Source organism: Hyperoodon ampullatus (assembly GCF_949752795.1).
Source record: "Hyperoodon ampullatus genome assembly, chromosome: 12".
Classification (NCBI taxonomy): Eukaryota; Metazoa; Chordata; class Mammalia; order Artiodactyla; family Ziphiidae; genus Hyperoodon; species Hyperoodon ampullatus.
In genome coordinates this window covers 19185242-19257330 of record NC_136925.1, presented here as the reverse complement: position 1 = coordinate 19257330, position 72089 = coordinate 19185242, and the positions used below count along the sequence as shown (strand labels likewise).

General features: G+C 41.2%; 1 protein-coding gene across 1 annotated transcript; it reads left to right on the top strand.

The window, feature by feature from the left end:
• Positions 1–17471: 17471 nt before the first annotated feature.
• Positions 17472–45377, top strand: TBX18 (T-box transcription factor 18; the record flags this gene model as incomplete). The annotated part of the gene is made up of 8 exons (XM_079716774.1): positions 17472–17778; positions 18992–19196; positions 21379–21480; positions 24644–24815; positions 33134–33301; positions 36585–36649; positions 42712–42806; positions 44653–45377. The coding sequence occupies 8 exons, from the start codon at positions 17472–17474 to the stop codon at positions 45375–45377; spliced, it is 1839 nt and encodes a 612-aa protein (XP_079572900.1).
• Positions 45378–72089: the final 26712 nt, after the last annotated feature.

Here is a 72089-nt window from a genome sequence, read left to right as displayed (position 1 = left end):
TTTGGTGATTGTTCACACCAGTAGTTTTCACAAATGACTGGAGAGGGCAGCTCAGTTATCAATTTCCCATGTGATTCACATTTCAGATGCTGAAGCAATTCTCCAGCACTCAGCAATTAAGATGTGGATGGATGAGCTTTCCTTTAAACACACTTTACAGCCTTTTCTATTTCTGCAGGTGTATGCCCTGGCCCTACCTCTACCTCTGCTGGTGAAAAGACTCTTTACAAACCTTCTCCACCCTGGTAAAAGATATATACCTGATGACTTCCTGCAATTGGTAATTTGGCAAATTGATTGTCAGAGAATTGATCTGGAGCCATCACCAAGTGCCACATACTACCGTACTTATGTTTCCATTCACGTAGCAAATGATTTTAGCAGCTGGAAGTGAACTTTGGGGGAAAAAATGGTCTCTACCAACATTACTGTTTTTACATGTACTTATGGTGACAAACAACATACCAAGAAAACGATCGCCTCCACACCACCTCCACCCAGAAGTGCTGTTTCCTGTGGGATTCTTTCCTTGTGCCGCAATGAAGAGCCGCAACAGTCTGTGTGTGGATGTGGGGTTGGGAAGCTACCTGCACAGCACTTTACCGTTTTAAAGCACTTTCACATATACTGTCTCATCTGATTCACAATCCGTTAATGTGTTTGCCAGGGTCCACATTACTCTATTTCTTGGTTGAGGAAACAGAGGCTCCTAAAAGTTAAAGAACTTCCCTCAAAGTCATATAGGCAGTAAGTTAAAGGATCTGCACCAGAAACAACCTCTCAACTCTTATTCCTTCACTTGACCCTGACTCCTATTTGGGCTTTTTTTTTTTTTAATATTTCTGCATGAAAGAATACCAGCCAAATATTTTCACCTTCATTTCGTTTAGGTATTATCATTGGTTTGCCTCTGACCATGCTTTTCCTGCCCTATTAATACAGTTAATTTATTTTTGATTTTTCACACAGTTCATTTAGCTATAAAATACTGAGGGTAAAGGCCAGGTCTTCTCCACGATCAGTATAGTTCATAACATATGTCTCCTGGCACTCAAGGGATCCCCATTTACCTTTTCTCTTTGGCCAGAGCCTTCCCTAGGTGCTTTGAATCTGGCCAGTGAGCATTAACCAATCAACTGGCTTCTAAAGTTCTGGCACGACTTCTAAGACCTTCTCACACATAAGTTCAGGAATGAAAATAAGAAGTCAGGCTATTTTAAACAATAAATGCAACTATTCTAAGAACAGACAGCACAAGTTTTCTCTAGTCTCTTCGAAGACTAGAACTACAGATGAATGTGCGATGTCCATCATCTCTCTTAAAAAAGAGATTTAGAGTTTTCTTCTCTTAACTATACTTCTCATCTGGAAAATTTGAGCGTACTGGTGCTGAACCAACTATCCTAAATGGTATTACAATATACTGTTCAGTGAGAAAGTCAAATGCAAGAGTGTGTTGGGAAAAAAACTTAACAAGAAGGCTGCAACCACTTTAGAAGTGTAAAACTCTGTCCACAGGGGAGTTGGGACACTAAAACTTCCATCAAAGCACATGAAAATGACATCAGTGGTCTGTTATCCCCTCATAAATGAACCAGACCCGGGCAAGGACGTTCGAGCAACGTCAACCCTTGTCAAACCCGTAACAAAGTTTGACATCTGTTAAATCATTAAAGGTACAAATAAAATGTTAACCAAGACAGAGAAGGAAGGGAGAGTGCTGATAGCATCTATTAGGACTAAAAGTAAAAGGCCAGAAAAGACATGATTAATTCCTGGATTTTGGAATATCACTATAGCTTGTTGGCTAAACCTTCCCAAGTTCCAAGTCACTGGAAACTACTCTGGCAATAAAAACACTATGGAGATCTGTAATAGATGGATTTAGGGCTTTTAACACTGATACAGCTGTTTCCACAATAAGTGGAGATCCTTTGGCTCGTCACATCCTCATTTTCCTCCAGACACCTTGTTTCAATTCCATGGAATGTAATTCTCCCTGACCTCAAAGAGAACTTTGTCCTTGAATCAGCTCCGTAAAAGCAAAAACCAAATATTGGCCTATAGTACTCATCTTAGTTTTTATACCTGATTAAACAGTGCATTCTATTTTCTCTGTCCTTTTGAGTCTGGAGCATACTAGCCTTGGACATTCCCTTATACAGAAAAGAGTGGGGTTTCCCTTCAAAACTTGTAACAGAGAAAAAGCTAGGTAATCATCAAATTTACTTCTATTTTCCTGGGGAAAAAATACTATATGCTCCAGATTCCTTTGCAGGTACATGGGGCTTTAGGATTGCTTTCTGGTGTGAACAGAGGTCCTAAGTGTCACTTCAAAGCTGAGGTCATTAAGAATAGGTGTGCTTCCCCCATACATTCTTCTGTTTCCACGGCAAACTTGGAAGTCAAGTTCCAAATGGCATAGCTACAAGGAGTCAGCCTGGGTGCCTGAGTCACCAACTGGAGAAAAGATGCCACCTGACCCACACGGGCCTCTTAAGTAAGTGAGAAGTAAACTAGTATTGGGTTATTCCACTGTTATTCAAGGATTGTATGATATAGCAGTTAGCATTACTTTCCATGACTAATACGTAACTTCTACAATGTTGAAATTTTCTAAAATAAATAAGCCTGAAACTTATATGATAAATGCACCATAAACGGATGGGGATGAATGTGTGTTCAACTGAACTCAAGGAAACCTAACTGGCCTGAAGGGGACCAGCAACCAGCCTTCACATGTGGGTACGTGGGTACTTCCTGCAGCTACAAGGAGAGGTGCACAGGAGGTACCACTCCATACCTTTGGGCCTGCCAGTCATAAAGGGGACCTTTAGGAGGAATGCCAGAGTGCATTAGCTCACTTTTACGGCTGTGTGGGTGAAGGCAGCGAAGGAAGAACCAGAAGAATCCACAGCAGGAAGAAAAGACAAGTGATCTGGACCATCCCAGCCCAACCAGGCAAGAAGGAAGCACTTTAGCAGGGCCTCCAACATCTAAGACCCAAGCATGTATGCAGGCCCAGCAATGGGAAGTTGGGGTGACTGTGGAGATAGTATCAGTAACTAAGGCAACAGGCAAGTTTAGCAACTTGGTGGCTGCAAGCAATAGTAGCAGAAGCTCTAGAAGCACCAGTTTTCCAGGGAGGAAATGCAGGAGTGCTGTACCAGCTGGCCCGGGCTGAGGCTCTGGGTGGGCCACAGCATGAAGGGCTGCTTGGAGGAACTCCAGTTAAAGATAAGCATAGAGAACGGAGGCACGGGCCGGGCTGCAGGCTCAGTGACCCAACTGATGGAGGAAGCAAGGAAATGCCTTATTGTGAGAATTTACTGTATCCTTCTCTCACAGCATTGTTCTAGAAAACAGTCTACTGGTTCTGCCTTCAGCCTTTACTTTTCCTTTTTTTTTTTTTTTTTTTTTTTTTGCGGTACGCGGGCCTCTCACTGTTGTGGCCTCTCCCGTTGCGGAGCACAGGCTCCGGACGCGCAGGCTCAGCGGCCATGGCTCACGGGCCCAGCCGCTCCGTGGCATGTGGGATCTTCCCGGACCGGGGCACGAACCCGCGTCCCCTGCATTGGCAGGCAGATTCTCAACCACTGCGCCACCAGGGAAGCCCTCAGCCTTAATTCTGGAATCCATTAAAACCAGCAGAGGAATTCAGATTCATATACTTTAACAGAGGATAGCTGTCTTCTCACTCCTTCTTTCCCTTCCCCTGAGAGAGCTTCAAAGAGTTGGCAAACGTGGCCACGAAATCCATGCCACAGGAACAGGTAGGCCTCTCTAAACCCCTCCCAGGGCCAGGTGGACCCCACTGCTGGCTGCACACCACACTGCTCAATACCCACTATGCACCTAATTAGCTAGGAAAAAATCCATCACAAAAAGCCATCATAAAGGCTGCTTCCCTTCTGCCATATTCTGTGCATTTGCTAAGGAGAGAAACTGGAGATCTATTCTGGATCATTTGGCCTGTACTCCACAAACAACAAGCACAAGTGTGCTTCTTGGCATCTTAGTCTTGGGGCCACCTCAATCTGAAACAAATGATCTGCTGTTCCAAATTCAGTCCATGCATAAACACCATGACGTTTTTGACCTTGGGATGCTTACAATCTTGTAGAACAGATCACACATGCACATAACACCTCCATTCTTTTCTAAGATACAACTAACTTGGAAACTATAAAGACTTAGATACACTAGATTGATATTTAACCCATTAGCAACCTGCAAGCTTTAGCAGGAGAAAGGTGAGAGCTTCCAACTGCCTGGATAGTCTTAGGTGGTGGATCCAGGACAGAGAACCTGTCTCCATGAAACCTAGAGCCACTACTGGATTCTTTGCAAGTACTCAGTTTAGAAGCTCTACACAGTAAGAGGCAGGGTGAGGGAGGATGGGGGAAGGGGAGGGTTACCTTGTATTTAGCTCCTGCCCCAAATCCTCAATACTTACGAGATTACTGACTTTCTATAGTCGCCTGCAAAATGGTAGTGCGCTTTTCCCCTCCAAAAAAATACTCAAGAGATCTATCTACCTTCTCCTGGAACTCATTCATGGCATGACTCATGTCATTATCAAGGTCATCCAGACAGCTGCCATCCCCACTGGTGACTAGGAGTGGCGCTGCTGTATAGAACCCACCTGTGGACCTGCAGCCTCAGGGACTGATGCCCTTTTACACTTGCTAGTTTAAGACAAGGTCCATCTTACCAATACCCCCTTCTCTCCCCAGAAAAATACTACAGGTAAGTAGGGAGAGTAAAGGACCTCAGAGACCTTGCTCATATAACCGTACTGACAGTTCTTCAAGTCTAAAGCCTGGCATTCTCATTTGCTCTGAGGCCCAAAGGTAGAAGTGGCATTGAATGCTGTGTAGCTGTGGAAAAGGAGAAAGGAAACTAACATTTGTGTTATGTGAAGGAAAATAAAAACAGCAACAGCCTCACACAAAGAGTTTCTTAGTGTCAGCATGTAGAAAACTATCTCCTATAAGCCTATGGGATAAACTGTCTCCACTTTATAAAGAAAACTGGGTCTCAGAGAGAGAGATTAAATGCCTTGCCAAGGGTTACAGCAGAACCCTAAGTGCAAAAGCCAGTACTGAATTCAGATGTCTCTGATTCCAAAGTTCCTTCCAGATGCTAAACTGCCTCTATGCAGAGAAGCAGCTTTTAGCCTAACTGTAACAAAGTAAAAACAACCCAAGAAGAGTATCTGAATGTGTTGGAACTTGGGAGGCAGGGAGGGGAAGGGCAGTTGATCTCCCAAATGGAACAGCTGCTGCTGCTAGCATCGTTACTATCATCATTATCATTTTAGGGAACTATTGCTTACTATAAGGAACTGATTAGATTTCTCCCTGTGCACTATAAGGATCTTGTTTTGCTCTTTACTCTTGCTGCTAGGAAGCTCACTGACAAATCCAAAGTTCCTGTTTAATAACTGTATAGTACTCCACATGCATATCAGAGTTATTGTCTTCTTATCTTGATTCTGGATTGTGATTTCTATTTTACTTGGTTCTAACCTTTACTTGCCATTTATGTATTTATTCATTATATATATTCTCATGAGACTCCTCAAAACTTTAGTGGAATAAGGTAAGGTAGGCATGACATTAATTTAAAAAATAATTTACCTGGGTACAGCTTTCATCTGTAGCATCACACACATTCTTTAGTCCTTTGAATTCGATTGCTAAAATATCTGAAAAAAAATCAAGATACCATCTGGTGCCTTTGGAAAGACAGAGGTAATCAGGTCTTTGATCTGCTCTGCACATGGACTGGAAGAGGGAAAGAGGACCAAATCTCCCTGACACAGACAATCATTTGCTTTATTAAACAAGTGTCTTGTATTACACACAGAGTAGTGCACTATTTGGATGCACAAGAAAAAATTATGAAAAGTAGACACTGAGCATATTGAGCACTTTGGGTTTTGAAACATTAACATCACAGCTGTTTCTAATAATTTTTCTCTAACTGCAAGCTTATTTCCACAACATGTACTAATGTAACTGTAACTGCCCCAAAATGTTTTTCATTTTTTCAAATGAAGTCTTCTTAGAAATAACTATGCAACTGAGAGCCCATAGCCATCTTAGCTCACTACCCCCATATACAGGTTATTTTGTATTCATTTTTTCCTCTGCTATATGACTCAAGATAGGACCGTTTGCAACAGTTGAACTACTTACAAACGTGTGAAATGTGCCTTTCTAAACAACGAAACAAAGAGCAACAAAAAACCCAAGAGAACCTCACTAATGAGAAAAGTCAAGAAAGTTCATCAGTAGCGTGCTCTGCAGTTATAAATGGAAATGACAAGGACAAAGAAGCTCATTCCTCGCCCACTATCTGGAGCACTGATAATGGTAACAGGTCACGGGGACTGGACTGGCAACTACGCGCTAGCAGGCCCAGGGCGTGGGGAAATTTAAGTCCTTTTTTGTTTGAGGGTTAACCTGAACTCAGGTGCAAAGAAAATGTACGTTAATATTCCTTTCAAGTTCCTCCTTCTATTTACCTTTTAATTCTCAACTGTTTCCCTCAATCCATGTGGACGCTTACTTTTCTAGATGGTTTTATAGTTTTGTGAAGAGTTGGTGGGACTTCCTCCTTTGAGACTCTCCGCGGAGGTCTGACCATCAGAGGCCAATGTCTTCCCTGGGGTTGGTTTTCCTGCAAGACTCAGGGTCGCCTCCACTGCGTCCGCAGATCAGGACAACCTACAGGGCTTCCCTTTCTGCCTGGGTTCAGTCGGGGACGCTCAGCTCCTGCTCCGGCCAGAAGTTCCGGAGTCTCCTACGGCTGCTGCCCGCGGCGAGACAGTGGGGTCCGCGCAGAGCCGAGTACAGGGTGCTGAGAAGGCTGCTCCGCCGCAGGCGAGCTCGGGACAGTGAGACCTTAGGTCCCCAAGGGCGCCACGTGCCCCAGCCGGAAGCGTGGCGGGCTCTGCGCAACCTAAACGACCACGAGCCCCTTTCTTCCGGGAGGTCGCAGGCCGGGGGCTGAACTACCCCCGCCCTCCACCCTCCAATCTGGGAGGGCTATGAACGGCCACCCAGCGGAATAATTGACAAGTCTCTGCCAACCCTCCTCACTCCTCCACCGGAATATATTATCCAGCCACCACCTGGCGGGCGAGCCGGCAAGGATTATTATCCCCGTTGTAACGCTGAGGAGGTTAAGGCCGGGACACGGCCAGGGTCCCGAAACAGATGCGTGCGGAATCCCGTCAGGAGGGGAGCTCAGCCCACCTTCCCCCCGCCCAGAATCCTCAGAGCCGGGCGGTCCGCGGGCCACGGCGCAGGCCGAGGCCCGAGGCCAGAGTGGATTCGGGTTTACGCCCTCGGGGGAGGAAGCGGTGGGCGGCGCGGCTGCAGAGGTCAGGGGCCCGGGATTGCCGAGCCGAGCACGAGAGGAGGCCTGCGCCGTGGAGTCCAGGAGCCACGAAGAGGCCCAGGTGCCCCGGGATGCGGCCGCCCGACCTCAGCAGCGGACGCGGTGGGCGCCCAACTCCCGTGCGCTAACCCCCGGAAAAACGGGGCCCGCGCAGCCCCGGAACTAGAGCTTCCTGCGGGAGGAGGGGGGGCGCTTAGGTTTTCACTCACTTTGTTCTTTAACCCATTTTTAAAAAGGAGAGTCTTGATTCGAAGCTATAGAAGAGAAAAATGGCTTCCTCCCCGCTCCTCCAGACACTGCCCGACTCCCGCGGCCACCGGGACTGGCGGCCCGCGGCGAATCCGCACGCACACGCACGCTCACGCATGCACACATGCGCACACGCCGCGCACGCTGTGTTCGGGCTCTGCGGTGCAGCTGAGGCTCCCCGGGCGGGGTGGGGGTGAGGCCTGGGACATCGTCAGCGTGGTTGTGCGGTCTCCTGGGTCTGGGGACGTCTCTGAGGGTTTTGATGATCCTTATTTTTAGTTCCCCTCGGAGGAGCTAGCGCCGCGCCAGGCGAGTGGTGCGCAGTGGCCGGGGCAGCGCGCCCTTCTCAGCCAGCGAGCAGAGGCGCAGGCGCGGCGCGGCGCGGGCGCCCGCTCTAATCAATAACCCTCAGCGGGCTCTGAACGGCAGGGGGCTGAGAGGCCTTTCCGAGAGAGCCGCCCTGGGAGATGATGTATTTATTCTTCGCACTTACTGTGCACTTAGCACCGAAAGGGCTGTTCTTTGCTCTTAGCAACAGAAACCCTCGGCTCGTCAGCCTTGACTCCCTGTGGCCGCTGAGCGCGAGTCCGCCCGGGGGCGCGGGATCTTAGGCTTGATCTCTCCAACAGGTGGCGAGGGCCGGCGGCAACCGACCCGAACACCTTCTGCCCTGCCTGACCCATGTCTCCTGGGTGTCGCGGCCTGCCACCTCGCTCCGGAGAAGGGGGCGAGGACTCGGCGTGTGCACTGGGGAGTGAATATGCAGGCGGGCTCCGGACTCCAAGCAGTTACAGCGCTAACGCAGAGAGCTTTCCAGGCGCCTTCCTTGATTTTCCGTAAAATAGGTTTCATTAATAGCTGAGACGAATCTCCTTTTCAAGTGACTTGAGCAATCAAAGACGCTCCTCTGGGATCCAGAGAAAGTTGGGGGTTGTTACTCCCTGCTCAACCCCCCACCCCCGAGTTTGCCTTCCTAGTCCTCTTGACTGCACTCGCACACAACCCACTGGAGAAGTCTCAGTGATAAATTACGGAGTCGCTTAGGCGTGGCCATGCCTTTCTCCCCTAACATGTCCCTTCCTCGGATGACTCTGAACTCGGAGTGGAATCCGATTCCCTCTCGGATCCCCGTGGCCGAGCCTCGCTCACTCAAGCCAGGCGAGCCCAGCAGCTGCTGGAAAATCGCGGCTGCAGCGGGCGCGCGGCTTCAAGCGCGCTGCTTCCCGAAGCTGCCAGGATACTGATTTATGCTCCAGCCGCTCGCGAGAACCCCAACGCTTTGGCTGAGTTAATTTTTGTCAATTGTTCCTCATCACACTGAGATAGTTTGCAGCTTGAGGCGTGTTTTATTTATCACCCTGCACATTTGAAATACAGTCAGACATAAAAATAACTGACTCTGGGACTCTGGCGCAATATTGGAGCCGTCGGGGAATAATTTGGCTAACTGACTTGGACGTTTCACCTTCTAAACAGAAATGCAACTCTCAGTCAAACTGTAAATCAGATTGTCTTTGCAAATGGGAAAAAAAAAAAAGGCACGAAACCCAGGAGGGAACGGAAACAAAATGAAAGAAAACGCAGGTATTGACCAAAGCAAAACGAGCTTCAGACACCCAGACTGGATTTTAATTTTAGGCGTGGAACCTCATCGAGAATGTGAATTCGTAAATGTTTTACCAGTCGGATCTGCCTTGGGGTTTCTAAGGTACCCCTGGAAACTGGACTGATTTCTTTATTTCTTTTTACCGTTACTGCTGTTTTTGTTGTTAAATAATATATGCTATCTTGGGGGGTCCCCTTGAAGAGCTCCAATTGTAAAAGTTAACGAGAACCGTCTGGGCAGGACAGGGTGGGAGCTCTGGAAACGACCTAAGACTTGGAGAAGGAAACCAGAAATTTCTTGGCACTTTCCATGTTCCCAAAGTTCTGTGAATAAGCAGAAAAGAATCTGATAGTCTTTTCTGCGCCTCAGGCATTCTTCTCCCCCACCTGTCTGGAAGCCCCCAATAATGAAAGCTCGATATCTTACCGCCGCACATAGATCGAATGGTCTAAAGCCTGGGCAGGACTGGCCTTCAGTAAGGCAGGATCCGGAAAAGAGAAAACCCACTCAGGCGACCACTCAACAACTGATCACTTAGGGGAATTCAAAACGCAACCAAATAAAAGTTCTGTCAGGGTGGAGAGCATCTGCTATTATTTTTGCATTATTTCACACAACCCGCATCCCAGCAAGTAAATTTCATTCTAACACAGCAAAGCGGAGATCAGGCAGGAGCGTTTCCCTAGCTTCCACAAGGGGAATCTGAAGACGGTTTTCTTGACGTGAACCCACAGCAACCTTAAATGTAGGCACCTGCTCCAGTCTTAGGGTATTAAACAAGTATATATTTGTTTAAACTTCTTTTTGACCAAGACCATTCACATAACATGCTTCTAACATTTCTCCAAATAAAATGGAACAGGAGACTGTGACTCTTAAGATCCACAAATTAAAATTAAATTTAAAGATACCAAGGGGGGCTTCAGGTAGAAAGTTGGAGGGATTATTTTCAAATAACTTTGAAGGTTTAAGAGAAGATATCTTGGTAGTTGATAGTGCTTGGTATCCATACCGAATATATAATATTAAATTACGACTTCAAACAAAACGTTTCAAAGGCATAAAATAAAATAAAATTAAATCTAATATTTTGATGGGGAAAAAGATCAGCAAGTAGTTGGAAACTTTTCTCAAAAACAAATTATTTTGGTGTGGTTTTGACATTTGTGTGATCCAATTCTTAATCTGGTGTTTTTTATATCGACCCCAAACTGGTTTTGCTCAGGTTGACATCTCTGCTTCTTCAGATCTGGAACTCAGTAAATGCAGCATGCTCTGCTGACGGGTAACTCCTGTGTTGTGAGTAATCCTTTGCCAATAGATGGTCTGATGTCCTTTTCAGTGTAACCAACTGGGAAATTAAAAGAAAAATGTTTGCCTCTCCACATATTTATTTTTATTTGTTGTTCTTTCTTTATTTCTAACACATCAAGACGAGTTCTTTCTCTTAGAATCCCAAGCCACAAATTTCTCCTAAAAACATATATTTCAAAAATTAAGTCTACAGGTGTAATACATACTGTGAACCCTATAAAATGCATTTACAATGCTGACCTAAAGAAAGAAATTTATAACTTTCATATGTACCTTCCTTTTGCAATAGGCAACTGCCATATGCTTCCAACTTCCATAATTCAGTTTTTCCTGGACATCTGTAGCAGGTAGTGAGTGCTTCTTAAAGTACATTTTATGTAATTTGAGAAGGAACCTGCACCAAAGAGTAAAGGTTAACAGAAAAAAGCACAAGTCTTTCTAGAAATGCTAGTTATTCAAAATTTACATCACCTATTGTGCTTGGCCTGGATAGCTTTTTTCCTCTCCCTCTTTCTTCTTGAGACTGAATTTGGAAATGCAGTGTTATATATGCTGAGAATTCTTTACAAGCAACATTTCCAAAATTTCTAAATGTTTTGGTAAAGATCCTCTTGTTATTACTGTTCTTTTGCTTGAAGATTCTAATTTGGCTCTTCCTGAAAACCCAGGTTGGAAGTGTAGTCCAGTAAGATTATTTTATTTGAGACAAATTTTAATATTTTTATATCAAGAATGGGGAAAACCTTAAACTCTTTCATTTTTCAGCTATCTTAATTGTTCATCTTACACTCATTAAAGGATGGAAAAGTTTACACAATTAAAAGTGAAAACAAAGCAAAACCAAAAGTAATGTAGAAAAGTCAAAGCTTGTTCTCAAATTTTTTGCCCAAGTGTTTAAATTCGGGGTTCATTCTTAATACAGTTTTTCAATAGCTCACTTCTTTTTGTGCAGTTCCAGTGCTAGCCTTAAATTAATCTGTTAAAATTCTTTTCATTCAGCTGAAACTGAAATGCCTCATCTGTCAGTACAAAAATATGAATAAATTTCAGCCACATTCTTTATTGTTCGTACTTTCAGCAGATTATATAAATGCCCACAGAATTTTCACTGTTTAATAACTGTGGGTATCTACAGATGTGAAAAAGGAGAACAGGGCCCAATTTACAGCCAATTAGAGGGTGTAATAATTTGTATAAAAAGCTAAACATCCGGGCCTCCCTGGTGGCGCAGTGGTTGAGAGTCCGCCTGCCGATGCAGGGGATACGGGTTCGTGCCCCGGTCTGGGAGGATCCCATATGCCGCGGAGCGGCTGGGCCCGTGAGCCATGGCTGCTGGGCCTGCGCGTCCGGAGCCTGTGCTCCGCAACGGGAGAGGCCACAACAGTGAGAGGCCCGCGTACCACAAAAAAAAAAAAAAAAAAAAAAAAAAAAAAAAAAAAAAAAAAAAAAGCTAAACATCCTACCTAGTTATTGGAGCCTAAACAGGCACTCAGTTCCCTTTTCAATTCATTTAATTAAACCAGCAGACTCAAGAAAATCTTTGTTTATGGGGAAAAATAGCATTAAATATTTAATTCAAAGAATATGAAGCTGCATATCTTAAATATCAATTTAAACGTCATTTTATAAAGCATAAACTATTAAAATGCCCATTAACTATTTAGAGAATATTAATTTCCCCATTCATTGTCTCAGTTTGATTTATGTCCAAATTGACCTGTTGCAATTCAGCAATGTCCATCTACCCATCTTCGGGTATCCATTTACATCTAGGTGTTAATTTCATTACCTCCTTGAAGCCAGCTTGTATTTGGATCAGGTGTTAGTGAAAGAGACAAGTGTTTGCTTCTTGGACATTTCTGTTACTAACCCCTTACTGTAATAATGTCGTCAGAGGAGTGTAGGTCAATGAATGAGGAAGCGAAGGGGGCGATTTTTCATGCACAGGGTGAAAAATAATTCCAGCATCGTCTGGAGGTAGAGCAGATACTGCTGGAAATTGAACATGAGTGGCGAAGCTCATTCGTCCAGCCGAGTGAGTTTTCTTCCGGATACATTACAGGTTCATTACGTCCTCACAGCCCCTCGACTTGGTGGGTCAGGGGCCTCACTTCTCCCTTCCTTTACCTTTCCCTGGAGAACTGGAAGTGGAGGGAGGGAGGGAGTAATGACGACAAGCTTACCATTAGAGTACACGCCTTTTGCTCTCTCCAAACTGCGCACCTCCCCTAAACCTCACTGAGACGTGAGCATTGATTGAAAAACCAGCACTAAAAGGAATCTCTCCGGACCCCAAACTGAGTTTGGGCGCTCGGGATTCCCGAAGAGCACTTCGGTGGGCTGCGCGATATCTTTGCTATCGAGACTGGGTCTCAGCTGATGAGAATACTTAAGAGACTTGTTATTGGAGGAGGCGAATGGCAGACAATCGCCAACATGTGGGATAGTGCTGTGTGTGTGCGTGCAAATCCACGACAGAAGCGAGCCGCGAGGAATCGCGGTTCTGGATCGCTTTCTCCACGGGGCCTGGGTTTGCAGCTGCAGCCGGAGACCCGGCAGGAAGGAAGCCTCGAGAGCGCAGCGGTCCAGCCCCCCGGGCGACTGAATTAACTCCCGTAAATTACTCTTTGTAAACTTATACAGGTTATAATTTATTGTTTTTATTAACCCAGATCAGAGGGAGAGGCGAGAAGAAGAACAGCAGGGCAGATAACGAACAGATTGGAAGACGGTAAGGGAAGGAAGGGAGGAGAGAGGGAGCCCCAGCCAGCGAGTAAGGTGCTGCCAGGTGACTCGGCGGCTCTGACGTCCACGCCCCCAATTAGGATGTACCTTCTTCCCAAATTGTTACAAATTAAGGCAGCCAAATAAGTACCCCCCTTGGTGCTAGGATTGGGCCCTTGCTCACCCCCACTCTCCCGTCTATTTCTGTACTTCTCGCTAGGTTAATCTTCTAGCTAATAATAACGTTTTTTTTGTTTTGTTTTGTTTTGTTTTTAGCGCATGGGAAGGAAGTCCGGATCCCGCCTGTTTGGAAACTTGGGGACCACCTGAAGCAACTCCCATTCAAGGGCCAAGAACAGATTCTCTTGTATGCCAGGGCTCACCTCCTGTGTCATGTCTTGAGTGTGGGAAATTAATCGTAAGGGTTAGAAACTCTTATGGCCACCGTCAAGTGTAAAAGAAAAAATAAAAGTCTATCTAGAGAATGAAATCCTAACGCATAGGATTTTTAAATTCAGAATTTAAAAATAAGTAACTGTTTATAAATACAAGTAGCTACGTCAGGTAAGTGGAAATAGCAGGCTCTCTCCAAACATATATATGTTACACTATATATAGTGTGAACAGGCTCTAGGCTGAGAAAGCACAGCGGGAACCGACAGAATGCATTAAAAAAATCTTTCAGAACTGTCTAATTTAAAAATGCACAGAGAAAAATAAGGAAGAGGAACTGACTACGCTTTTCAACGCCCACCCCCCTCCCGCGATAGCTTTGCTAGCTGGCTGGACACAGATTCCACTAGGTAACACTCGCAAGGCTCTTGGGTCCTTCCCTCTCTCCCCGCCCAAGTTCCTGAGAGAAGCCCACTCTGATAACGTTCTCCCCTGGATGACTTTTATTTGAAATAGAGCCGTGCTAGTCTTGCCAGAGGCCTGACAGTTTAATTCAGTTTTAATCGTTTCCTTAACATAGCTCATACTGGGAAGAGACATTTTCTCTCTTAAAGTGACGAGAGGCACACGCTCCCCGGTACACATGCCCACCCATGTTTACACCCTCGCAGGTGCACACACGCGCATCCACGCACATACAGGCACGTGCACGGGCGCACCCTGTCGAGTTCTTCTCCTGCCAGTTTGCGCCCTGTCCCCGCTTCCTTTGTTCTCTTGACTGGCAAAGTGCAAGGCCCTGGCTCGACTCTGGCACGCGCGTGCCACGCTTTTGAGAAAACGCCCGATTAGGGTGGTGGCTTCGTCAGCGCTTCGAAGGCCGCGACTCCGCCAGCCTGCCAAACCCGCCTTCCTTCCCTCAGGCTCCTGGAGAAGCTCGGCTTCCCCTCTCGGGAGCGAAGGTCGGGGGTGAGCTGAGGTCTGCGACCTTCTGCTTCGTGGGGTCGGGGACAGCTGGTCCCGCTGGGTCCCGGAGTCTGAGCCGGCTTCCATGTGAGCCCAAGGTGGAGGCTCTATCGCTGTGGTTCCCAAAGCCCAGCCTGGACTTGGACTAAGGAGACCAGAGCCTTGGTCCTGTCCCGGGCGCCCAGGGCACAGCTGGATTATTTTTAAGGGCCACTTTCTATCTGACATAGTGGATGTGTGTGAGGCCCGGCTTTCCAGCTTGTCTGTGGGGCGCAAGTCCCCGGTGTCCGCGCGTCCCGAGGGCTGCGCCCTTCGCTGTCCGGGGTAAAGGAGAAAGAAGCGGTGTAGGGATATAGGAGGCCTTGGGGCCCTGCAGGCCCGTGTAGTCCCTTCTAAATCAGTTTTGAGCCGCGGGGCCTGTAAACGGACAAGAATCCGTCTACAAAGCAGGCTTCGCGTCTAGAAAACCGCGATCTCCCCTGGCGGCCTGGGGTTTCTCCAGAGGAGCCGTTCCCCCGGAGTAGGCCTCAGGGCCCCGGCGACTCCACCCTTGGGCCTCAGCGCCTCGGCCTCTCCAAGTCCGCAAGGGCAGCTCAGAGGAGCCTCGGGTCGCTCCTCCTTGGGGCCACTGAAAGCCTGGGAGTGGAGCGGGGCGCTCGGTCCCCGCAGGCTGCGGATACTGGCTTCAGATGCCCCGGCCGCGCGGAGCTCGGTGGGCAGCCTCCTGCCAGGTCTGCGGCCCTCCCTCCACCGCATCCCTCCCCACTCCCTGCCCCAGCCCTCCAGGCGGCCTCTTCGCACTCCCGGGCTTGCGCCCGTTTTCGGGCAGGCTTCAGAAACCAGGTTTGCGCTGACTTTTAAGGCTGTACTACCCGCCTAGGTGGCCGCGGAGTCTGGAGGTCCACCGAGGTCCGGACCGCTCCAGACCGTTCGCAAAGCCTTTTTTTTTTTTTTTTTTTAATGCAAATGCAAAACACCTCCTCCTGGTTGAGTCTGGTTCTCAATCTTTTAAAAGAGGCCTCCTCTTCAGGTTGTTAGGGAGTCGTGTTTGACCCAGAGGCTGCCGGGCCCGCCGGGCGGCGCGTGCGGAGACGCCTCTGAGCACCGCCCGCTCTGGTTCCCGCTCTTCTGGTTTCCTTGGAGGAACCGCGAGTTCCCCCTGGAGCTACGGTAAAAAGGTCGCAGTGGCGAAGCTACTGCCTGAATCACTGTACTGGAAACTAAGAGATAATGGGGCAGCCACCAGTGTGGAGGTTAAACAGAGCGAGGGAGAGAAAACAAAAAAACAAAAAAACAAAACCCTCAGTCCTTTGTCGTGTATTTTATACCAGAGATTTAAGAGTAATATCCATCATGAGTTTTATTCTACAAAGGGACTTGCTCTATTTACATCACATCCATTTTTTTTTTGTTAATCCAGAGCAAAAGTCCAGTTGAAACTACAAAACAAACTGCACAGATACATGTTAAGTGTTATTCAATTAAAAAGAGGTTTTTAAAAAAATTGTTTTAAAGAAACATGCTGACTCTTTAAAAGCCTGAGAAAAGAAGTAGCAAAAACAGGGCAAACATGAAGTTACGTTAAATCACAGAGACATTTTCTAAAACTGCAATGGAAATTTTATTGCATCTTAAAACTTATTTCACTCTGCGAAGTGTTTAGGGGTCTTAAAGCTAAGTCCTTATCATTAAAGACATAAACATTAAAATACCAGGTTTAAATTAGCGATCATTGTTCGAAAGAAATGGGAGATTCCGGAAAGAGCGTGCTTTTTCTGACTGGTTCATATAAAGGACTGAGCAATAATGGGGTAAAATTTTGCTCTCCTAAATATAAAGGCTTTAAACGTATCTTGAATTCCCCCTCCCTCCCCAGGAAAAATCCACGGAGTAAAACAAATAAGTCTAGTGCCACGCCCGGCGCAGAGTGGGTGTTACTAAATGCAGGAATGTGTCCATGAGAAAAGACGGGCCTGGTGGATGTGAATTCTCCCCACTTCTCAAAATGTTCTGAGTTGTAGCAATATTAAGTGATAAGGGAATGGGACTGGAACTTAAGGTTTCTTGAAAGATTCTTGATATTCTAATGTGGTGATCATTTCGTTTTTAAGCCAGGAGCCTCAGCCCTTCCACGTCCCGGTGGGGAAAGCTGGAGACTCCCGGGCTGGACTGGCTGTGGGAGGCAGGGAGACTGACCCGGTTCAGGGCCCGGACTGGCACTTCTAAGCCAGACGGCGGCGCTTTCCACTCTAGGTTTTTTGCGACCTTGTAAGGAAGTGGGCGCGGGCAGAGTGGAGTCGGCGCCTCCTGATTGGCTGGCCGTCTCGGTGATTGACAGGGTCCCGGACTCCGCCCCCGCCCCTTTATTGACACTAATGAGCAAGTTCTTCCCACCGCTCTCCTGCCTGGAAGTGCTGACAGATCAAGGCAACAAATTTCAATTACAATCCCTAATTTGTGTCCGCAGAGTGTTTTTTACCCATGTTAGTCCTCTCTGGCGCATCAGTCGAGGCAGATCTTGGAGCTGCAGGAAGAGGTGGAGGGGGTGGGAGCGAAAGAGTCCATCACTGAGAGAGCGCGCGAGAGACCGAGGGAAGGAAACTTGGCGGGCGCGTCGCTGGTTCCTGGGATCCCAACACAAGCGCGAGAGAGGAAACGCCAAATTTGTTTTTGCCCGGGCGGGGAAGAGGGCAGATCTGGGCCTGCGGGAGGCCCCGAGACTCGTTCAGATTTTGGTGGGGGAAGGAGAGCGAGTGTGTGCGTGTGCCTGCGCGTGTGTATATGAGCGAGGGGCGGGCGCCGGGCGGCGGGGATGGCCGAGAAGCGGAGGGGCTCGCCGTGCAGCATGCTAAGCCTTAAGGCGCACGCCTTCTCCGTGGAGGCACTGATCGGCGCCGAGAAGCAGCAACAGCTTCAGAAGAAGAGGCGAAAGCTGGGCGCGGAGGAGGCGCCCGGGGCCTTAGATGACGGAGGCTGCAGCCGCGGCGGCGCCGCCGGAGAAAAGGGCTCCTCTGAGGGAGACGAAGGCACTGCGCTCTCGCCGCCGGCTGGGGCGGCATCCGGGCCCATCCGGAGCTGCGCAGACCTGGAGCGGAGCTGCGGCTCCCGCGGAGCCGCGGGTGAGTCGGCCCCTTCCCGCCTAAACTTCTTCCTTAGACGTCCTCTCCCGGTCCCACGGGCCAGTACCGCCGCGGAGAACCTCAACTACTGCGAGTTGTGGGCGTGCGCGCGCGCGGTGTCCCTGTGCGCCCGGGGCAACTCAGCCATCAACGCGCTAGCCTGGGTGTCAGGGCGCAAAGCTCGCGCTGCCCTGGACGCTCTCGCCGCGCAACTCGGGTCACCCTCCAGACAGTAAAATGCCGCTTTCAGCCTGGTTTCTCAGGCTGCTGCTGCCGCCGCCGCCCACTCACGCCGCGCCCTCAGCAGCTGCAGTTTGCGGCGCTAGGCGGTGCAGATCTGTGCTTTCCGCATCTGCCTCCCTTGGGCTTCCAGCCCCTGGGTGCTCTTTTTTCTTTCCTAACTTTTAATAGCATGGGAGTGGGGGGAGCGACGGCATACCCCCACCCCCCGAAACCGAAACGAATGCCTAAACGGTTTGGGCAAACCAGGAAGAGGGCGGCATATTTGCAAACGTGGTTTCCCGAGGGGTAGCTGAGCGGTTCCCTTGCCTTCCTCTCTCGATTCCCGCTGCCAAGGCCGACGGCGATCGTGGGCTTGTTTTTCGTGCTCTTCTCTTCCCGCTGCTGCTTTGCTAAGAAGCTCCGGGCGGCCGGAGAGTTTGGCTAGAGCGGTGTTTGAAGAGCTTTCTAGAGGATGCCGGCCGGGCCCGGAGCAAGGCGCCTCGGACGCCTATTGCGAAGGGAGGCCCAAGCGCTTGGGACCAGGAGCCGGGGCGCCAGGCGCTTTTGCTCCGTGCTCTCCATGGCGTGGGGTGTGTCGGGGCCTGCACGGCGGATCTGGACTCGGGAACCCATCTCAGGCTCCGTTGGGCATGCATCCCAGACTCCGGCTGCGGCACAAAACTTATTTTGGGGCCTTGACCGGGCGGAAGCAGGGAGGGTGGGGTGGACGCTGGCCGCACGCCTCTGCGGGACTTGAGACTTGGGGGCCGAGAGGGCCCTACTTGAGCGTCGAGTGTCCGTCTCTTTGGCTGGCGGAGCGCGTATTTACCCACTCATGGGCCTGTTTGTTGTAAGGGCCGGATGGCAAGAAAGCTTCCCCTTTCCTCGCGGTCCTTTTCCTCTCCCCAGCCGCCCTCGGGGGTTCATCTCCCCACCAGGCTTCCCATTTCGAGCCCTCACCGGTTACCCCTCTCTGCCCTTTGCTGCCCAGGCGGCTGTGAGGACGGCTTCCTGCAGGGCGCTTCCCCACTGGCATCCCCAGGAGACTCCCCGAAGGGGTCCCCGGTGCCCGCCCTGGCCCGGCCCGGGACCCCGCTGCCCTCGCCGCAGGCCCCTCGGGTGGATCTGCAGGGAGCTGAGCTGTGGAAGCGCTTTCACGAGATCGGCACGGAGATGATCATCACCAAGGCCGGCAGGTAAAGGGCACGCTGGCGCGAACGGCCCCGGCTCTGGCCTCACCCCACCTCTTGGTGGGTTGGGAAGAAGGACCTGCCAGAGCTGTGGGGTCTCTCGTTAGCAGTTTCTGCAGACAAGGCCCCGGGTAGTGGTTCATTTTTGAGACTGGCTTTGCCTACCTAACCTGGAGTGCAGTCGGCCGGCGAGGGGCACAGCCCGGCTGTCCTCTCATTGGATGATAAGGAGAAAATCGCTGTCGCCGCGGGGGCGGTTACTGTTGATAATCCGCATGCAGGGTAGTTATAGATTCGTGATCATACTTAATATCTGTTCAGGCATTTATTTAGGCTTTAGTTATGTTTCTGAAATTAAGGAACAGATTATCCACCCCTTCCCCCGTTTATAATAAAACGCAGTTTACTCTTTAGCAAACTATCATTTGCTTTTTTAGATTCGAAACTTCCAGTTGGTTCTTTATCAAAAGATTTGCTGGCAGTATGACAATGTGATGTGTTATGCTATTTTGATATTAGATTAGGATGAAAATTAGTGGAATCACTAGTAATACATGCTTAATCCCTGCAAAAACTGTTGCCCCGATTTTAAAAAACCATTCTTTTTATAGATTCACAGTTACGTGATTACTTTTTTTTTTTCTAAATGAAATCCAACAAATTAGCCTAAATTTGCTGAGGAATACCAAAAAAACTTGTAAGTTATATCTGTTTTTTTGAAAGTGTGAAATTTTCACATCCGTCAGTTAGTAAAATAAATTGATTTGTTGCACAGATCCTGTTAATGTGAGGGAGGGACAGAAATATTTGCGTTTTAGTGTTTTCAGTTCATTTAGTGCAGTGAAATCGGTGAATACTATCTTCCTTAAAAGAAACTTTAAAAAGCACACACAACTCTTTCAGGGAGTACACATGGCAAAAACCTGGACAGCATAAAAGTATCCAAACTTATTAGAAATTACTAAAACATATTTTATTGAATCCATATGCTACCTTCTACATTTTCACAGAGCTTTTTATTAATGATCCAAATTCAGTCTTCAACAACACAAAGCAACAGTTGTCTTATAAAGGATGTAGTTAAAGACCTTTACTCTTTATCTTACAGGTGCACTGAAATAACACTAAAACAGCCAGCGTATTAAACTGTTCTCATGCCTAGTTAGGAATAATGGACTTTCTTTTCTCTGGAAGTGGTCTTTAATGGCTTTATTGTTATAGGAAACATTTCTGGTAAATAACAGTACTAAAATTTGTGTTATAAGGTTAAATTAGCAAAAATTAGATTAACCAGAAGGGTCCTAGACATAAATCATTAGATGAAATTTGTTTGTTTTTTTAAAAGAGAACTGCTTTATTTGTTTTTTTATATACAATAATTTGCTGTTGTATTCCTTGCTGCTGTGCCCTTTTAAAAAGATAGGTGTGTTTATTTTAACATCTCCTTTTATATGCATCTCTGGGAAGCCAAGAGAAATGTGGATTTTCATTTGTTTTAATTAGCAAAGTTTTGAGTAAGTGTGGTTAAATCCGAAAGTATTTTCAGGGTCTGGTGGGGGAAGGAATGATTTGGTAAATATACATTGTGTTTAGTTTCTGCTTTCAATAAAGAAGTTTTACTATACCTTTCAAATTTAGAGCAACTTTTGCACTTCACCTTTACCATGCTGCAGACAGGAAGTTCTGTCTCAATAAAGAACATATTGTTTGGTTATGGCATGGCACATTGGCTCCTTGTACTTTTTTTTTTATAACCCTTTTAAAATTTCACATTATAATATATTTTATCACTTTTAGAAATTCAAATTTTCTGTTTCTACCATTCGGAACACTTTATTATTTGTATTATTAAAGTTAATCTGCTTACCGATTTTTGTTTAAAAAATGAAGTGCTTTCTGTGCCATTATTTCTGCAGTGTACGATTTTTTGGTTTTTTGCTTTTAGCTATACTGACATTTCAGTAAACATGGAATGCAAGTACAGGGTACAACAAATTACATTTAAATGACTCAGTTTTGATACGTCCTGTGTTCAGATTCTTTGAATTACATTACCAAAGTGAATGTTATAAGTTTTTCCATGTGAAAAATACAGATTCGAGAGTTTTCTTTGCTTATTCATTCTCCAAGCGTAATCATAAACAAAAACAGAACCCAAACTGTCTTTCCTCCCCTCCCTTATACATAGGCGCATGTTTCCAGCAATGAGAGTGAAGATATCAGGATTAGATCCTCACCAGCAATATTACATTGCCATGGATATTGTGCCAGTGGACAACAAAAGATACAGGTACAGTGATCAGTTGGGTACAGAGGATAAGAAAACGCTGGGATTTTTACAGGATATGCCTATTTAATCTGTGCTGATTATGATATTTGTTTCCAGAAGCCTGTAGAATTATCAGATCCATAATCCAAACCCTGTCACTTCCAGTAGTCTGGAGGGTGCCTTCTCTTGCAATAAATGTGAAAAAAAATTGTGTTTTGCTTTTAGTAGATACAGAAATGTCATTAAGTGTTGAGGAATTTTAATAAGGGGTCAGTTTAGTGTTGCTAAACTAAATGTGACTTTAATGTTGATTCACATTTTGATTAGGATTTTGAGGCGAAATGTTGAGTCAAGTTTGTAGATATACATAATAGTTAACAAATTGTTTCATTTTCTTCGTGATTTTTTGGACATTTATATAAATTCCCTTTATTGTGTTACATACAAAATCATAACTCTTCACAGGCTTTTTTCCCTTTAATTTGAGAAAATTATTGAAGATATTTTACAATTTAGAAAAAAAAATCTCAATTCATTACTATATTAAGACATCTTTAAGCTGGCAATGAATTTGTTATCTTACTGTTGTTTTTTTGGCTCGTAGTTAACACAGTAATTTTTTTAAAGTTTTGTAGTGTTTGGATTTTGAGAGAATATATTTATCTAGATATCAAGTAAAGTTGGAAAAGATACTTTCTTCAGTATCAAACCAACCTTTGCTTTTCCTTCTGCAAGTAAGCAAATCAACAGTCGTCAATGGCAATTCTTTTTATTTTCCTGAGGAGCTGAACTGATTCACTTTGTTATAAAGCAGAAACTAACACACCATTGTAAAGCAATTATACTCCAATAAAGATGTTTTTTTAAAAAATGCTAACATTTAAAAAAGGAAATTCTGAGTGGAAAATCGGAAGATGCTGCTTTACATTTCTTTGTTTCTGCCTTTTAAATAAACAGCTAGAGCATTTAGTAAGTTTTTAAATGAAATCAGATTTGGTTTTTATTACTCTTTAAGATTTAGGGAGTCGCTTTTTTGAAACAGGTTTATGGTGTCAAAAGTGTACAGATTTAATTAGTACAGGCACATATGGAATACTAAAAATATGGGTAATAAAAAGGACATTTTTATTTGTGTTTTGTGTATAAGTTGTATCCCTTATTTTAATTAAATACTTCATTAGGGAGCTTTGCTAAAATTATCTGCTACATGATAGAAGCTAGAAGGCATTGAAGTTTATTCTTTAAGTATACTTGGTTTGAAATCCATATTCTAATTTGGGTTTTGCGCTTAGGAAGACAATGTAATTCTAATGAGCTTAGAAATTATTCCTTTTTCTTCTAAGTTTGTCTTCTATTTCTTTCTCCAAATCTCTTCCATATATTTTGGATGGTTTATTTTACTTAACTGATCCTTATTATTCACACATAAAGCAAGAAAAATTTCAAGTATTAGTATTAAGATGCCATATTATAAAAGATCAAATTATAAAACATAAATTTGCTTTCACTTATATTGCTTCTCAAGAAAAAAATTGTTTTTAGCATTTGTGTTGAGGATGTTTCACAAAGAATATGTAACACGTAGCATTTATTCTCTTAGTGGGTGTGGATTTTTGAACTATTCAATATGCATACTTTTTCAAGGTTTTGACAGAGCATATTACTCTATTTATTTTGGCAATAGCTCTATACCCATTGTGCTGCTTTTCTTGCATTTCTAAGATTTGCATTTTATTTTCCAACTTTTTCAATAATGGTAGAAACAAATATTTTTGGCTTATTCTCTGCTCTCAAAGAATGGTATTTGGTGAAATGAAAAGTGATTGTGATTTATTAGAATGTAAAATTAATATTCACAAAAGGCCATGCACTTAGGAGCTTATTTATTGACATTGCACTATATCAATTAAGGGGAATTGTTTTTATTATTATTCTTTATTTTGTGATAATGTATTTTTTCCCAAGAAAAGGAATTAAAGAATAGAAGGCATACTGAACTCAAAAGAGAATGAAATGTGTGACCATATTGAAACAGTGAGCCTCACCAGAGATATTATGAAAATGTTTCATGCTATTTTAAAAAGAAATTTGCATATGTACTGGTAGAATTCTCTGAGACTATTTGTAAATTTTTGCTTTAAATTGTATGCCATATTTTAAAACAAATGGAAGAAAAACATCGAAGTATATAATTTCATTTTCTACCCTTTTCTAAGTCAATCATCGATATACTAGTTTCTAGTTTTTGAATTAGTGTATTTTAAATTAACATTAATAAATGATGGTCTGAATATAAGATTAAACATTATTGTCTTATATACTACTTGAAACATTGTTATTTAAATGATAATTTTTACAGAGTCAATATAGTTGACATACACAAACAAATAGAATAAGATGTTTTATCTCTTAATTAGAAAGGTAATGTTAATTAGATATATCATAATTTTTAAAGTTTGATGTGTATTTTAATTAGTGGTATAAAAAAATTTAAAGAATTTTCTTACAATAGTCAAAAAAAAGAGAAATACAGGAGATAAAGGCCTATGTTTTATGATTTTACAAACTTTTAAAATTAAACGGAATATCCTCAGTTTATAGTGTAATAGAGTTAGAAAAAATAATTATAAATGATAATAGATGGAACTTTTTTCCCTATGAAAATAACTTTACTGAAAGTTCTGACAATTTCCCCTTGTCTTTCTACCATCTATCTCATCAGTTTGAACATAAGCGTAAAATGGGAAGTGATAAAGAAAGTGGGACACTTTAAGATATAACTCTCAAGTATTTTTGAGATTTCCTTAAAGGGGAGATTGACAACTTAGTTTCTTCATGTCAATTGAACATCCAGATGAAAAATGGAAAACATCAGAATACAGACAGAATGTCTAATGTGTTTAAGTGTGATTCATCCAAGTTAAAATACTTGCATTTATGGTGGGAATAGTGTGCATATTTTTCACTGAATCCTTAACATACCACTTTGGGTGGTCAGTAGGTTACCACTGCTTCAGAGAGTTTTTAAAAAGCGCTTGAATTCTTATTTTATATGCATTGAAGGTAAAGAGCAAATCGTCGAATTTGAGACTTTTTAAAGGGTGCACATTTTGTTTGAGTCTACTGAGTTGGAAATTCCAAGAAAGCAACAGTTCACAAACTGAGCCTTGTCATTGCCTTCTAGGTATGTTTACCACAGCTCTAAATGGATGGTGGCGGGCAACGCTGATTCCCCTGTGCCACCCCGGGTGTACATTCATCCGGACTCGCCTGCCTCAGGGGAGACTTGGATGAGACAAGTGATCAGTTTCGACAAGCTGAAGCTCACCAACAATGAACTGGATGACCAAGGCCACGTGAGTACATGACCTCCCTAATTTGCCTCCATTGGATGGCGTGGGCTGTATCTGTACTGTGCCTGCCTGAAGGAAATGAACTTTTCTAAGATCATGAAATTCCTCTCCTGGTTGACTAGCCTGTGCACAGTCTGCGCAAAATCTAGGTTATAGTTGCATCAGAGATTATGCCTGTGGCCGGAGTATTCTATGAAGCATTTAATAGGGAAAACTAGATATTGCATTTGTATTGGAATGAAAGAACCTCAGGCAGCCATTTTTAGCCAAAACATTTGTTTGAAATCCCGTGAGGTGCCAATTATTATACTCTGAATATGAGTTCTTGGCAGTTGGGTGAACAGTGATAATGATTTATTGTGTCCTGCCTGCATCCAGTTCTTTCTCCAGCTGAAGCTCATGCTTCTCAATGACAGCCCAGGCTTATGCTGTTCGCGTGTTCCACCTGCAAGCTCCCAATTGTTTTGTAATAACATCTAAGGTGTCAAATACGTTGTAATAATTCCTTTTCATCTTAAAACTGCTGAAAAATGATATATATGCTAAAGCCAGCCATTTCAATAATATAGTCATTTTTAACACCTTATTAATTTTTACACAGTATTGTTCCTAGGCAAGACTACCCTTATTATTTTAATAAATAAGTAACTCTGGATACATGCTGATTTCCACTCAATGCTAGCATTTCTATTAGGTTTCTGTTATTTGAGAGGGTTTTGACTGAAGCAGGATTGAAATGCCTTTTTAAGAACATATATGGTACGTAAAAGGAATACCAACTAGTTCATTTCTCAAAGGGGTGACATGAAGATAGCATATTTATGGGCCAATCTTTTCAAACAAAAATGCAAACTGTCATAAGCTAGTAATACAGCGATGACAGGATGTGATTTGTAAGTTGCTAGATAATATCTTAAGCAAATTGACCTTAATGAAGACATTCAAGTACAAATTTCATTGTGGTACAGATGCAGCATCTGGATTTTTAAGACTCATCTCTCTCAAACTGCCAGGACTTTTGTTTATTGTTGCCTTTCATATTCTAAACCAGAATCAGAAAATAACAGTGTACAGTTTATTTCTGAATCCAACTTCATGCCCTGTACTTTAGTGTATTACTTTGCTTCTCTTCTTTTTTTTCTGTATATACACAGTCAGGTTGTAACAGTTATTTTTCATTTGATTTCAATGAAAGAACACTAGTTTCTTCTGTCTCATTGAGGGAGCCAACTGTGAAATTTTGCCAGTGCATCCATGAGGAGTCTTTAATTTTTTTTACAGTAAAAATTTTAAAAATAAATGGCACTAAGTGTTACCTGTTTTCAAAGCTTAAACATACCCTGCTTTTCTGAGTTCTATAGTTTGAGAATATATCTTTTAAAGAGATAAGTGGGTCTAAAAGCTATACACTGTCATATATAAGGGCCAAACTCCTTTAAGTAATTTAAATAAATATAGTCATTCTATAATTCAAATTCTTTCAGATCAAATTACTGGCTTTATATCTAATATCTACCATATCTAAAAAATTAGATATAGATCTAGTAATTTATCCATCTATCTGATTTTAACTTCATAATTTCACTAGACTTTATTTAAAACAGCATTCTCTAGAGAAAAGAACCAATAGACAGTATAGATATAGTTATAGATATACAGATAGATATAGATAGAAATAGAGATAGAGATAGAGGAGGGATTTATTTTAGGGAACTGGCTCACACAATTATGGTGGCTGGTAGGTGTGAAATTTGCAGGGTGGGTGGGCAGGCTGAAGACCCAGGGAAGAGCTGATGTTGCAGCTTGAGTCTCGAGGCAGTTTGGAAGCAGAATCTCCTCTTCCTCAGAGGACCTCCACCTTTTTTCTCTTAAGTCTTTCAACTGTTTGGGTAAGGCCCACCCACATTATGGAGGCTATCTGCTTTACTCTACTGATTTAAATGTTAATCTCAACTGAAAAGTACCTTCACAAGGACATCAAGACTGGTGTTTGGCCAAACATCTAGGTACCATGGTCTAGCCAAGTTGACACATAACGTTAATTATCACACAGCATTTGTTTAAAATACAAAAGAATAGATTGCAACTTGAGCCACAATTGTTTATACCTAAATAATTATAAAATTCCACTCTTAAAAAAAATAAAAACATAGCAGAAAACAGACAAAATCTATAGAAGTGTTTCATCTTCCAGTAAAATTCTTTTAAGGTTGTGACAGGTTGTAATACTTTAATAAAGGAAAGTAATTAGTGTGTGCAGGGAATAGGGAGAGAATAATATGTATCTGTGCATTTTGGAAGCAAGGAAATTGCCTTTGCAAATAGTAAAAATGTACCTATTGCTTGATACTAGAGGAGAAGGTAGGAGGGAAAATGCTCTTTTCTGTTCTTTATTTAAAAACAAAGTTTTGAAGACTTTGTAAAATGTAGTAAGAGATAAGAAGCCATAGTCTCTGTCTTCAGTGATCTTCTAGCCTAGATGGGGAGAGAAGACAGGCACACAGGTGATCGTGATGTCAGCGCAGAGCAGTGCAGCTGCCACATTGTTCCAGCCAGGAGAGATTGGGAAGGCTCTGTGAAGAAGGTATCTATTGTATTTCTTTGCTCAGTTTCATGACCCTAAATAAGGTTAGATTAGAGTGTAGGAAGTCATTTCTTATTCTATTGCTGATGTGATTCAGCGTCTGAGAAGACGGCAGTACCATTGTGATGGGACTAATTCAGCAGTCCCTTTCCTGATGCAGAGATCTCTCAGGGACTCTCACCTCTCTGCCCTCATACAGTTGAGCCTCCCCACCCCCCAATTCTAAAGGAAGTGACACTAATCTCTAACCAATCAAGCTGTAGATTCAAATGCGAGGTAATTTTCTAATTTGTTTTCTAAATTAATTTCCTACTTTTTGTCCTCTCAATTCCCAGTTTTATTCTGCTAAAGATGTACAAGTGTTCAACATGGTGACTTGAGAACTCCATGTAGACCTGGGACTTTTATTAAACACAGAGAGATTGGAGGAAACAAACTGTCATGGGTCTGTGAGTGGACCTAGGGCTGCACAAAACATGAGATTATGTGCCATTGTGATTTTCCCCAAAGTGATTTTTCATCTTTCCAAACACCAAGAATTGTTTAGAGAGGAATACTGGTGAGAATCTAGAGATATAGAAACGTCCCACCACTCCACAGCTAATCTTTTTTTTTTTTCTGTTTAGCATGTCAACTTTTTATTAAAGTTAAGAAAAATTAATCTTATAATTTTTAGGACTACACATGTATGTCTTTTTTTAAACATCTTTATTGGAGTATAATTGCTTTACAATGGTGTGTTAGTTTCCACTTTATGACAAAGTGAATCAGCTATACATATACATATATCCCCATATCTCCTCCCTCTTGTGTCTCCCTCCCACCTTCCCTATCCCACCCCTCTAGGTGGTCACAAAGCACCGAGCTGATCTCCCTGTGCTATGTGGCTGCTTCCCACTAGCTATCTATTTTACATTTGGTAGTGTATATATGTCCATGCCACTCTCTCACTTCATCCCAGCTTACGCTTCCCCCTCCCCGTGTCCTCAAGTCCATTTTCTACATGTGCATCTTTATTCCTGTCCTGCCCCTAGGTTCTTCAGACCATTTTTTTTTGATTCCATATATATGTGTTAACATGCAGTATTTGTTTTTCTCTTTCTGACTTACTTCAATCTCCACAGCTAATCTTGAATGTTGTGAAGACTTTATAATCCCTACTTGCCCTTTGGGGAGACCATAGTCAGCTTTGTCTTGGATTGTATACAAACCAAGACTGGTCCTTGGATTACCTGGGGGTAGATGGTCAGCATGCTTGGGTGGGGTATTTCCTTCTCATCATGTGCATGTTTCACTTGGAATTTGCTGTCTGGAGGGAAACATTTAGGTGAACATTTCCCTGCAGAATTAGAAGACATTTAACAGGTAATGGTGCACCTTAAACCAGGGCAGGACTTGTACCCACAGTGCTGGTATACTTTGGAAGGAAGCACAGTCAAGCATCCACAGCCAGGAAACTTGTCAGAGGGTCTGTTCTTCCAGCTGCTGAGGATTCACTGATACAGTCACCCTAGCTCTGAGTTTGTCCTCACCCTCTTCCCATTTCTGCTCGAGAATCAGATGCGGAAGCAAGAGGTCACAGGGGAGATTGCTAGATCTCCCTGATGGAAGGAACTTGCCATAGCTTAGAGGTCTAAGGTTCATAAGCAAAAAACTTTGACTCTCTGGGCCTTGGTTCTCTCATGGGTTATATTGGAACCAGAGAATTTTGAGTGACTCAAATGAGCTGATGAATTTGAAAGTCCATATTTGTAAGGAGTGCTTCATACACAAAGTCACACTTGAAACAAAACCCAAGCCACTTTGCTATGGAGCTTGAGACCCTGTGTAACTACCCTGACGCCTACCATTGAAAGCAAGTCTGCATCTGGTATCACCAAAAATGCAGGGAGCCAGGGTTTTTTTTATCTGCTCCTTCTTGGTCCTTTGCTTGACTTGTTCCAACACTGGCATTTAGGTCATGTAGAAAATTTCCAGAGTCAGCAAGTAGTGTTTCCCTATTGAGCTGTTTTGTAAAGGACAGGTGGTGTATCTGTCAAACTACAGGCACTTTAGGCCGATCAGGTCAGAAATACGTAACATCGTGCTTCTTTTGACTCAAACCTAGTATCTTTAATGTGGGAAAAAACTGTATTAACCTTCACATGGGAAAGCACCCCGTGTTTATGGATAGAGGTCCATGTGACTATCTATGCTACTAGGTAATGCCCCAAAGAAAAAACATCCTCCATCTCAACAGAACAGAGAGCACAGAACATGCAGATCAGATATAATTATTTGAGTTTCAGAAATGGGCATTATCATTGTGGTCTCCTTGTTTATAAGGCCAGTGGCTCTCCTCGTTCTACTTGTTCTATTAAATAAGCAAAATATTCTTGATGAATGGATAAAGAAGATGTGGCACATATATACAATGGAATATTACTCAGCCATAAAAAGAAACGAAATTGAGTTATTTGTAGTGAGGTGGATGGACCTAGAGTCTGTCATACAGAGTGAAGTAAGTCAGAAAGAGAAAAACAAATACCGTATGCTAACACATATATATAGAATCTAAGAAAAAAAATGTCATGAAGAACCTAGGGGTAAGACGGGAATAAAGACACAGACCTACTAGAGAATGGACTTGAGGAGACGGGGAGGGGGAAGTGTAAGCTGGGACGAAGTGAGAGAGTGGCATGGACATATATACACTACCAAATGTCAAATAGCTAGCTAGTGGGAAGCAGCCGCATAGCACAGGGAGATCAGCTAGGTGGTTTGTGACCACCTAGAAGGGTGGGATAGGGAGGGTGGGAGGGAGGGAGATGCAAGAGGGAAGAGATATGGGAACATATGTATATGTATAACTGATTCACTTTGTTATAAAGCAGAAACTAACACACCATTGTAGAGCAATTATACTCCAATAAAGATGTTTAAAAAATATTCTTGAACACTTGTCATTATATCTTTGGTAGTTCATTAAAAAGCAAATAATGAAAAAAAAAGCAAATAATGCTATTTTATGAGAATAACTAAGGCTCGTTTAGCGTTCTCTTAAAATTTTCAGGGATATACTACATTCCTATAGATCATATTGAAAGTATATTATTTTTCTTGAATAATTTTCAGGTTACTATTGGCAGTTCCCCTTTAATGTACAAACATGGGCATGCCTCATCTATTTCTGTACCCTACCCCAGTATACCCCGCCTTAAGTCATTTTGGAGATTGCGTAAGGATATAAACAAATAAATGAAATTAAAGTGTATATAGCTATATAGAGAAATCTGCTTGAGAGAACAAAGACTTCATAAAACAAGAACCCACTTTTCATTGACTAGTAAACAGAAACCCAAATGAATTTTTGTTTCCGTCACTACAAGCCAGTTCACTCTCGTCTTCTTGGCTATGCACTGTCTTTTTGTTTGTTTAATGTAAAGTGGCTTTTTCCAATTTTTAGTCTGCTCTGGAATTTGCTAATCATTAGAATCATTAGAATTAAATCTTGCTTTTTCATACTTTTTATCTGACTTTTGCCAGACATACATTTCATGTTAGACTTAGTGTATACACACACACACGCACACAGAGAGAGAGAGAGAGAGAGAAAACAGACAGTGTTTTGGAAAACAGTACCTATCCTTACTACAAGCAGCACACTCTATTTTTCTGCTTTATTTTCTAATTTTAGTTATTTAAAAACTTTCCAGTTGCAACACTTTACACTGATGTTGTGAGCCATGAATGAGTTAGTTGAAATTCTGTCCTTTCTTAAACCTGGAAAAAGACTTTTCCAGAGGTTGCTGATTTGTGTTGTGTGTCCCTGGGTGATGATGAAGGCTATTGTCCCCTTGTCCTTTCCTCAGACTCATGCTGTTGTTCCATCAAAAATGTCTGGTGGGTACCATCATTAGATCTGCTATCTAGGCATTTCCTCCACTGACAGAAAGAAAATTTTAGGGTTAAAAAAAACCCCAAACTGTTGGTTAATAACAGAGTGTAAAGACATCCTTTTGGGGCAGCAAACACACTCTACAGGTAGAGGGCTATTTGTGTTTGGGCTGACCAGTGATTCTGAATTTGGCTTATTAAACTGCGCACATCCTGAAAAACATGAGGCAGGTCAACCAAACACTGTGTTTTTCCCAGACCTTTTTTTAAACATTTCTCCAAACTCCTAACTCCTCAAAACCTGAATTCAAATTGTATAGCTCAGGAAAGATATAGATTCATTAAGTAAGCTCATTAGTGAATACCTTAATTTGGATTCCTGGCAGCAAATAGAAAATCCCATTGGGTAGGGCTATTTCTTCTTTTTTTTTTAATCATTGACATATACTATTTTTATACTATTTTTAATACACAGTCCGTATTCAAAATTTTCCAGCTGTCACAATAATATCTTTTTAGTCATGTTTTTTCCTCTCTGGGTTCCAATCCAGAATCACACATTGCATTTATTTATTTATTTATTAACGTCTTTATTGGAGTATAATTGCTTTACAATGTTGTGTTACTTTCTGCTGTATAACAAAGTGAATCAGCTAAATGTATACATATATACCCATATCCCCTCCCTCTTGTGTCTCGCTCCCACCCTCCCTATCCCACCCCTCTAGGTGGTCACAAAGCACCGAGCTGATCTCCAGAAAGTAGGCATAGAGGGTTAGGGCTATTTCTTTACCTCACCTCCTCAACCTTGACAGTATAAAACATATAAAGAAGAAGAAAACATTCATGCACAATTCCATCATCCAGAGCTATGACCACTCTTCATATCTTTGTATGGGTCCTTTTTACTGTCTACTTTTATGTAGTTATGATAAGTTGCAAAACAACTTGGATCCTTTGTTCTAATTTAAGATTTAAAAAGAAACGTTTCATTATGTGGTTAAAAATGTCCTAAAAGCATTAGTAATGGCTGAATAATGTTGTATCCCACTGTGTGCACTTTCATTTACCTAACCAGTCTACTCATGTCAGTGGTTTATAGTTTTTCCACTGTTATAAATGGTGCGCTGCACATCTTTGTATATGAAACGCTTTTCTGGATTTGGAATATTTCCTTAGGATAAATTCTCAGAAGTGGAGTCTTTGGGCAGAAGGCAGTTGAACCATATCATCAGATTCCCCTAGCTGAGTCTGAGAGCTTTTGCATCACCAGGCGTCTGGGTTTTGGAAGCCTTGTTATGATGGGAGCACGGATGCTGGGCTCTCCAGGCAAACCAGAGACTTTGTGAGCCACGCATAAGTCACACCCTGGGGTATCCTTAAAATCCCTTTGCCCTTGAATAGACATGTTGTGGTCACCAACAGGGGAAAAATGTTTCTGAAGCAAACCTTGGTGTGCAAATACTTATTTTTAGGAGATGGGTGTGGTAGAATTCAAATAATCATTTCAATCTCACTCTTAGTTTTATTGTTTTGGACTCTGTATTCCATTAGGCTCATTATAAATAAAAGGCTTATGAATTTATTCTTGTGTTTTCAGAAACAGAAAATTTGATGTTACATTCGTATGGTTTTACACAGGGTTCTGCCAAAATAGTGATTACTTTTTCTTGTTTGTATTTTTATGCACACTTTGCAAACAGCTTCCCAGCAGTCTCAGTCCAATTTTGATATACTTTATTAAATTGGCACTTTCAGAGCCTTGGATATTTTTATTTCCAACTGGGGTTCGTTTTGCACGTTAAATATTTAGTCAAGCCAGAAGTTGCTGACAAATTTGGCTTTTCTTTCCTTGACATAGATTATTCTTCATTCTATGCACAAATACCAACCGCGAGTCCATGTCATCCGTAAAGACTGTGGGGATGATCTTTCTCCCATCAAGCCTGTTCCATCTGGGGAGGGAGTGAAGGCATTCTCCTTTCCAGAAACTGTTTTCACCACTGTCACCGCCTATCAGAATCAGCAGGTACTGTTCTCAGAATTGGGATCTTTCTAGACGTTTAATTTCATGTGCAGATTGAAAGCTAGCTCTTCTTTTTACTGTATCTAAATGTTATGAGTTGTCATAAAGCATTTGGCATGTATGATATCCAGAATATATATGTATTGTAATAACAATTATTTATCCATTATTCCCCATGTAAAGCTACTCTAGTGAGGATTTCTTTAGACCAGAGTGTGTCTCATGACTGGCAGTGTAGGTTTACTTTCCATTTTGAGACATTGAATCCTGATGTCATAATTAAAATTAGAAAGCATGTGTATTGACTAGGAAATAGACATGTAGGATATGAAAGTGAGTTGTGTCACAGGGCATGGGATTTGACAGCTCACTTTATTTTAAAGCTACCATCCATATATTATGGGAAATATTTCAGAAGCATTTATCCTATGCAGTCATTTTAGTATATATATACAAAAAGGCTATTTCTTTCAAGATATGCTTTAATTGTGATAGAGGGTGATGCATATGCTTATAGTCTGAGAGATGAGCGATTGTGGAGTAATCCTTTCATAAAATTAGAAATAATTTGAGAAGTGTAATACTTCTTTTCTATATGAGTAAGTATATGTACTTCTTTAAAGCCGTGTCAAGCAGGTGGAGAATTGAATTGAGGCAATTATTTGATCCAATTCTGGCCAGTTTTCATAAGAAATAGCGATGGAGTTGAGGCTGATGTGGTCTGTGGTAGATTTTTTTTAAATTTCAACGGTCAGCGGAATTATTTTAGGTTTCCACTTCTCTTTACATTTATATACATCTCAGTTAACAATTTTAGACTTTATAAACTCTCTGTTGTGTTTTCTGTTGTTTTAAAGCTTCCTAGGAGATTCGGACCCTGTCCTGTGCGTCCTCCTTTAGGGCTGAGAGGCTCATCTGTTCTCGTCCACGTGGCGACACCTGTCCCACAGCCCAGGCTGTTCTGTCCTCTCATACTCACGTTGTCACACTTCTATACACACTTTTGGGAGGGAACATGAAATTAACCTTTAAAAGGGCTGGAGAGGGCTTCCCTGGTGGCACAGTGGTTGAGAGTCCGCCTGCCGATGCGGGGGACATGGGTTCGTGCCCTGGTCCGGGAAGATCCCACATGCCGCGGGGCGGCTGGGCCCGTGAGCCATGGCCGCTGAGCCTGCGCGTCCGGAGCCTGTGCGTCCGGAGCCTGTGCTCCACAATGGGAGAGGCCACAACAGTGAGAGACCTGCGTACCACAGAAAAAAAAAAAAAAAAAGAGGCTGGAGATAATTAGGAAGATATTCTTAAAATATGTCAGGTGTAGAAAATGAGTTTTTTTTTAAAGGAAAAATATACTGCATGGGGAGAAAAGAGCAGAGGCATTTGTTACCCAGTTCATCTTTCTCTGTCTGTCTGTCTGTCTGTCAGTCTCTCTCCAATGCACCCAATTAACTGTGTTAAAAATGTATTTTCTACTAGCCTCTGTGATAACAATAAATGAGCTGCAGTGGGCTTTTGGTACATGTTGGTGACTAACACCAATTCACAAATATTGACAAATCAATTAAGAGGATGGAAAAATTAGAAGAAAAGAAAATTGATAATGAAAAACCATGTTCATTTTTTTAAACTTCCTGGCTGCTATTTTGAAGAACTTTTGGAAAATTGGTAAGCAGCCCATGTTTGGTGGCTACAAGCATGGGCTCTAAAGCCTGGGGTGCTAGCCCAGTTCTACGGCCAGTTAACCTTATGATCATAGGAAACTTAACCCAGTATAAAAGAAACATAAAATTGGGTTAATAACTACATCTAAGTTGCTATGAGAATTCAATAAAATAATATGCACAAAACTCATATTACAGCATACATGGTGTACACTCAACAGATGTGATGTCAGTAATAAAAATCATTATAATAGTAATTGTGATAAAACTATATTTAGACAAGGCACCATTATATAAATCTGTACTCTTTTTTAAAATACTATTTTAAATGAACACTGAAGTTATTAAATGTTCTTTAAATGTGATTTAAATGAACAGATAATTGAGCTATAATGAATTATAAAGATTTCTTTCAATGGCAGAGTGGCAGACATGGTGAATTACTTAGCAGACTCTTACATTATCTCATTTATAATGTAGTTTTATCCACAAACTAAGACAGTAGCATATGGAGTACACCTACCTCAGGTGTTGCATGGCTGATTGGCAGGTGGTTGAGAGCATACACAGCATAATATAGGGGGACTGCAGACGACTTTTCAAGGGTGACTTTCTTTGCATTAGTGTCGTCCAGCAGTGTTCATTTGTCCTTGGCCAAAATGGCACAATAAGAAGGAAGGATGTTCATTAACTTTGGAGATTCCACTAAACCAGGGAACACAGAAAACAAAGCATAATGTGTTTCTTAGAAAATAGGCTGTTAACTCCTTTGGGCAAAGTGGAGATCTGGTAAGAAACAAATGGGATGTTTATTATTGTCAATTTCAGGACGGTATAACTAAAAAATGTTGTTTTTAATGGAGACGATTAGACCACTTGCAAAAATGTTTCACTCAAATCTTGGGGTCTTCCTGGGCAAAAATCTGGTTGTGAGTCAACAAATTACAACTGTAGTTAAAATGAAGCCATTATTTATTTCTCCTACATATATAAGATTGAATCCCATTAGAACCTTCAAGTCATGGTTACCTCTGGTTAGACATTCACTGTAGTGCTCTGACCAGGTCACGACTCCACAGATAAAAGAGGAGATGAGAGCCATAAAGATGATTCAAGGAGAGACAAAGTTAAAGGAATGTATATTGCCTATTTCTGATGAAGGTTAACAACATTCGAGCATATAAATGGCTGTTAAATAGAAGCTGGATATTAGCTGTTCCCCATCACCACTACTGCAAGAGAAACAGACACATGTCAGAGAGTTAATAAAGGGAAGAACTTTAGTTTAGAGAGATTGTCAAACAAAGGGCCAATTATCAACAGATGATTCAGAATCTCCTTCTCCAGGGATATTAAAAGCAAAGCAAACTTTATCTATTACAGAGCTTGAATAGAGGCAGGGGAATGTCCTTTTCATAGCAAATGAATGTCTAGATGAGTTCTGAAATTTTCATGTAGCTTTGCTACTAATATAATAAAATACCTGAGAAACAGGGAAGAAGAACACAGTACATCCTCTGACAGTTCATTTTGGAGTTACTTATAGTTCTTCCATCATTTCCATTTTTAATAACCTTCCTTGGCATTTATAATAAGACTTGACGTGATTTTTTTTTCCTGCTCTGCAGATTACTCGCCTGAAGATAGATAGGAATCCCTTTGCCAAAGGCTTCCGAGACTCTGGGCGTAACAGGTGAGTCTTAGTGAAAAATATACTGGCTGTGATAAATATATTTGATTTTTTATTGTGAATTTTCCATTACAAAGTAAACAGTTAAATTTACTGACATGGTTTTGAAATCACTTCTGATGAGGATTTAAATTTACTAATATCATTGAGCCTTGGATGTAACTTATTTTGGGTGTGGCATTTTGCCCATTTCTAAGGTTAATGTTGATGTGAAATGCTGGGGTGAAAACGGAAGTTCTCAGGGTGTACAGTGCATGCTGCCTCTGAAGGGGCCTTGTGGAAACCTGCCCCTCAAGATCCAGGGGCTTTAATATCCCAAATCAAAATACTCTCTGCATCTGCTCTTGGTTTAGAACTTGCTTAGTGATGTCACAATTATGTATTGATCTGTCTTCGAAATAGGACAGAGACTCTTGTTCACTCAGATTTCCAACTAGAATATGAGACTACTCCTCACTGCCAAGACAGCTGATGTTCTTTGGTTTCCAAATTTGTCTTGGCTCTACTGACAGCCACACACTTGTTTATTTTTTCTGTGTCGTGTTTTATGGTGTTTGTACTAAGTGGGAGAGCTACAATAATGAATTCCACTCTATTACTTTTTATCAAAAAGCAGACCACCCTAGTCTGTGTGCCAAGAGTTTTTGAATTTATTGATATGATTCTATCCCAATACAGTTCCGTGCAACGTTTTCTAAAATAACTGTTGATAGTAATGATAGACTAACGTTCTCCAGATGCCCTTTCAGGGTAAGACTTTGACTTAAATGTTTTTAAAAGCACTTTGTTTTTAAAAAGTATTTGAGACATTTTTTTATCACTTTACTTCAGAAATACTTCTTGAAAACTTGGTATTGATAGGCAGTGTCTACATGAGGTCAAAATCCCCGATTATCTTATTTTAGGAACAATTTCACTTAAAATTGTAGAGAGAAAACAATCAAGCAGTAGTGCAGACTTATAGTTCTTTCAGCTGATTAGCTGGGCAAGGTAGTGTAGACAGAGACCTTTTCTCAGAATAAACTCAAATGCTTGCAGAAAGACTTGATTTCATCTTCATATGCAATGATTCATTTAAACACCATGCAATGTGAGGGCTAAATGTATGAGAGTGGAGTAGCCTTTAACTTAGCGCAGGCAGATCAACAAGACTGACTAATAACAGGGCTTCACCCTGTAGGAAGATTTGCAGGTATTCCTACTATACATTGTCTGCTGTATTGAGATTATTCAGTCATTTTAGATGTCTCTTTCCATGTGCAGAAAAACTTTGCTTGGCTTTTGTTCTGTTGCATTAGCTCGTGGTTAACTTTGCTTTTCAGAGGAGTTTCTGAAAGTTGAATAATCTAGTAACTGGGGTGGTCACTGGTAAGGTGACTGAAGGAAGCCCCTGGGATGACTCCTTTTCTACCTTGCCAAATACTATGATGGAATCTTCTTGTGGTTTGGTTATAGCAGAAGAGCATTTATTTATTTATGACCCTTGCATTTCTTTCAGTTCTTTTTTTTTTTTAAAGCAGAGAATAAATTTATTAAAACTCACTGAAACTCCAGGGGGGCAGCATTTAGGCTTGAGACTATACAGCCAGGAACTAAGTCCAGGCTCTCCTGTAGGATGGCTCTAGCAAAGACTTCACTGATGTTGACATTGGGCGGGGGTCACATGGCTTGTACGCAGTCTTTTTTTTTTTCTTCCACTTTTATTGAGATGCAATTGACATACAGCATGCCTAAGTTTAAGGTGTACTGCATAATGATTTGACTTACATACATCATGAAATGATGACCTCAATAAGTTTAGTGAACATCCATCATCTCATATAGATACAAAATTAAAGAAATAGAAAAACAATTTTTTTCCTTGTGTTGAGAACTCTTAAGATTTCCTCTCTTAATAACTTTCCTCTATAACATACAGCAGTGTTCATTATATTTATCATGTTGCACATTGCTGTCAGTTCGTTTTTGAAGCAATAACTTTAAACATATTTTTAAAGGTGTATTTTGGGTAGTAGTCATAGTGGATAAGCCTTTAAGTAGAAGGGAGATGATAAGATACATATTACAAGGTTTCAGGAAGAATTCTAGATAAGTCAGCATAATGAAAAGACATTAGTTTTAAAAAATTTGATCAGTGAAAAAAACTCAGAGGCATTGGTGAAAATAAACCACTGAGTCTCTTGTTTGGTACCATGAGGTCAAATGCTAGGGTTTTTGTTTTTTTTTTTTTTTTTTCGGTACACGGGCCTCTCACTGTTGTGGCCTCTCCCGTTGTGGAGCACAGGCTCCAGACACGCAGGCTCAGCAGCCATGGCTCACGGGGGCCCAGCCGCTCAGAGGCATGTGGGATCTTCCCAGACCGGGGCACGAACCCGTTTCCCCTGCATCGGCAGGCGGACTCTCAACCACTGTGCCACCAGGGAAGCCCAATGCTAGGTTTGATAGAAATTTTTTCTTCCCTTTGGCTGTTTCAGGAGTATATAAGCATGGCATCCATGGTGCTTGCTACTGTTTATTGCCTGACTCTAAACCTTTTAAAGTTTTTAATGGACATGCAAAAAATAATAAATTATGTTTTAACACTTTTTAAAGGTTGTTAAAATTTAAAATTTTTATTTTACTCCAAATGTTTAAACAATATCTTAGTATAGGAGAAACATGTTGAACTTATACATAGCTTTCTTGTTAGTGAAATGAATACTTTCACTTTTTTTCTCATTTAAATGACTTATGCTTATCATAGAAAAGCTCTTCAGTGCCCATTTGGAATGCTAAATATCTATGAATTAGTATTCCCAGTTTTTAAAAAATCTGATTTTAACATTTTCCACTGATAAATGCAAAAGACACTTATAATGAAAAGAGAGAATTTGGTCAGCTTTAAAGATTTCTAACTTATGTATTATTTTCCTTAAAAAAAAAAGTTATCTGTAAGACCAGGTAGGTGTGTTGGTGCTGAGGACTTGGGGGAGGGGTGATATGTTTTCATATATTAATAGAGAAAAAAGCCCATGAGAAAAAATTCAAAATATTTCTTTAATACCCCCAGTTTTCTTGCACTGTTGTTACTGCTTTTCAATACACATTCTGTTTTTATTTTTCCCTAGACATGAAATAAACAAATTATGCAGGACAAGAAAGAAACTTGGACTTGTGATTTTTTAAAACTTTATAAAACAATTTAATTAAAAATTATACCTTCCTGGCTATTTATGGTTCTGCAGCCTATTTTATAGGAATCAGTAGCTTCAGCCCTTAAAAGCTCTCCTGCAAGACATTTGTTACGTGAAGGAGAATTTATGTGCTGAGAATAGTTTCATTCTTCAGTTAGGCCTTAGGGTTGACCCTATAAAATGTTTTACTCAGGAAGGTACAAAAATTTCTTCTCTTTAAATACTTCAGGAAAAACATAACCATTTTACTAAATAAACTTGGCCATTTGATAGCATAAATTAGCGAGGTGATAAAATGTGGAAATTGTTCAAAAGCATCTTGTATAAATTACCATCTTGGCTACACTCCTGCAGGAGGTGTCTTTTATCTTTTCTTTAACTAGATGGGAAAAGTCTCCATTACTAGAGAAAATGAAGGCTTTTTTAAAAAAACGTCCAGATTCAGCTAATAAATATTTTATAACTGTTTCCTGCAAAATATCTGAAATCCTTTCTAGAACTTGCAGTGTGAAACAACAGCTTCAAGAAAAATATCAATAGGTCCAAATTAGATCACATGTAGATCTGTCACTTTCAGAGCATCCCTTTAAAGCGTAGGGTTATATATTTGTGAGGATCAATAACTTCTCCCTAAAAATTTGGTCTGTGGGTTTGTATTTGAAGCATCATAAAGTTTATACTGCTAAAGCAAATAATGCACTGATGCTCATCTCCACAGCTAATAAATTTCTAGGTCCCATAGATGCTCATGAATTACCTCTTTGTAAATTCCCCTTGAGATCACTCCAGGACTACTTTGGTATCCTGAATATTTAAAACTACAATTACGAAAACTCATCTATGTGGTTTAACAAAGCAGTTTATACAAAACTGTGTCCTAACTTCTTTAGCTTAAAAAAGCTTGTTTCGGGGCCTCCCTGGTGGCGCAGTGGTTGAGAGTCCGCCTGCCGAGGCAGGGGATACGGGTTCGTGCCCCGGTCTGGGAGGATCCCATATGCCGCGGAGCGGCTGGGCCCGTGAGCCATGGCCGCTGAGCCTGCGCATCCGGAGCCTGTGCTCCGCAACGGGAGAGGCCCCAACAGTGAGAGGCCCGCGTACCGCAAAAAAAAAAAAAAAGCTTGTTTCTAGAAAGTCTTAAAAATTGAGTGCAAGCTAAAAATAGAGTCATCAGCTAAACAGCACCCAGCATTCATAAGTTGAATATTAAATGAAACCTGCATGTTATGTGGGGCTTTGTTATGTGGGACTGACCAGTCTGCCAAACTTCTCCCCAATCAATACTTTAATGTACATAAAATATTGCTGAGTAGAGTGGTCTTGGATCTGGTTTGTAGTCAGACACAGATAACATGTCTCATTTGGAAAAAAATCACTTAGTGGTAAACAACTTTAGAGCTAGGAGAGGGTTTAAAGCTTTGTATTCCAATCCTCACTTTGTGGGAAACTGCAGTCCAGGGAGCTTCAAACATCTACTCAAGGTTAGTGGGTTGTAGTCACAGCCCAGTCCTCCTGATCTCCAATCCAGTGTCCTTACCACAAAATAGTCCTCTCTCTGGGGCACACTGATTCCATCCGAAGCCAGACTCTGTCCTTCATGCTCAGGGCAGCCCAGGGCAAGCAGGGGAAGATGGTTTTATCTGCATGCACAGGTCACTTACCATGGGTCTTTGGAGAGCTCTCACCATGTTGTATAGGGGGTGTGACTCTGTGAGGGAGTTTTCTCTAGTCTTAGTTCATAGCTCATGACTTGGGGATGGAGGGAAAGTAGCACGTGGAGTCTAAGCTATTAGAGATAGATCCTGTCTTTAATATCAGCGTTAAATACAGATTATCTGTATTAAATAAAACTGTATCTGACAATCACAAGAGATGTTCGTGTGCTGTTTGATACTCAGGAATCAGGCATTTCCTACAGTGGAGCTATATATTTCATGAAAAGCACAATGTTACTTAGATTAACAAATTGCTTAGCACTGAGATGGTTGAGGAAATAGTGGTGAGGCCTTGAGAATGGGCTAGTTGAGTGAAGGGCCTCATTTCTATGACCTGGAGGACTTCGTTATCTGATGTATGGAAGTGATATCTGAATCACTTACGGTAGGAGATACATACATTTATTATGTATTTAGAGTAGTCACCTTGTTTTAAAACATACATATATCCATGTAGGCAGCCCATAATGAAGTTATCCTGTCTCTCTAAGTGTCCATTCATTAAGTGTATGTAGGGGCTTTAAAATAATGTCTGCTGCTGATACTAGCTCCATATCCTGGAGCGCCCTGTGAGATCCCCTTCCTGTGGTTATCCCGCAGGTCGGGTTGAGAAGCCAGGGCTGCCCCCTCTTCCCCAGAGCCCACCCTGGCTGCCCTGGGTGTGGTGATCATGCCTCTGAGAGAGAAGTCAGTTTTTTTAGGATAAGTGCTCTTCTCAGCTGGCTGCCGAGGCACCGAATGATGGATAGAAGCGCCTCTTTACAGGGCGTGCTTTTGTGGCAGAGCTCTCCGCATCAAAGGGAGAGTGGTGTAACAGGGAGAGAGGATGAGCTCCAGATCACAGCAAAGCCTTGGGCTCACAGCAGCTAGGATGGACTCTCTTCACCCCAACTTCCTAGTACAAGGGTACAGCTTTTTATCCCCTGAGATCAGCTAAGTTTTCTGAGAACGTTAACAGGACATACTGGGTGGTTTCCGTCCTCTCGTGCTCCTGGTGACAGAATGGTAGCTCATCTCTGAACCATTTTTTTTTCTGTTTGTGCCAAGCTCCTCACCTGCCAATGTGGGGGGCCACTGTCAACACCAGTGGTGTTTTCTGAGCTGCTTATTATGGGTGAAAACTCCAACCGCTCCTAACTGGGCTTCTTGTGTTCACCCTCATCCTGACCCTTCCATTTAGAATGGGTTTGGAAGCCCTTGTGGAGTCATATGCATTCTGGAGACCTTCACTACGGACCCTCACCTTTGAAGATATACCTGGAATTCCCAAGCAAGGTAAATCACAAAGTCTCCTGGGTCAGGGACTTCCCTGGTGGTCCAGTGGTTAAGACTTCACCTTCCAATGCAGGGGTGCAGTTTCAATCCCTGGGCTGGGAGCTAAGATCCCACATGCCTCCCGGCCAAAAAACCAAAACATAAACCAGAAGCAATAGTGTAACAAATTCAATAAAGACTTTAAAAATGGCCCACATCAAAAAAAAAGTCTTAAAAACAAAAAAAGAAAAAAAAAAGTCTCCTGGGTCACGTATACAGCCAGGTCCTGCCTAGATGCTCAGGCACTGAAAACTGCACAAGTCATTGCTTGTCCTCTATAATGGCGACCTCATTACCAACATCCTCCCATTACAGGATCCCTCTCTTTTCTGTCTGGTATGGGGATGGGGCAGGAAAATGGCCGTTGTGGTCAAAAGTTAAGTCTTGGATGTTTTTGGCTGTTTGTATATTTCATAACCTTTACTTTACCCTAAATCTCTCCTTAAAATTAGAGGTAGACTAGTTGGCCCTGGTACCAGGCATACTTCACAGATAATTACCGATGCTGGTCCCGGTTCACCCTTTCTTGCCAGCTTCTTCTTCCTTCAGCAGAATTGCCTCTAGGCAGGGTTCTCTTGTATTTATGATGAGAAGGGTCAGGCACACTGAGGCAACCTTCCCTGAGCTCCCCTTTGAGTATCTCGTACTAGCCCAGGGCTGGTGTTTCCTCAGAGGGAGCAGCACGGAAAGGGATGACACTTCCTCCTCTACTTGGTAGGTAGGACTCGGGCCCACTCCTGCACTCAGGCATTTTACGTCTGATCCTGCCCAGCGCCCCGTTGAGAATTTAGCATTGCTGGGTTTTAGATAATTATCGTTGGGCAGATTGGGCTTTTTAGATTATTTTGAGAAGCTATATAAAACACTGTCACTAGAGCAATGAAGGTTTTACAACCTATCCAACCCATTGGAATTCTCTTCTCTCCCTAAGTTCCGTCAAGTTGCAAACATCAATCTGTCAGCAAATCCAGAGGGGGGAGTCAGCCGCCACCACTGTTATTGATTGGATGCAGGGTTAACCCCCCTCTCTATTTCACAGGACTGTTTATTTGCTGGACCTCTGCTCTTGTGATTCATGTGATTCACCAAACCATTTTCTGTTTGGAAATGAGATATGTATACATGTAGCTGATTCACTTCGTTGTACAGCAGAAACTAACACAACATTGTAAAGCAACTATACTCCAAAAAAAAAAAAAAAAAGTTCTAGACCGTTGCCTTATTTCCGTAGCCCTGAGTGGTACAGTCATTGATGCACACAAGCTTGCCATGGGAATTTGCAAGTTTGTTTGAGGCAGGATGTGTCTTTGACCAATTTGGCTCTTTTCTTTGAATTCCTTCTTTTTTCTTGCAAGAAAATATATTGCTCCAGAGGAAGCTCTGCTGAAAGAAAGAGTAATAGTTGGGTAGAAGTGAGGTGATGGAACTTTTGGAACAAGATACAGAGTAAGATGAAATTTATATTTTCTAAAGTTGCCAGGAAAGTCAGTATTTGTAGTGTTTATTATTAAAAAATGAGAAAACTTTGAGAAAGCTAATTGAGGGAGAAAATGTGAAAATTCTATGTGATAGTGTCCTAATATCTTCTGGGAAAAAAAATCACTCCTTGGGGAGATAATTTCCTTGAAAATATTGAGAGGATCTATGTTTAAAATATTTCAGTCTGAATTCAATTAAATTACAATTCCTGAGAGCAGAGTCCATCTCCTTTTCGTCTTTGTACCCGCCCCTTGTAACAAGTCCGTCTAGCTCATGTGTACACAGTTGAAAGGAAAAGATGCTCTTTACATTTCAATTTCTTTTGTAGGAAATACAGGTTCCTCCACCTTACTCCAAGGTTCTGGGAATGGCGTTGCGGCCACCCACCCTCATCTTCTGTCCGGCTCCCCTTGCTCGTCTCCAGCCTTCCATCTGGGACCCAACACCAGCCAGCTGTGTAGTCTGGCCCCGGCTGACTACTCCGCGTGTGCCCGCTCTAGCCTAACCCTCAACCGATACAGCACGTCCTTGGCCGAGACCTACAACAGGCTCACCAATCAGACGGGCGAGACCTTCGCCCCTCCCAGGACTCCCTCCTACGTGGGCGTGAGCGGCAGTGCCTCGGTGAACATGTCCATGGGCGGCGCGGATGGGGACACCTTCAGCTGCCCACAGACAAGCTTGTCCATGCAGATTTCCGGGATGTCCCCACAGCTCCAGTACATCATGCCTTCACCCCCCAGCAACGCCTTTGCTGCTAACCAGACACACCAGGGTTCCTATAACACGTTCAGGTTACACAGCCCCTGTGCCTTGTATGGATATAACTTCTCCACATCCCCCAAACTGGCTGCCAGTCCTGAGAAAATTGTTTCTTCCCAAGGAAGTTTCTTGGGGTCCTCACCGAGTGGGACCATGACGGATCGGCAGATGTTGCCCCCCGTGGAAGGAGTGCACCTGCTTAGCAGTGGGGGTCAGCAGAGTTTCTTTGATTCTAGGACCCTAGGAAGCTTAACTCTCTCATCATCTCAAGTGTCTGCACATATGGTCTGATGAAGCCTTTAAGTTAAACTACATTGGAATCTGGCTAATGTATATTCTTTCTTCGTTTTCCTTGTCTTTTCTTTTTGGAAAGCAATATGAAAAGAAACTTATCAGCAGCTTGTAAAATGTACATATAATAGAAAATGAAGGCTCACTGAGTTTTTTTGACTTTCTCATGGTGAGATTGTAATTATCTTTGGTACATATGTATACTGTATATGGCATGTGGAGTTTTGCAGCCTACAAAACCACATCCTCCCTCTATTTTCCCCCCAGTTACACAGAGTATTGGCATAAATGTAGTGTGTTTAACCAAAGTTCTCGTACTTTTTAAAAAACCAAACAGCAAACTTAAAACTTGGCAATGACACTAACCAGACTAAGACGTATAACTTAATTTATCAGGAAAATGCTCTACACAGTTTCCTACTTGAGGGTTGATAACCAGCAGTAACCAGCACACAGAATCTTGTGATTTCTGTTATTCTTCGGCACAATGTGAGAACCTAAGTCAGTAGAAGTCTTAGTAATAGTACTGAGGTATTTGTAATCATGAAGGATTAGCTTTTGTGCTCCTACTTGCTCTTATTTATCACAGGTATTAGGTGACTTTGGTCCTATAAAAATTCATAATCCATAATAATTACTTTCTTAAGGAAAATGGAAAGGCTTGTGATTTTTTTCACTTTCTATTGGACATGTAAGAGGTATTTATTCATCTGCAGAGAATAAATTTCCAGTATTTTGGATTGTTTGCGCATTTTATTTAGTATCAAGTAGACTATTAAAGAATGTCCTATAGACATTTTTAAATTCCAGTTTTCACCAGGGAAGGAATATATGATATGACTGGAATGGCTAAAAGAAAATAAATCCACCTCAAATTCTTTGATTCCAATGAGAAATGTCTAGCTTTTTAAATCAAGAAGAATAATATTGTTAGCTATCCCTTAGGTTTTTATAGTGTTTTTTTTTTTTTAAATTCAGGATTTTGTTTCACCTTGCTTTGAGATTCCTGACCCATGGTCTATAAGTAAGGGAAAAAGGCATTTGTGCTACTTATTTATGTCTCATAACTCCTACAAATTGAAACCTTCCCCCCTCCTGAATCTTGTCCCTTGGTCTGAAGTCTTTCTCAAAACAGATAGATTCTAGGCCTTCATGGTGTTAAATAATGCTGTAAGGAATTTCAGGGGGTTATCTCCAGCAATCTGTCTTTTGGGGGTTGCAGTGCAAAGGCCAAAGCCCATTACTATAAAGTTCCTCTTGGAAGACTAAGGAGGAAGATACCAATTATGATAAAGGAGCTGTAAAACTTTTAACCTCAACATCATTTTTAACCTTGAAACTGAAAAAAAAAAAGAAAAGAAAACAGCATTATTTTTTAAAAACCCCTAAAACAATGTATACAGGGTTTCGAAGCATGTAGTAACTTTGATAGCACATAATGAGATGAATAAGAAAGGCTAAGAATGCAAGGTGAAGAGCATTACCATATGTCTATTGAGGGTAAAATCATGTGTCTGTCCATTGACTCACTACATTTCATATATTTGCCAAGCGAAAGCAGCGTGTTTCAGTGCTAAACAGAATGGCTTTAACCCATCCCTAGGTTAGATGGGGCTAGGGCGAAACTCCTGGTTTGCTTCTTTACTTTAAAACAGCATGGCTGTTACATATTGAGGGAGATTACTATTTAAACAGTATTTGCACAGACTGTGACTCTGTTTATATATACTGATAAATTTCCTCATGGGTTCTCTAACAGTTTGTCCAATTAGTATTGATCTTTAAATTTAAAATTAGCATGAAGGCACATGACATATATCCAATAGGTAGATCTACATAAGATGTTTGTGTATGGTATTAATAACTTGACAAAGATTTGGGAAAAGTCCTTATTATGAGTACTTCCCAGCCTCAGTGCTTGGTATAATTTAAGGAGAACAAGAGAGTTTTCCATCTGGAGAAAACAGAGAAAGTAATGATCTATACCTATATGCATTAATAAGATGAGAATCTTCCTTTTTGCTCTTTGTGATTTGAGATGATACCACAATACAAGTAGCATTTTTAATTAATCTTTTCTTTTCGATTTAGCAATATTGTACAAATGCTGTTTCCTTTAGGCTTTACTGTAAATATTAATCATCATGTCACTTCAAAGACTAGCCTTTTATCATTATATTAAATGACATACAGGCATTGATAATTATAATTATATATCTGTATTTTATTAAAAAATGCTTAAGAAATTATATATTAAAGTGTGTTACTAAACCCTTTTATGGCTTTGGAGGGGAATCATTTGAAGTGTCTATAAATGTTGTTCCAAGAATAGGCCCACATATGCATACTCCAAACACAAATTTTGTAGCTTATGATTCCAAGGCATGGGGAAATGGGCCTGGTATTCATTTTTGATGTGTTCAATATAATTTCTTGGTGCCTTGACCATGTCATTGAAGGCGAAGACCTGACAAATGTTGAACACGTGAAAATTCAAATGTGAGAAGAGGAGGGCAGAGTGGGATGTTTTGTTTCGGGTCCGGGGGGGAAGGGCAAGGATATAAGAATGAGCTGCTTGTACCACTGACCAGTGATGACAGATCACTTTTAGACCCCTTACTCAGAAAACATTCCAAGGGACATTGTGATGAGGTGAGGTTGCTGCTATCACAACCAGTCACATTTTGAAAATTAACACTTGCTTCCATACAAGCTCCCTCCCAGAGGTCACCAGATTTTCACAAGCAGGGCACCCACTTGCTGACCCCTGATTTCTGGAATGTAGGGGGTCAGGAGACTTTGGTGGCCCCCAGAGGAGGTTGGGGCACAATGTTGCTGATATAGCAAAGGATCACACTCACTCTTTATATTAGTGGAATTTTGAGCAAAATGCACCTCACTTTTAAAATGTGAATTGCTCTTGAGACCTCACTCCCTAGATTTAAACCTATTAGCAACTCACACCTTAGTATGAAATAGATAAACAGAAGTTTTAGAGATAGCTGGAGGTTTGATTAAGAGAAAGGAGTAATTTTTGGAGCAGGGAAGTTCTGGGAAAATATGAATGCGAAGGAGAAGGTGCAAGAAAAGTGATCACTAACCAAGCCTGGTGTAAAGCCATTACACCAGCCATTATTTAATTTCATGAGTTTCTTTCAGGGGTCATGGCAGAGTTGGTGGATGCTATGCCAATGCTGTCTTTAATTAGACAGGTTTGTAAAGAATCCTTTATTTCAAAGTGTTACTCTGCTGGGTTTCCTCATGGGGAGTTTACTGACTCATCTGCATGGAGATTTTCTTAAGCCTTCCATTGGTAATTAAGTCATTTTATTAAATTATTACCATATTGTGTTTTAATCTCATTGATCATCATTCCTTAAAATATGTGCTCAGATAAACAGTAGGTGAGGTTGAACATGTGAACAGTTAAGTAGACATGTGATTATGGCGTTCTAGGAGCTTAAAACTTGAGAACAATATCAGTGATGGAAATGAACAAATATATATACGTATATATTTTTTTCAAGTATAGAAACATCCAACAGATGTTTATAAACTTAGTATCCATTTACATGCTGATAGATTTTCAAATGATGAATTTTCTGTTTTTGGAATTTTGTTATGGTGAGATCATCACTTTCTTGAGAATAGGGAACTTAGTTTCAAACAATGGGTTTCCCAAACATGATTTTGGACAAAAGGTAACCACTTTAGATCTCAGATTTTTTTATATGTGAAGGAAGTGTCTGGGATGAGAATCTGTACTATTCCTTTCAGTTTCAACTTCATATGACCTTAGTGAATAAATAATATTCACCTTGATAGTAGGAAAATAACTTTATAAAAATATATCTTTGGGAGATATGTACATATATTTGGATATATATATTTCCAAAAGGTATGTTTTTATAAAACTATTTTAGATATATATCTATCTTTATAAAGAACATTACACCACCAGGATTATTTAAAATTTATTGGACTACTTAGAGTTTTTTAAAAATAGAACTGTGCTTTATTTAGTTATAATATATAAGACATACTTTTGTATATTAGTATTTGAAGGAAGCTGCACTTAATTATGTATTTGCTACTTTATAGTGAACAGAAAAAGATGTTAATAAAATTTCCTTTTCATTATGCTCTTAATGGCATGGCATAAAATTGTTTCACTTTGGAAATAAGTGAAATAATTATGGCATCTAGTAAAATATTTAGAGATCATTCCAAGCCATTCAAAATTCATTTAAATCTTAACTGAGAAAAAAACATGAATTTGTCTTTTTGAAGGGTTTTATTCATGCTGAGACTCAGATACAAAATATAAAAAAGTTGATTACTCTGCAATGCATTGAGTTTGCACAAGGCTGGATCAACATACCAATCCTTTGTTCATTTAAAAAATTATATTAATTTTAAAATAATATTTTAAAACTATTAATTTGAAAATATTTGATAATTTAAATTTTTAAAAATTATATTAATCAGGTCACTAGAATAACTTAATAATAAAGCAAAGACATTTTTCTAAATAACAGCTTTATTGAGATATAATTCACAAACCATACAATTCACCTGTTTAAAGTGAACAATTCAGTGGTTTTTAGTGTAATAAGAGTTGTGTAACCATCACCACAATCAATTTTAGAGCATTTTCATCACCCTGCAGAAAACTCCATGCCCATTAAGTCACCCCTTTTCCCTCTACTCTTTCTTTAACGCAAAGTCCTAGGCAACCACGAATCTACTTTCTGTCTATAGATTTGCCTATTTTGGGCTTCTCATGTAAATGGAATCATACAATATGTGGTCATTTGTGACTGGCTTCTTTCACTTAGCATAATGCTTTCAAGGTTCATTCATGTTGTAGCATGTATTGGTATTTAATTTCATTTTCTTGCTGAATAATAGTCCATTGTAGGTATACACTACATTTTATTTATCCATTCATTGATGGACATTTGGATTGTTTTCATTTTTTGGCTGTTAGGAATAATGCTGGTAAAAACACTGGCGTACATGTTTTTGTGTGGACATATGTTTTCATTTCTGTTGAGTATATGCCTAGGAATGAAATTACTGGATCCTGTCGTAATATTTTGTGGAACTTCCAGACTGTCTTCCCAAGTCATTGCACCATTACACATTTTTACCAGCAATGTGTGAAGGTTCTGATTTTTCCACATCCTTACTAACAGTTGTTATTATCAGTCTTTTTGAGTATAGCCATCCTAGTGGGTGTGAGTGATATCTCATTGTGTTTTTGATTTTCATTTTCCTGATGACTGAAGATGTTGAGCATCTTTTCCTGTATATCTTTTTTACAGAAATGTCTGTTCAGATCCGTCACCCACCTTTAATTGGGCTGTCCTTTAATTATTGAGGTGTAAGAGTTCTTTATATATTTTGGATACAAGTCTCATCAGATATATTTCTTGCAAATATTTTCTCCCATTTGGTGGGCTGTGTTTTAACCGCCTCACAAAAGTTGTTAATTTTGAAGAGACTCAATTTATCTATTTCTTTCTTTTGTTGCTTGTACTTTTGTTATGTGGGCCAAGACATTTTGATGAAATTTTAAAATCTGCCTTTTCACATTCTTAGTAGAAGTAGTAGTAACAGAAGTGCATTTTAGCGTGCTTTTTGGGTGTATAAATTTAATAGTACTTGATAAATTACACCTCCTCCCAACACACCTGAAATGTCCTTGGGTAAATAATTATACATACTTAAGTGTCTTCAAAGGAAAGTGAAAAGATCCCAAAGCATCATGAAGTTTTTATTACCATAGAAAAAGGCTGGCACTTTCAGTATTTATTCAATCAATAAATATTTATTGGGCTTCCCTGGTGGCGCAGTGGTTGAGAGTCCGCCTGCTGATGCAGGGGACACGGGTTCGTGCCTCGGTCCGGGAAGATCCCACATGCCATGGAGCGGCTATGCCCGTGAGCCATGGCTACTGAGCCTGCGCGTCTGGAGCCTGTGCTCTGCAACAGGAGAGGCCACAACAGTGAGAGGCCCGCGTACCACAAAAATAAATAAATAAATAAATATTTATTGAGCATCTACATTGGCATTATTTTAGACATTTGAGGTATTGCAGTGAAAAAAATTTTGGTGTCTTCAAATGCCCTGTAAAAGTTGAAATGCTGGTTTCCTAGGGAAGAAAACTTCACACTGTAACATATCACAGTTGGCAGGAAAAAAGTGTTGCCTCTTGGCTTCTCTGTGAGCTGGTGCCCTCGCACTTATTATGATATTACATATCCCAGATGGTCACTGCAAAATGCTTGCTCCTATGCCAAGGTACAACAGGGATGCATTATCGCCTAATTCTGAGTTTGTTCCATGGTTTTCTTTGGAAACCCTAACATCATTTAAATGCAATTGTTTCAGTTTGGCTCCGTTTACAGAACTGTAGTAGATATTTCCCTATTAATTACAGGAAGGGAAACCTTATTTGTTTAGGTTTTTGGAAAACTCCTGCATATTGTTCTTAAAGGTATTTGGTAAAATGGATTGCAGAGGTTTGCAGATTTCTTTTTCTTAATTTGCCTAAATGAATTTCAAGGGAAGATTAGTTGAACCGTATGTTTTTCAAAGAGAATAGAAGCTCTTACTAATTAATGATAAAGACAATTTCAAAAGTCATTTCTATCAAGGAATGTTACAAAGTTCCAGTAGTCCCTGGCTTTAGGGACTAAGGAATGATTGAACATCATGGCAGGTCCCTTGTAGCCACATATGGCTACTGAGCACTTCAAAATGAGGCTAGTGTGATTCAGGGAATGAATTTTTAACTTTATTGAATATTAGTTATTTCGAATTTAAATTTAAAAAAAAACCACATGTGGCTAGTGGCTACCACGTTGAACAGCAAAGCTCTAGAAAACTCTGTGAAACAGAAAGCAATGCACATCCTAAGAGAAGTGTGGATAATGGGCAATGGAGAGAATAAATCTTCCCCAATATGCAGTTCACCCCACTGTGTGGATGATACTTCTGGAGGGTTACTACCAGTAGGTGGTGACTGTACCATCACTGAAAACTGAGTAGGCTACAAGACTCTGCCTGGCCACCCATCCATGATATACATGTTTATTGAGCACCTATACAGTTCTCCTCTGTCCTCCACATGGCTGGGCTGGTTGCACAGTCATTTGGTGACGACCCAGGCCTCAGGTTATTTCCCTTCTATCAGGCAGAAGCCAAGAGAGTCCTTTCGGGGTCATTTACACATTGTAATTCTCTTTGGCAAGGCTTGTTTTGGGAAGAGCGGTTATTAATTCTGAAACAGGAAAGACAGTTGCTGGTATCGGTGGTTCTCTTCCTGGCTGAGGAGGCTTGGATGCCCTGGCTCCTTTCTCCTTGCTCTGCTTTTTACTCTCTCTGTGCAGTACCCACTGGTGAATTACAGGATGAAAGGTTGTCATCCTCTTCCCTTGATTAAAGCCCAGATAATCATTTATTAGTGAATGTGATTCTTTCTCTCGCCTTACCCCCATTAAATGAATTAAGAAGACAATTCCTCCTAGCGGAAGATGGGGAAAAAGTAATGCAAAATATTCCTCATATGAGATATTAAAAAATGACTAACGTTTGCATAGCATTTTGTAGAACATACTGCATAATCACATACATTATTCCATGTAGTCTTTACAACACTCCTGTGAGATGTTTTGATCCTCAATTTATAGGTGAGGAAACTGGAGCTCACAAAAGTTAAGGACTTGCCCACAATCACTGGGCCATCAGGTGACAAATTGGGGTTCAGACTGTTTGCTGTTGCCTAAAGAGCATCTGACAGCATGGAAGGAAGGAGACTGGGGCAAAAATAATGACTGAGGGGAAAGCCTGACTGGGAGGGAAGGGAAGAGAAAAAAGGGGAAAAAAGTGCTCCTTGCTGATTCCGCATGACCGAAACTCCTGCTAGGGGAAGCAGTTGGTTGGCAGGAATAATCCCCAAAACAAACCCTTCACCACAGCTTTCCTCCCTCTTTTCACCAGCTTCCCGGGAACAGCCCCTACCTTGGATGGGTAGCTAAGGAATTCAGAGCTGGCTTGAAGCCAGTGGGAAAGTCTTGGTTAAATTTTAGAGTTGTTAAAAGATAAACTGAGGCATATTAAGTGTTTTAAGAGTTTATCTGAGTGAAAATGAGTTCTAACCTGGCAGTGCTAAACCGAAGTGGTTAGGAGCACTCCACAGACAGGACCTTGGGGTCAGACTTTTATAAACTCCAAAGCAAAGCAAAGGGAGGGAATTACTGCTTGACTATTAGCTTACAGCCTAGCCTAGTCAGCTGTTTGATTGGCTGTCCCTAGGAATTTGATTTTGGAACCTTGAAGCATTTGCAGACTTAGATTTGGGTTTGCTTACATAGATGACCTTAGAGCCACAGCTGACTAAAGGCCTCATTGTGTAATTAATTTAAGTTTACTTCAATTTAAGGGATTGAAAAGAGGAAAAATGAAATGGTCAGCTTTTCCTCTTATGATCCCCCTGGAAATATGTGTACAAAATGTCAAAATGCTATGGGAAATTATTTCTGAAGTCAAGCTTTCATCTGAGAAAATTGTTTTTTCTATGCCTCTTAAAAAAGGGAGCAAATATGTGGAGATAGTGAAGATAGAGTGGAGAAGAATTGTATCAATTTGTTTCTTGATGGAAAAGTTGACCTCATGCCAAAGTTCACTGATCTTGCTGTATTGGCTCAAGGAAAACTGCACCAGCTTCAAATTTAAATATTATGATGGTTGGCGTCACTGCCTGAAAATCTTTTAACATGAATTGTGATCCCAAAGCTCCTTTACGTGTTTTAATTTTTAAAATCTTAACAAGTATTATTTAGTACAATTTTATAAATAAGCAAACTGAAGCAAAATAAGGGTCTCACCTAGCCAGGGCCATCCAGCTGGAAAGGAACAAAATCAGGATTTGAACTCAAATTCATCTGATCCCAGATTTGTTTTCGCAGTAATCCCTGTGTTACAAAACATAATGCGAGGCAACAAAAGATGAAATAGATAAATTGGACTTCATCAAAATTAAAACATTTGTGCATCAAAGGACACTATCAACAGAGTGAAAACATGGGAGAAAATGTTTGCAGATCATATATCTGATAAGGGATTAATATCTGGAATATATAAAGAACTCCTACAACTTGACAACAACAGCAACAAATTAAAAAAGCAACCTACTTTAAAAATGGGCAAAGGACTTGAATAGGCATTTCTCCAAAGCAGATATACAAATGTCCAATAACCACATGAAAAGACACTCAATGTCACTAATCATTAGGAAATGCAAATGCAAATCACAATGAGATATTGCTTCATACCCAACAGGATGGATATCATTTAAAAAAAGGACAGGTTGGTGAGGATGCGAAGAAATTGGAACCCTTATGCATTGCAGGTGGCAATGGTGCAGCCACTGTGGAAAAAGGTATGGTGGCTCCTTAAAAAATTAAAAATAGAATTCCCATATGATCCAGCTATCTCACTTCTAAATATATATCCGAAAGAGTTGAAAGCAGGGACTTGAATGAATATGTGTACAGCCATGTTCACAGCAGCATTATTCACACATAGTCAAAAGTGATCCCAGTGTCCATTAACAAGTGAGCAGATAAACAAGGTGTGGTCTATACATACAATGGAATATTATTCAGCCTTAAAAGGAATGAAATGCTGGTACATGCTACTACATGGATGAACCTTGAAAGCATTATGCTAAGTGAAATAAGCCAGACACAAAAAGGCAAATCTTGTATGATTTCATTTATACGAAATACCTAGGGTAGTTAAATTCAAAGAGACACAAAATAGACTGGTGGTTGCCATGGATTGGGGGAGAGAGGAAGGGGGAGTAAGTGTTTAATGATACAGAGTTTCAGTTTGGGAAAATGAAATTGTTCTGGAGATGGACGGTGGTGTTAGTTACACAACGTGAATATATTTAATTCTGTAGAAGTGTACTCTTTAAAATGGTATATTTTATGTTATGTATATTTTACTAAAGTCAAAAAATTTTAAAGCATAATGCTAGTACATTCATAACACTGTACTAATTTGGTAAGAAAGACTAAAAATAATCCTCGTAGCTTTTAGAAAATAAATCTCACAATCATTTGTGCATTCATTCTTTCAGTCTTTAACAAATATTTATTGAACATCATTTATGAATCAGGTCTCATTCTAGACATTGGAATACTAAGTATTGGAATAAGACACAGCTGCCTTGCACACATAGCGTGTATGATCTAGCAGAGGAAACAGACATAATCAAATAATAACAAATAAATATAAAATCACTATGGCATAAGTGTTCTCCATGAAAAGGGCATCCAGGGTGCTATGAGAGCATAGACTAGGAGAAATGTGACTGAAGAAAGGAATGTTTGATTCTTGATTTTAAGTTTTAAGGTTAAAAGTTAAACACACACATTTGTGTACAGGACACACTATACTGCGGCTCCACATATAACATGAGTGGCACTGGTTTCCCAAGTTCCTCATTTCCATGAGCCAAGTGTATTTGTGAAATTGCTTTACTAAGAAAGGATGGGGAATGTTTCCTGTGCAACTGCCAGAGTATGGTATTGAAAACATAAGCCTGATACACAAATGAGCCTGATACAAAAATGCAAATGGCATGTGTTTGAGTCTTATCTGTCATCTAACTAGCAGGCATTTGATTCTCCTGGCAATTAAAACAGCCTATCAATATTATTTTGCAAATCTCTATGGTCGTTGCTATTAGACCTTAAGTAAAGGAGAAGGGAAGATTAATTTTGTTTACGGGCAAGAGGGCACAGGGAAATTTCATCATTTCTGTAATTGAACGTTGCTCACCTATAAAAAATCAAGTGATTCACATTTTAAAACAGTCATTTAAAAATGTAAATATATAAATTTACCTAAGCATTTCCTACGTTAGAAGGGAGAACAGGGAACAACTTATTATTTACCAAAGATAAAGATGTCTCTTAGGAGTGTATCACTGGGGCCCAAAATAGGCTGAGGGCACAGTTCGTCATGACTCTCTGCCTATGTATTTACTTACACATTGAATTTTTTGGAATCTAACATGTGTCGTCATTTTTTTTGAACCACTAAGGAAGAACAAAAGATGCCAGTTCAACTTGACACGATGCCTTATCCATCGTCCTGGGCAACACATGAATCAATCACACCAGTCTCTTGTTGCTTTGTAGTTTCTTCTGCCTTCCACTGCATTGTTTGGCATGCAATAGGATATTGTTTTGTACATGTCTCCAGCAAACTAGAAGGTGGCCTTTTCTGTTTGTTGAGTTCCATAAAGCACTTAGATGTTGCTTTGTAAGAGACGGTGGACTTGACCTCTTTCCTCCAATGATGACTTCACTAATATCAATTTATGCCCCATCTTCCTCTCTCTCTCGATGATTTTATGAGCACCATAGCTTTTTTTTTAAACATCTTTATTGAAGTATAAATGCTTTACAATGGTGTGTTAGTTTCTGCTTTATAACAAAGTGAATCAGCTACACATATACATATATCCCCATATCTCCTCCCTCTTGCGTCTCCCTCCCACCCTCCCTATCCCACCCCTGTAGGTGGTGACAAAGCACTGATCTAATCTTGCTGTGCTATTTGGCTGCTTCCCACTAGCTATCTATTTTACATTTGCTAGTGTATATAAGTCCATGCCACCCTCTCACTTTGTCCCAGCTTACCCTTCCCCCTCCCCACGTCCTCAAGTCCATTCTCTACTTCTGTGTCTTTATTCATGTCCTGCCCCTGGGTTCTTCAGAACCTTTTTTTTTTTTAGATTCCATATATATGTGTTAGCCTATGGTATTTGTTTTTCTCTTTCTGACTTACTTCACTCTGTATGACAGACTCTAGGTCCAACCACCTCACTACAAATAACTCAATTTCATTTCTTTTTATGGCTGAGTAATATTCCATTTTATATATGTGCCACATCTTCTTTATCCATTCAACTGCTGATGGACACTTAGGTTTCTTCCATGTCCTGGCTATTGTAAAGAGAGCTGCAATGAACATTGTGATACATGACTCTTTTTGAATTATGGTCCTCTCAGGGTATATGCCCAGTAGTGGGATTGCTAGGAAGTATGGTAGTTCTATTTTTAGTTCTATTTTAGTCTCAGAGCATTGTTGTCAGAAAAGATACTTGATATGATTTCAATTTTCTTAAATTTACCAAGGCTTGATTTGTGACCCAAGATATGATCTATTCTGGAGAAAGTTCCATTAGCACTTGAGAAGAAAGTGCATTGTGTTGTTTTTGGATGGAATATCCTATAAATATCAATTAAGTCAGCCTTGTTTAATGTATCATTTAAATCTTGTGTTTCCTTATTTGTTATCATTTTGGATCATCTGTCCATTGGTGAAAGTGAGGTGTTAAAGTCCCCTACTATGATTTTGTTACTGTCGATTGCCCCTTTTATGGCTGTCAGCATTTGCCTTATGTATTGAGGTGCTTTTATGTTGGGTGCATAAATATTTACAATTGTTATATATTCTTCTTGGATTGATCCCTTGATCATTATGTAGTGTCGTTCTTTGTCTCTTGTAATAGTCTTTATTTTAAAGTTTATTTTATCTGATATGAGAATTGCTACTCCAGCTTTCCTTTGATTTCCATTTGCATGGAATATCTTTTTCCATCCCCTCACTTTCAGTCTGTATGTGTTCCTAAGTCTGAAGTGGTTCTCTTGTAGACAGCATATATATGGGTCTTGTTTTTGTATCCATTCAGCCAGTCTGTGTCTTTTTGTGGGAGCATTTAATCCATTTACATTTAAGGTAATTATCAATATGTATGTTCCTATTACCATTTTCTTAATTGTTTTGGGTTTGTTATTGTACATCTTTTCCTTCTCTTGTGTTTCCTGCCCAGAGAAGTTCCTTTAGCATTTGTTGTAAAGCTGGTTTCGTGGTGCTGAATTCTCTTAGCTTTTGCTTGTCTGTAAAGGTTTTTATTTCTCTGTCGAATCTGAATGAGATCCTTACTGGGTAGAGTAATCTTGGTTGTAGGTTTTTCCCTTTCATCACTTTAAATATGTTCTGCTACTCCCTTCTGGCTTGCAGAGTTTCTGCTGAAAGATCAGATGTTAACCTTATGGGGATTCCCTTGTATGTTATTTGTTGTTTTTCCCTTGCTGCTTTTAATATTTTTTCTTTGTATTTAATGTTTGATAGTTTGATCAATGTGTGTCTTGGCATGTTTCTCCTTGGATTAATCCTGTATGGGACTCTCTGCACTTCCTGGACTTGATGGACTATTTCCTTTCCCATATTAGGGAAGTTTTCAACTATAATCTCTTCAAATATTTTCTCAGTCCCTTTCTTTTTCTCTTCTTCTTCTTGGACCCCTATAATTTGAATGTTGGTGCATTTAATGTTTCCCCAGAGGTCTCTGAGACTGTCTTCAATTCTTTTCATTCTTTTTTCTTTTTTCTGCTCTGCAGTAGTTATTTCCACTATTTTATCTTCTACGTCACTTATCCGTTCTTCTCCCTCAGTTATTCCGTTATTGATTTCTTCTAGAGAATTTTAAATTTCATTTATTGTGTTGTTCATCGTTGGTTTTTTTGCTCTTTAGTCCTTCTAGGTCCTTGTTAAATGTTTCTTGTATTTTCTCCATTTTATTTCCAAGATTTTGGATCATCTTTACTATCATTATTCTGAATTCTGTTTCAGGTAGACTGCCTATTTCCTCTTCATTTGTTTGGCCTGGAGTGTTGTTCCCTTGCTCCTTCATCTGCTGTGTGTTTCTCTGCCTCTCATTTTGCTTAACTTACTGTGTTTGGGGTCTCCTTCTCACAGGCTGCAGGTTTGTAGTTCCCGTTGTTTTTGGTGTCTGCCCCCAGTGGGTAAGGTTGGTTCAGTGTGTTGTGTAGGTTTCCTGGTGGAGGGGACTTGTGCCTGTGTTCTGGTGGATGAGTCTGGATCTTCTCTTTCTAGTGTGTTTTGGGGTGTCTGTGACCTTATTATGATTTTAAGCAGCCTCTCTGCTAATGCGTGGGTTTGTGTTCCTGCCTTGCTAGTTGTTTGGCAATGGGTGTCTAGCACTGTAGCTTGCTGGTCATTGAGTGGAGCTGGATCTTACTGTTAAGATGGAGATTCTCTGGGAGAGCTTATGCAGTTTGATATTACATGGAGCCAGGAGGTCTCTGGTGGACCAATATCCTGTACTTGGCTCTTTCACCTCTGAGGCACAGGCCTGACACCCAGCCGGAGCAGCAAGACCCTGTCAGCCACACTGCACTCTCTGAAATGAACATTATATAAGCTGTCACTCCCAAATTGCAGGTGTAGATAGACCTGTCCACCTCCTTTGGAAAGCTCCAAGGCAAGTTTCAGACATCATGGAGATGACATCCCTACAAAGAATGTATCTTCTTCTCTGTCCATGGCCTTCCAATTCGACCGCGACGACGTGGCCTTGAAGCTCTTCGCCTAGTTCTTCCTGCACCACTGGCATGAGCAGATGGAGAGGGTCCAGGGCCTGATGTGCCTGCAGAACCGGCATGGGGGCCCACAATAGCCTTTTGTTTCAACACAGTATCCTTATGTAATCTTCTTAGAGACATTTTATTTTGCAGTTAAACTCAGCCCTTGTTGTACAAACAGTGCAAAGAACTCAAAGAGGGACTTCCCTGGTGGTCCAGTGGTTAAGACTCTGTGCTCCCAATGCCAGGGGCCTGGGTTCGATCCCTGGACAGGGAACTAGATCCCACATGCCGGAACTAAGAGCCTGCATGCTGCAACTGCAAGACCCTGTGTGCCACAACTAAGCATCTCACATGCCGCAACAAAGACCTGGTGCAGCCAAATAAATATTTTTTAAAATAATTCTTAAAAAAAAAAAGCACTCAAAGAACCTGATTAAAATAAGACCAGTATGACTGAATGGGCACACTGTGTGCAGACAACAACGATTTCATCGTAGCTGCTGCCTGGCTACAGCGACTGTAAGATGCCATCAATTCGAAGAAGTATTTCTGTTTGGAAGATGTTAAAAATGTGAAAAAAAGTTACATGTCCTCAGATCTTTGAAATATGATCTACTATAAGTTACTTAAAACATGTTATAGAATCTCTGTATCTGACTGGAAGTTCAATGGAAGTGAAATTAAATGTGTTATCTGATCTCCATTGACTTGTCCCCCTATGTTCCACCTCCACTTTGTCTCTCAAACTGTCCAAGACTTTTCTCTCCTTCTAGGAAAGCAGAAGCTTTGCAGATACCCTTGAGGTGTTGTCATGAGCTTAAACCTGCTGCCGATTTTTGACTAATCTCAGTGAGAGAGGCCCCTACAGCAAAGGCTGAACAGCCTTTCTTCCTGCTCTGTGAACACTTGGCAGAAGCGTTGATGACAGTTGCAAGAACGTGATGCACAGCAGTATTCTTTACAGCAGTTTAATCTGTGTCATCAAATCCCCAGAAACCATGATTAATAGCAGCTCTTGAGTTTGTTCTCAAGTTGTATATTTGGCAGTGGTGAACTTTGATCTACGGTTTCACTTTAAAGAATCGTTATGACACAAACTTTTCCTGTAATCCTTCCATCTAATCAAGCTCCACACAGATACCCTGTAGGGAAACATTTCATGCCATTGCTGTAAGCTGTGTGTTTATTATACCATTTGAAGCACTTTGATAAGAGGAGGGGACATGTCATGTCCAGGCATTTAGTCAGTGTCACACAGAACAATCTCAGCACTCAGAAGTGGCCAGTGAAGGGTTTTGGTTAGGAACATGGAATGGAAAACTAACCCTACAGGGAATTATGAGCCAGTGGTGTTGTCTCAAATAAAATTACTTTCCTTTCATAAAGTTAGATGGGCTAAATTAATAGTTACTCATTTTCCTCTCCTCTATCCTTCTCCCCCTGCATTTCAGTATAGAAAATACTCTTTCAATTCTCTTTATAATTCTTTTCCAGAGCACCACTTCCCAATAGAAATATAAAATGAGCCACATGTGGACATTTAAATTTTCTAGCAAACACATTAAAAAAATCAACAGGTGAAATTAATTTTACTTAAGTATTCTATTTAACCCAATATATTCTAAATATTATCATTTAAAATGTAATTAATATAAAAACAATGAATGGGATATTTTACATTCTGGTTTTCCTGGACTAAGTCTTTGAATGCCAGTATCTATTTTACACTAACAGTGTATCTCAATTTGGATGCTAAATTTTCAGCGCAGCCCTTCCAAAACTAAATTTTTGTTTAATGGAAAAATATTTTACATTGCTTCTGGTTTTAAATTTAAGCTTAAATTAATTAAGATTGAGTAAAATTTAAAATCTAGTTCTGTAATTACATGAGCAGTATTTCAAGTGCTCAATAGTCACAAGTGTTTAGTGGCTACCATATTGGACAGCATAATCCTCAAGCTTCAGTGAGAGCCAGATCTCTGTGATTTGGGAATTTAATTTCATTCTACTGAACACTTGAACATATGCAGTCTTATACACAAGTTATTGGAAAAATGAGAAGTATGAGCATTGTGATCCCCAGGAGGGCTTGAATGGGACTTGGAGCTAAAAGGGCATCTTTTCTTTAGGAAGTAAAGGCTGAAAAGAGAAACTCGTAGAAGCAGAACACAGGATCACTGTAAGTGATGGCTTAAAAAGCAGTAGCCGGGCTTCCCTGGTGGCACAGTGGTTGAGAGTCCGCCTGCCGATGCAGGGGACACGGGTTCGTGCCCCGGTCCGGGAAGATCCCACATGCCGCAGAGCGGCTGGGCCCGTGAGCCATGGCTGCTGAGCCTGCGTGTCCGGAGCCTGTGCTCCGCAATGGGAGGGGCCACAGCAGTGAGAGGCCCGCGTACCGAAAAAAAAAAAAAAAGCAGTAGCCATTACTGTGAATTTGTTAGCCTTATATTAATAGTATGAATGTAAGATCCTTAAAGTCACAGAATGGGACTGACACATAGTAGGTACTTATTAAGTGTTAACACCCTTTACTTCTTTTCTCATATCTATTGTAGTAGCCATGCATAACTTAATCAGTAAAAGGATAGAAACAAGCTTATTTATCCCAATGGGTGGCTAATGGCTGTGACTCAGGATAGATTCTCATAAAGTCAAGCATTGGAAGATTGTTGCAGAAAAGAGGAATTTCTTTTATACTCCATGAAAATGATTATTGGCTTATGACAAGTGTTAGGTATACCTGATATGCTAAAGTGGTATGTATTTTGGAAAGAAGACATAGTTGAAACTGGATTTTGGATTTATTTGCCACTATAATAGAAGTGGAGGGGGTCACGATGGGGCAGTTGGTATGGAAACAAGTAAAATTGTTCAGAGAAATGTGGAAATTTGTGGGCTGGCCAGTGGAGCTGTTTTGAGTGTGGCTGATTCTGATTCCCTATTGTTTGGACAGTAGAGGTTTGTTCCCAGCCTGAATCTTCCCAGGAGAGCCCATCTTTGGCTTCTCTCTCTGCCACATGGTTTTAGATGTAATCCAGGCTTTCTGAGAGGGCACCATGCCAAGACAAGGCTGGAGGACAAGATGACAACTTTTGATGGAAATGTGTCCAGCCTGCACAATGCAGCGAGTTAATTAATGATGTTTAAAGTACTAAAATACCCTCAGCTGTAACAGTTACAGGAGCTGAGTCTCCATGAAGAGCACTGAAGTAATGGAAATCCAATAAAAAGTAGAGTTGGCATTAGATAAGGGGGAAAAGGCAACTATCATAAAGGAAGCTGGACTTTATGTCTGTTTAGCTGACCCATCATAAACTTCAAGAAAAATCTGCTGGGTCTCAACACCATCTTTCCTCCTGAAGTGAAAATAGGTTGGGTAAGGAGGATTATCACTGTAGCTTCTAGAGACTATGATCTTTCTGCTATTGCTGAATTTGTAGGAAGAAGAGAAAAATGTGCTGTTCCCAAAGTGACTCATTTATGGGCTTCCACACTGGGATGATTCTGTAAGTCCTTGAAGCATGTGAACCTGAACCATTCAACCCTGATGAGTGTCACTTTTTGAGAATGGGACAAATGCAATAGCTCGTGAAGATTATGATCCTATTAAAGTCATTCTTTAATTCCTCCTGCTCTGTTGCTCTATTGGCTATTTGGCTTGGGGTTTTTTGCTTGTTTGTTTATTTGAGGCACAAAGAACTGAGGTCACTGGCCTTTACAAAACAATATTTTCTTCCTAAGTTCTTTGAAATTTGGTCTTCATGTTGATTCTATTAAAGGTAAGTCTCTTTTCCTGAGCCAACAGCCTGGGGTTTCTCCTTAGCCCATTTCTTTTCTATCAAGCATGAGGAGAAGGCTTTTTCAGATGCTTACTAGTATCTGAAAGGAAGAAAGGCAGAGACCTGGGAGGTTTCCTTTCTCTTCCTTCTTCCTGGTGGAGGCAATTCCTTCCCTACGCTCCTCCCTGACTAAGGGGTAGCCAGTGGCAATGGTCATAGCTGCTCTTAATTGTATACTTTCTATGTTTCAGATACTCTCTTAAGCCCTTCCACTACTTTATATCATATAACCTATGTAACTGTGCTAGGAGGGAGGAAATATCATTACCCTCATTTTACAGATGAGGAAACTAAGACTCAACCAGATTTAAAAATTTACCAAGGTTACACAGCTAGTGAATATTCAAGACAAGACTCATACCAGGTCTGATTCTCTCCAAAGCCCACTTTATCAAGGGTTCTTAAATGTAGGAGGAAGTAGTAAGTGAGAGTCTTAAACTTCAGTCTCCTTGGCCCCAGCCCCTTCCTCTACCTACTGCCTTCTCTCCAGGCTCCTGTGCTTCCTTTTCCATTTCTAATTTATACGTACAACCTGCCCTTTGGGTTCTGCTCCTGCTTGTGTTTTGGGAATGGAAAGCTTCCAAAATTTATAATGCATAAAAAGTTGGCAAAGGAAGATTACATTGATTAAAAGACACACACGAAGTTGTAAAAACAAGGGAATCAGGAAATCCAGGACAGAATCGGGCCAAGTGAGGGGTGAAAATAGAAGGATGCAGAAACAAGAAAGGGAAGTTTTGATTTTCTCATCTGATGGCTTCAGCTCTGAAGTAACACCTTTCTTTTGCGTGTGTGTGTATGTGTGTGTGCGCACACAAACGTGCAGATGTGTGTTTTAAAGGAGCAATCACTTATATAAGGCTTTCTACGTGCCAAGTAAAATTCTAAATGCATCATATGTATTAACACATTTGGTCATAAGAATAAACCTCTGTAATAGGTTATTGTTATTACTATTACTATCGCTATCACCCTCATCTTATAGATGGGCACTGAGTATCAAGGAGAGATCAAATAATGTGCCCAAGGTCACACAACCTGTAGGTTTTGCATGCAGTTAGGATTTGCACCCAAGGACTCTGGCTCCAGAAATGATGCTTTTTTTTTTTTTTTTTTTTTGCAGTATGCGGACCTTTCACTGTTGTGACCCCTTCCCGTTGCGGAGCACAGGCTCCGGACGCTCAGGCTCAGAGGCCATGGCTCATGGGCCCAGCCGCTCCACGGCATGTGGGATCCTCCCGGATTGGGGCACGAACCCGTGTCCCCTCATCGGCAGGCGGACCCTCAACCACTGCGCCACCAGGGAAGCCCAGAAATGTTGCTTTTCATCACTGTGCTATCCCACCACCAGTGCTATGTTAGAGAACGTCAGGGTTTCCAAAGCATCTGAGCACTGATTGAGGCTCACAGAGCAGGGGGGCTGCAAGGCTGCGATTCAGTCCCAGGTCTTGTCCCTGTCCAGGACTCTGTGTACTTTATGTCACACTGGGTTGTTTTCACAGTAATATGTGTTGAATAAATGAATATTCTAGAAAGGAGACAGGGAAAAAGTTTTTTTTTTGAACATTGTGATACTGGGAATCGATACAGGCATACTGTGAGAATGGATGGATATTCTTAATTCCCAGCTGCAGGATACGGTCCTCATTCCCTCACTACACACACACGCAGACAATACCCTATTTTATTTCCAACTGGCGCACTATCCAAAACCAGCTATAGGTGTCAAGTTCCTGCACAAATGCATCCCTTGAGCAGTTTCTTGCTGAGAAAGAATAAGTGTAATTTTCATGGATTGGCAAGAGGTATTTCTTATTTTAGACCCTTTGCAGGGATCACTTGCCCAGGCCCCGGCATAGACCCACAGAGCAAGCAGAGTGGACAGAGAACGGTGGTCCAAGCCCGTCCCCGATTCCCCAGCGGACTGGCCTATCCCAGTGTCCGAGGACAAACGTGTGAGCCAAAACACACGAGCTCTTGAACGCAGCCTGTTTCTTTCCTGGCAGCTCTGTAAAATCAAAGTTTGAGGCACCACAGGAGCTCTTTTAAAACGTCCTGGCCGGCGTGCTGCAGCCCAGATGTTGTTCCAGCCCCGCCGCAAGCTCCAATCAGCACACGGCTTGCTCCCCCCGGCTGCAGCCCTGCTCGCCTCCACTGGCGCTGTGCCCTAGATGTTACAGATGCCACAACTCATTTCTTTGAAGTCAGTGTGTTTTTTTAAAAAACACCCCTTTCCTCAGATTTGGCCCAACTTCTCATTATATAAGCTGATCTGTTGGAACATCTGTCACCATCGCGGCTTCAGCTCCCATCCTCCATTCAAGTATCATAACTTGACATTAATAAATAATGAGGCGGTGCTGGGTTTAACACACATATTAGGAGGCATGGAGGCGAAAATGGCAGGCTTTCATCTTTCGGGAAGAGCGGAAGCCTAGATTAAGCAAACAGGGGAAATGCAGCTAGGGCCCGGATGAAGACTTCCAACTACTCGCTTAAAAAAAGAATGATAGCGTACCTCGTGTAACTGACTGTCTCTTGCTAAGACAGATGGACCCAAGGTTAATGGGAAGGACTGGAGATCCGTAGCTGGAGACATATTAACATAGTAACAACCATTCTGCACCCTCTTGATTTCCACTCCTCTAAATGCCCACTTCTGCCCAGAGAAAGTATTTTCTTAGAAGAAACGGCTGTTATAGTTCAGTCTCATGTTGACATCTATCCTACAGGATAATGCCCTTGTGGTAATATGCACTTAGGTGACACCAACACGTGAGAAATCTTGTTGGTGCTGTGAATGTCTGTCCTTATTCTTCTGTGAGGGTCATCTTGAGAACTTGCTATGCGAATACCTTCTGGGAACATCTTTGTGAATGCCCTTTGGGCAAATAGAAAAGGAGGCAGAATCTAGTTATGCTGTCCTGTGAACTCCAGGGCTTTGGAAATTCAAATATATTTCCATATATTAATGGTCAAAGCTAACCTAAAATCAAGGCAAACACATGGAGTTAGAAAGATGGCCAATGAGATGTAGCTCCAGGTATTGTTCTTTAGTGCACAAGCATGTGCGTGTGCACACACACACACACACACACACACAAATCTGCACACTCTTGCCCCGTACTTAAGTGCTCAGATTCCGCCTGTGTTTTGCATCACGAAAGCTCTTTAAAGCCAGGGACGGAGTCTGTCTGGTTTAGCCTGTACAGCTCCAACTTTGTGTCACGCATGTGGATGCTTAATAAATATTTAATGACAAAGGAAACAGCGCTGTAAGTGAGGACGGCTGCTATTATTCCCACTGCAAAGATGAGTGAATGGAAGGAAAGAGATGAATTGCCTGAAGCCCACACGGTGAGTCAGTCGCAAAGTGCAGCTTGGAAGCTGAGTCCCTGGGCTGTGCCTGCGTTTCTTCAGATCTGAGATTGAACACTTATCTTTGGGGTTGGCTTAGAAGCTTGCTGAAATGAAAACAAAACAAAAAACCCTGATATCTGGGAGCTTATAGTTTAAAGAGAAGATAGTGCAGAGGCCAAAATAAGAGTACCAGCAAGAAAGCCCAGCCCAAATTAGCAGATACTGGTGACAGAATGGAAGAAGGATGGGAAGGTTTCCTGCTGTTGCCACACCCAGGAAAGACTTCTCCAGAGTTCCTTTAAGGAATGCTTACACATAGTTCAAGGTGGTTATGAAAAAACTCCATTTTTTTCCTCCAGGTCACATTTCAGCATTGTCTACCAGAGTTCTTAGAGAATGTGACTCACTTGAGCTTGCAGGCCAGATCACAAAAACAATTGTTTCTGCCCATCCTCACATCTAGGGTTGACCTATCTGAAAGCGATGGAGGATACTTTTTTTTTTAATACCACACTTGCATTTATTTTCCATTTTAGTACAAATTCTCATATAGAAGCGGATTTATTGTCATTCTGATTCTTTTCCTTCAGACTGATGCTATGTAAATATACAATTTTTGCTTGGCTCAATGCAAAAATATCCATCACCTCAATGTACCTGAACTCAAGCTGTTTGCTACAATGCTGAGTGATTTTGATATTCATTTTTATTCCTGGACTAGGTTTCTTTTAACTAGAAAGAATAGTTGAGTAGTCAATGTTCTGGTAACTTAGCTCATTGGGTATACCACCTTCTGTTTCTTAGCAATTCATGATTTGGTCTCAGAATTCAGAAAAGAGAACAAAAAGATTGTAAAAATATTTATATCTGGATGTAATAATTTTTTTTACATCCCATCTGTCTAGAGCTGACTGGTTATAACAAAATCCTATGTCACTTCGTAGGCTGCTATGCAGAGCTTATCCCTACTCGATTGATGTATTTGTCTAATGTCTGTTACCAAAATATATTGTAACCTCTTTGCACTCTTGGCTTTGGGCTCTTTGGGAGACGCTGCAAGTTGCCTAGCCAGTAACCATTCTGTCTTTCTTCCTCACTATCAGAACTTCAGTTTTCTTTTGGGAATAATTTGCCTTGCCAGACTCCTTTGCAGCTGTTATTGACTATGTGAAGACTTTAGGCCAATAGGATATAAATTGATGTGCTTGAAAAACTTGAAAAAGTTTTGCTTTCCTTTGTGCCCCAAGTGCCGCCTTTGATTTCTTATTCCCTTCCACTTTTATTCTTCTACTCACTTAAAACACAGATATAATCACAGAGGTGGAAGAGACATTTTGTGAACATCAAAATCAAGGCATACTAAAAATAAGTTTAAAATGGAAGATCTGAGCAAGATGCAGAGGTCTTGTAGGTCAGACCATGAACTGCGGACATTTCCCAGGGGACCAGACAGAACCACTGACAGCTTTAAGGATAAGAGTCATAAGGGTAAAGTGACGTGTAGGGTCAGCTGTAGAGAGGGGAGATGCTACAGAATGGCAGGTTGGAGGTAGGAACGTGAGGAGGCTGGGCTTTACTCAAAGGACTCTAAACTAGGATCTTGAACCATATTACGGTGAACACCTGAATCACTAACTAAAACTGGGTTGCGCTGCCCTTGATGTAAAATTGATTGTTAATAGAATCTGGAACCTGACTTTTAGGTAGAGATGAACAATTTAGCTGAATAGTCACTATATATGGAAGTCCTGTTTTTCCTTCTTACTTTCCCCCTCCTTCTCTGTTTCCCTCCCTCCTTCCTCGTCACCCTCCTTATTTGTAGCTTTATTCGAATCCGGGAATGATCACTTTGGGGAACTTAGAGATTTCATTGCATGCACTTGTGTGTGTGTGTGTGTGTGTGTGTATTCACACATGTGTACATTTAGCCATCGAACTAGGGTAAAAATCGATTGATAGGACACACCAAAGAGATACTATCCAAGGGCATTATTTGTTTATGTTATGTTATGTTCATTAACTTCAATTTACAGTCCCCAAATCTTCCTTCTTTGGCTCCATGATGTTCAAACTTCACTGTTAGCTGGAACCATAACCTCATGACCCCACGGTGGTGAAAGCTTGGCAAGCTAACTGGTAGATCTCGTGCTCTATGTTCAAATACTGCTCTTTGGTCTGGAGTGAATTTTTGATGGGAAATAGCCTAGATGTGCATAAATTAAACTGAATACTACTTCCTGCCCTCACCCTCTTCCCTCCAGATTAAGGAAAATCATTGTTTTCTGGATTTTTTTTTTTGGCCTGCTGCATATTTGGAAGGCATTCATCCCCTTCATGGTGAGCATTTAGTTGATTGCTATTTGGGGGTGGGCTTGGAAAGTGAGAACATTTTTGTTGCCCTTTCTGTAGACAGTCAGAAACAAACAAACCAAGAAAATCTATAGGCTCCTAACAGATGGGCTTTAAAAAGTAGGTCATGTTTTGAGCCCACCAACTTTGATGACATCCCTGTAACAGAAACTGGATTCCTAAGTGTCAGGATAATACAAATGAGGTTCTAAAATGGTCTCTGGATCTGTTGCTGCTTCCAAGTACAGCTGGGAAAAAGTTGTGGAGGGAAGTCTCTATGGATTCAGGAAAATAAAAAACCATGTTGGGAAGCCCTGAATCCACTGCTCTGTCTCCCCTCTGCCCACCGCCCCCCTCCATAGAAGACACTGGGATTGACTAGGTCCTGAAGGGATTAAGATGATATGGAGATTTCAGGAAAAGAAGTGTGCGTGTGTTCACGTGTGTGTGTGTGTTGGGAGGGCTGAGGACCATTTTTCTCCTTTTCAGTGAGAAGCTTACTCAAGCAAAGCCTATGGAGGGTAAATAACTAGGCAAAGAGATTGTTCCTGCTTTGCTTTACGGTGGTTTGTTTCTGGCACCTGAAAAGCTAGAAGGATAAGGTGTGTGGCCTTTGACGAGGGAAGAAATTCACTCATCTTCTTCCTGGCCAGGGATGTGTGTATCAGGGAGCCCGCTTGATAATAAAATTACATACAGATCAAATTAATAACCTTGAAGCTCAGAGGAGGAGAGCTATAGGTATACGAGAACTCACAGGACTAAGATAAAGTACCCTTGTGTATTTTCCACTCTACAGCCCTGGAGAATGGAAATAAAATACCTTCTTAGATCCAAATATGTGTGGTTTCCCAGGCTTCATGCTTCACTGCTGAGTGAGAACAACAGTTGGAAGCCAGGAGACACATTTATACATCAACACGGTTTTGCCTCCAATGGAATGAAGGACAAAGTGGCCTCCCCAGATTACGTCTTGTTGATTGGTTGGCTGACCCAAGTGCTTGTCCATCAGAAATCCAGTTCCCACCTCAACTCCCTCAAAATATTGTTAAGTTAGAAATACTTTTTCATTACTTTTTGTCTTGTCTAAAGAGTGGTTACCCTTCCTCTCTCCTTCATGATCAATCTGTGGCTGAGATCCAAAAACATGTTTTCTTTTATAGCTTTGTCATCTTGAATATACACATTGACTGATACAGAAATTCAACATCACAGGCTGTTTACCAGGCATTGTCACCCATGTTGCCTCTAAGGTGATTTTTGTACTCATATTCCAACACTGATGCTTCTATAGAATAGGTCCACACTTATGAAGATGAGTGCTTTTGTGTCATCAGTCTAGCCTTTCCTTTCCAGCCAATCCTATTGGTGGCAAGCATTTCATGTTCACGTTGGGTGAGGAAAGAAAGGGGCAAGACAATATAACATTAGCAATAATAATGATAATATTTGGCTAAAAAATATGTATATATATATATAAAACATACCTTGATTGTACTTGAATTGTTCTTAAGCATCCTCTCCCTGCCTCTTTCCTCTTGCATAAAACTATTGTGGGACAGAGGTTTACCTGGTGTGTGGAAGCTATCGTCCAATTGTATGGAGATACATTGTTTCATCTCTGAAAATCCTAAAGTATACCTACAATTAGGTTAATGGCTCCTGAACTACTCTATGCTATTCACATACAATTATTCAAGACCCATTCTGAAATAGCTCTGTGGGAAGAATAATGATGATATAAGATACCTGATTTCACCCCAACTTTCAACAGGGAATGTGTATTTTGTTTTTAATTTTGTATGGATTCTTTCAGCTTTCCTATTCTTATAAATAGAGAATGGAAGACCCCGTAAGAGAAAGAAAATCAAGGAAAGTTGATAGTCCACATAACTTAAATTCTCCTGAGCTTTGACTTCCTTACCTGTTTTTAAAATGACTTCAATTATCATGTTTTTCATCTGACATTCTTGGATAGTTCTTTGGGTTCTATAGGTACAGAAAAAAATAATTTGGTTTCTGTATCACATTCTTATGAAAGAGACTTTGTGCTAAATTTGCAAGTGCACGTTCAGATCCTTACACTTTCTAGCTTTAAGACCTTGCACAGGGTCCATAACTCCTCTGAATTTCTTTATCTGTAAAAAAGGAGATAGGGACTTCCCTGGTTGTAGTGGTTGAGAATCTGCCTGCCAATGCAGAGGACACAGGTTCCATCCCTGGTCCAGGAAGATCCCACATGCCGCGGGGCAACTAAGCCTGTGCGCCACAACTACTGAGCCTGTGCTCTAGAGCCCGTGAGCCACTACTACTGAAGCCCACACGCCTAGAGCCTGTGCTCCATAACAAGAGAAGCCACCACAATGAGAAGCCCGTGCACCGCAATGAAGAGTAGCCCCTGCTCCCCACAACTAGAGAAAGCCCGCATGCGACAACGAAGACCCAACGCAACCAAAACTAAATACATAAATAAATAAACTTATATAAAAAAGAGGATAATAATAGTGTCTACTTCACTGAGATGCTGTGAGTTTAAATCATCTCATATATGTAAAGCAGTTAGAACGGTGCCTGTATGAAATCAGCATTATGTAAACACAGCATCACTAACTTAAGTATATTTACCAACTAACAGAATTTCTATAAAGGAGAAGTTTGGATGCCATTAGAAATGAAAAATGACTATC